The sequence below is a fragment of the Oncorhynchus mykiss genome, chromosome 26, assembly GCF_057628025.1.
Source record: "Oncorhynchus mykiss isolate SJ-2025 chromosome 26, ASM5762802v1, whole genome shotgun sequence".
Lineage (NCBI taxonomy): Eukaryota > Metazoa > Chordata > Actinopteri > Salmoniformes > Salmonidae > Oncorhynchus > Oncorhynchus mykiss.
In genome coordinates this window covers 23,671,067-23,742,319 of record NC_143047.1, presented here as the reverse complement: position 1 = coordinate 23,742,319, position 71,253 = coordinate 23,671,067, and the positions used below count along the sequence as shown (strand labels likewise).

Genomic DNA, 71,253 nt, shown 5'->3' with positions numbered 1-71,253 from the left:
AAATAACAGTTAAGAAAAAAATGTGAGCCTTTCTCTGACACCGACCGGTAAATAGGTCCTAGATGGCAGGAAGCTTGGCCCCAGTGATGTACTGGGCAGTACGCACTACCCTTTGTAGCCCCTTGCGGTCGGAGGCCGAGCAGTTGCCATACCAGGCGGTGATGCTCTCGATGGTGCAGCTGTAGAACTTTCTGAGGATCTGAGGACCCATGCCAAATCTTTGGGGGAATGGGCATTGTCGTGCCCTTTTCACGACTGTCTTGGTGTGTTTGGACCATGATAGTGTGTTGGTGATGTGGACACCATGGAACTTGAAGCTCTCAACCTGCTCCACTACAGCCCCATCGATGAGAATGGGGACATGCTCGGCCCTCCTTTTCCTGTAGTCCACAATCATCTCCTTTGTCTTGATCACATTGAGGGAAAGGTTGTTGTCGTGGCACCACACTTTCAGGTCTCTGATCTCCTCCCTATAGTCTGTCTCATCGTTGTCGGTGAACAGGCCTACCACCATTGTGTCATCTGTAAACGTAATGATGGTGTTGGAATTGGAGTTGTGCTTGGCCACGCAGTCATGGGTGAGCAGGGAGTACAGGAGGGAGGTGTTTAGTCCTAGGGTCCTTAGCTTAGTGATGAGCTTTGAGGGCACGATGGTATTGAACACTGAAGTCTGTAGTCAATGAACAGCATTCTCACGTAACTGTTAATTTAGTCCAGGATGGAAAGGACAGTGTTGAGTGCAGTTGCGATTGCGTCATCTGTGGATATGTTGGGGCGGTTTGCAAATTGTAGTGGGTCTAGGGTTTCTGGGCTGATGGTGTTGATGTGAGCCATGACCAGCCTTTCACAGCACTTCATGTCTACAGACGTGAGTGCTACAGGTCGGTAGTCATTTAGGCAGGTTACCTTGGTGTTCTTGGACACATGGACTATGGTGGTCTGCTTGAAACATGTAGGTATTGCAGACTCGGCCAGGGACAGGTTGAAAATGTCAGGGAAGACACTTGCCAGTTGGTCAGCGCAGGCTCGGAGTAGACGTCCTGGTAACCGTCTGGCCATGCAGCCTTGTGAATGTTAACCTTTTTAAAGATCTTACTCATGTGCCTCCTGAGTGGAGCAGTGGTCTAAGGCACTGCATCGCAGTGCTAGAGTCATCACTACAGACCCTGGTTCAATCCTGGGCTGTATCAGAACTGGCCAAGATTGGGAGTCCCATAGGGCAGTGCACAATTGGCATTGTTTCCTCCAACACATTGGTGCAGATGGCTTCCGGGTTAAGCAGGTGGGTGTTAAGAAGCACAGTTTGGTGTGTCATATTTCAGAGGAGGCATGACTCGATCTTCGCCTCCCTAGCACGTTGGGAGAGTTGCACAAAGGAGACAAGATCAAAATTGGGAAGAAAAAGCGGGTAAAAAGATCTTACTCACTGCGGCGAGCGTGATCTGGAACAGCTGGTGCTCTCATCCATGCTTCAGTGTTGCTTGAATAGAAGTAATTTGGTTCATCTGATAGGCTTGTGTCACTGGGCTTCCCTTTGTAGTCTGTAATAGTATGCAAGTCATGCCACATCTGACGAGCGTGGCATGACGCTTGTCAGTTTAGTAGGATTCAATCTTAGTCCTGTATTTACACTTCACCTGTTTGATGGTTCATCTGAGGGCATAGTAGGATTTATTGTGTGTGTGTCGGGTTAGAGTCTGGCTCCTTGAAAGTGGCCTTGCAAGAACACAAACAAATTAAGATGATTCACATTTGATGGACCATTCCTCTGTTCTCTTAGGGACGTGCCATTCTCCATAATCTACTTCCCTGTTTGCCAATCTGAAAAGTCTTGGTGGCCGTGGGGGGCTAATGGGGCTAATGGCCCCACTCCCTTCTATGTGTCCTTTGCATCAGGCTGCTTCGCTGGCAGTACAGTTGCTGTGGGAGTTAATCCTGTGGATGGTAAGGACAGTTGTGTGTTTGTATACAGGTATGAGTGTGTATACAGTTGTATGGTTTTGCCTTGAATCGGCAAGACAGAACAGCTGCCTCCAGTAAGGAGGTCTGTGTCTATTTGTCAAAATCAGCTGGTGATCAAAATCACATTTTTAGGAAGTCCCAAGGTTTTGCTCACCTGAGGTAGAGTGTCTAATGATAAGCTGTAGATCACAATATTTAACAAGAGAGTTTTCATCTATACTTTTTGTAGCTGTCTATTTACCACCACAAACTATTGCTGGCACTAAGACCGCACTCAATGAGCTGTATAAAGTCATACGCAAACAAGAAAATGCTCATCCGGAGGTGGCTCTCCTAGTGGCCGGGGACTTTAATGCAGAGAAACTTAAATCCGTTTTACCTGTTACGTGCAAAAAGAGGTGAAAAAACTCGAGACTACCTTTACTCCAAACACAAAGACACGTACAAAGCTCTCCCTCGCCTTCCATTTGGCAAATCTAACCATAATTCTATCCTCCTGATTCCAAGCAAAAACTAAAGCAGTGCGGATGTTGCCTGCAATTCATGGCTTCTGGTTGGGGTATATACGTACGGTCCCTGTGGGGACAATGTCATTGATGCACTTATTGATGAAGCCGGTGACTGATGTGGTATACTCCTCAATGAAATCAGATAAGTCCCCGAACATATTCCAGTCTTTGCTAGAAAAACAGTCCTCTAGCTTAGCATCTGCGTCATCTGACCACCTCGGTATTGAGCGAGTCACTGGTACTTTCTGCTTTAGTTTTTGCTTGGAAATGTGAATCATCTTAATTTGTTTGTGTTCTTGCAAGGCTTCTATTGTGTCTCTGTGCAGGTTACCTCAGGAGTGTGGCCCCCAGGCCCTTGTAGAGCCCTGCGATGCCCTGGCTCCACAGCAGCTTCCGGGTGAGCTGCATTGCTGTATGGGACCTCAACTCCACTGGGCCCCCAGGGGCCCAACTACAGCCTGGGACATCAGCTTCCTCTGAGCCTCTTCGTGTGTCATAACACACAGAACATCATCATTATCATCAGTGTGACATCATCAACCAGGGACAGAGAAGCAGGAATGCCTCAGGAGGTTGGAAAACAAAAATACATTTGGGGAATCACAGGAAAACAAGGAAGAGTCACAAATGTGGTCAAGCAATAAAATAACAATTTTACATTGATACAATAACAATGCTGGTTGTTACTGGTTCTAACTGATCAGATCCCTGTGATCTGTTTGTGTTTGTTTGGCTGACAAGACATTGGTTAGTCATGAAACAGTGACTGGGAACAGGGGAACATCCAACCTCCTCTCTCCTTCTTCAACCCATCTCTCACCTATCCACACTGCATCCTGTAACTGAATCTTTAGCATCTCCATGGGAGTGGTGATGATGATCTGCACCAAGAGATGGAGAGATGGAGACACAGAGAGATGGAGAGACAAAGATGGAGAGACAAAGACGATGGAGAGACAGAGAGATGGAGAGACAAAGAGATGGAGAGACAAAGAGATAGAGAGATGGCGAGACAAAAAGATGGAGAGACTGTGACTGTGTTTCAGAAGAGTTCTAACACCCAGGCAGACACACAACTAGTGTGCATAATTACTGTTGAACCACAAGATGGTAGTAGAAAGCTGTCTGAGGCTGATACCCCAGCTGAGTTTACCTGACATGTTTTTTATATTGTATTTTTAATTTCACCTTTGTTTAACCAGGTAGGCCAGTTGAGAACAAGTTCTCATTTACAATTGCGACCTGGCCAAGATAAAGCAAAGCAGTGCGACAAAAACAACAACACAGAGTCACACATGGGATAAACAAACGTACAGTCAATAACACAATGGAAAAATCTGTATACAGTGTGTGCAAATGAAGTAAGGAGGTAAGGCAATAAATATGCCAATAGTAGCGAAGTAATTACAATTTAGCAATTACACTGGAGTGCAGATGAAGATGTGCAAGTAGAAATACTGATGTGCAAAATTGCAGAAAAAAAAATATAGATATGCGATGAGGTAGGTAGTTGGTTGGATGGGCTTTTTACAGATGGGCTTTGTACAACTGCAGCGATCAGTAAGCTGCTCCTACAGCTGACTCTTAAAGTTTTTGAGGGAGATAAGTAATTTTGCAATTTGTTCCAGTCATTGACAGCAGAGAACTGTAAGGAAAGGCGGCCACAGAGGGTGTTGACTTTGGGGATGACCAGTGAAATATACCTGCTGGAGCGCGTGCTACGGGTGGGTGTTGCTATGGTGATCAGTGAGCTGAGATAAGGCAGAGCCTTACCTAGCAAAGACTTATAGATGACCTGGAGCCAATGGGTCTGATGACGAATATATAGTGAGGGCCAGCCAACGAGAGCATACAGGTCGCAGTTGTGGTAGTATATGGGGCTTTGGTGACAAAACGGATGGCACTGTGATAGACTGCATCCAATTTGCTGAGTAAAGTGTTGGAGGCTATTTTGTAAATGACATCGCCGAAGTCAAGGATCGGTAGGATGGTCAGTTTTACGAGGGTATGTTTGGCAGCATGAGTGAAGGAGGCTTTGTTGCGAAATAGGAAGCCGATTCTAGATTTAATTTTGGATTGGAGATGCTTAATGTGAGCCAGACACCTAGGTATTTATTGTTGTCCACATATTCTAGTTGTCCACCATTCAGAACCGTTCAGAGTAGTGATGCTAGTCGGGCAGCAATCGATTGAAGAGAATGCTTTTAGTTTTATTAGCATTTAAGAGCAGTTGGTGGTCACAGAAGGAGTGTTGTATGGTGTTGAAGCTCGTTTGGAGGTTTGTTAACACAGTGTCCAAAGAAGGGCCAGATGTATACAGAATGGTGTCGTCTGCGTAGAGGTGGATCAAAGAATCACCAGCAGCAAGAGCAACATCATTGATATATACCGAGAAAAGAGTCGGCCCTAGAATTGAACCCTGTGACACCCCCATAGAGACTGTCAGCGGTCCAGACAACAGTCCCTCCAATTTGACAAACTGAGCTCTATCTGAGAAGTAGTTAGTGAACCAGGCGAGGCAATCATTACAGAAACCAAGGCTGTTGAGTCTGCCGATAAGAATACGGTGATTGACACAGTCAAAAGCCTTGGCCAGGTCGATGAAGACGGCTGCACAGTAGTCTTTTATCGATGGCAGTTATGATATCGTTTTGGACCTTGAGCGTGGCTGAGGTGCACCCGTGACCAGCTCGGAAACCAGATTGCATAGCGGAGAAGGTACGGTGGGATTCTAAATGGTTGTTGATCTGTTTGTTCACTTGGCTTTCAAAGACTAGAAAGGCAGGGCAGGATGGATATAGGTCTGTAACAATTTGGGTCTAGAGTGTATGCCCCTTTTGAAGAGGGGGATGACCACGGCCGCTTTCCAATCTTTAGGAATCTCAGAGAGGTTGAACAGACTAGGAATAGGGGTAACAACAATGGAGGCGGATAATTTTAGGAAGAGAGGGTCCAGATTGTCTAGCCCAGCTGATTTGTAGGGATCCAGATTGTGCAGCTCTTTTAGAACATCAGCTGTCTGGACCAGCACCACAACCCACCAGCATCTCCCTCAGCAGGGTGAGCTTCTGACTGAGAGAGAAAACAAATGTAAAAACAAAATATAATTATTTTAGTTTAATGACTTTGCTAATTTCTCTGGATGGTCTGGTGCTATCTCAAGTGTTTTACATACATTAAACAACATGCATACAACTTAAAACTCCCTGTTTCTACATGCAAAGGACATGACCATAAACATGCATAAAGCAATAAACATACCATTAATGATACACATGAAGAAACATACATAAACACACACACACACACACACACACAGTCTTAGAAACATGTTAATAATTCACTAGCGCTGGTCACTCAATAATTTATCAGCCATGTTCTTGGTCCCCATGGAAATGTTGGGGGACGCTAAAGATAGCCCAGGTATGTCATGCGGATAATGCTGCAGGGGCCTATGGGATCGGTCCTATCATCCATGCTGTATGTTTACAAAATATTTATACCTCTAATGTATTACCACTAGATCCCAGCACATAGTGAAGATATTATTATAATCCTATTTGTGATATGCATATCAAATCCAAACAAGAAGTTAGTTAAAGCTGAAATAGTATACACTACATCTTTCAAGTACATCTATTCAAAGAGATCAGAGTGGGCAAGAGGTTGGTGTACCAGTCCGTTATGACTGGTGTATGATTGTATTTGACAGGCAGGTGTTTGAAAGAGGCCTCTGAGCACTACTCACCCATCCTTGGACAGGTGTTGTCTAAGTCAGTCAATGGCAGCTAGTTTGATGTCCTTCTCTGGAGTGACCAGAGTCAGGTTCACAGCAATACCTAATGGCCAAAGAAATAGAGAGACACAGAGTCAAAAACAAAGAACATGCTCAAACACACACACACACACACACACACACACACACAATTTTGTCCTACCTCTGTACATGCCAAAGTATCACTCTGATCCGATGGTCTTGATAAGGCAATATGACCTGTGTAGTGAACATTAATAAGGATTGCTGTGCAAAGACCTCAGAGAATCAACCAGATTCTACAAGGTAAGCAGATAATACAAGTAAACTACACATTTGTTTTAGAATAAATTCACCCAGCTGGAGGTAAGGCAGGTGGAGCTGCAACAGCAGGTGATTACACTCCAGTCAGCACAGACCCAGACAACAGTCCAGCACAACAACACCCCCTTAACCAGACCTGGAGAGCTGGAGGTGGAGAGAGATATATCTGCACTCTGAGACATCAACAGGAGAAAAAGCAGGAGCAGGAGAAGAACAGAGCACTAGAGGAGAGGATCAGACTACTGGAGGAGAGGGTGAGGGGGATGTCATGTGACAGAGAACAACCCACTAGAGAGGTGGCCACCCCGCAGGGAAGCAGGCAGAACAACCAACCTCAGCTCCCAACAAAAGTCTTGACACCACAGCAGAACAGTCCACCCCAGACCCTGATCACGTCGACATCATAGCGGGACAGACAAATGAAGAACCCCAAGCCTAGGGGATCTTACCCCCTCTGAGCACCCCCAGTGTCAGCCACCCTGATAGCCCTCCTGACAACTCCCCCACACCCACTGAGGTCATACACAAGACATAGATTGTCCTCCTTATGGACTTAAATGGGAAATACTGTATATACAAGAAAACAACTTTTTCCCAAACACAGTGTGTCTAAACCCTGGTGTCCAAACAACCAACGCGCCCTAGACCTTCTGTCTGAGGAGCAACTTGGTTCACCTAGCCACATAATAATACACACAGGCACAAACGACCTGAGAGCACAGCAGGAAAGGGTGGCCACAGCACTCAGGGGAGTGATTGAAAAAGCTTCTTCTACTTTCCCTAATTCACAAGTGGTTATATCCACCCTGCTACCACAAAAATACTTCCACCCTGCTACCATAGATAAAAGCAAGTTTTTCCCGTGACTGTGACTCAAAACCACATTTTTACCTGGCCCACCCTGAACTTGGACTGCCTTTATGACCAGGTCCACCTAGACAAGGCGGCAGTGCCCACCTTCACCCGGACCGTAAAGGACATCGCTCTCAAACGCAGCCCCAACACTTCACACAGGAGCAACAGATCTATAGACACCCCGCCCACACCAGCGAGACACTCTCCCAGACCTGCGGAACCCCCTCCCCAAGACCTACACATAGAGGACCCACATCCAGACCACAACACCACCAGCCACATCCACACCCCCACCCCAACCAATCAACACCCCCTCAAGTCAACATGCACACACCCCATTTAGGACCTCTCAGATCAGTCAGCCCACTGTCAGAGAAAAATCACTTCAACAGAGCAGTACTCAATCATGAGGCATCAAAGCCAAAGGTACTGAGTAATATTAAGAAATGCTATCGATGGAAGGAATGTAGTGTGGAAACCTACCAAAAAACAATTAGACAACAACAAATTAAATCCCTTTTAGACAACTTCCTGGACAAAACGTTCCACTGTTATAGTGATGGTGTAAACTTGGCAGTAGAAAATCTTAAGAATATATTTGACCTCTCAGCTTCCCTATCAAATCTAAAAATCTCAAATAGAAAACTGAAGACAATGAACAACAAAGACAAATGGTTTGATGAAGAATGCAAAAACCTAAGAAAGAAATTGAGAAACCTGTCCATCCAAAAACATAGAGACCCAGGAAACCTGAGTCTACGCCTTCCCTATGGTGAATCACTAAAACAATACAGAAATACTCTATGGAAAAAGAAGGAACAGCACATCAGAAATCAGCTCAATGTTATTGAAGAATTCATAGACTCTAACCCCTTCTGGGAAAATTGGAAAACACTAAACAAACAACAACACAAATAATTATCTATCCAAAATGGAGATGTATGGGTAAACCAGAACAAACAGCAAAAATATATGCATGATCAAATACAAATCTTAGAACCCACTGGATTCTCCAATTGCCTTGAATGAAAATAAAAACTCTCCAACCCAAAAAGGCCTGTGGTGTTGATGGTATCCTCAATGAAATGATAAAACATACAGACAACCAATTCCAATTGGTTATACTAAAACTCTTTAACATCAACCTTAGCTCTGGCATCTTCCCCAATATTTGGAACCAAGGACTGATCACCCCAATCCACAAAAGTGGAGACAAATTTGACTGCAATAGCCACTTTGGGAAAATCATCTGCATTATCATTAACAGCAGACACATACATTTCCTCAGTGAAAACAATGTACTGAGCAAATGTCAAATTGGCTTTTTACCAAATCATTGTACGACAGACCACGTATTCACCCTGCACACCCTAATTGACAAACAAACAAAACAAAACATCTCATGCTTTGCTGATTTCAAAAAAGCCTTTTACTCAATTTGGTATGAGAGTCTGCTATACAAACTATAAAATCCATGTACACAAACAACAAGTGTGCGGTTAAAATAGGCAAAAAACACACACATTTCTTCCCACAGGTCCATGGGGTGAGACAGGGATGCAGCCACACCCTCTTAAACATATATATCAATGAATTGGCGAGGGCACTAGAACAGTCTGCTGCACCTGTCCTCACACTACTAGAATCTGAAGTCAAATGTCTACTGTTTGCTGATGATGTGGTGCTTGTCACCAACCAAGGAGGGCCTACAGCAGTACCTAGATCTTCTGCACAGATTCGGCCAGACCTGGGCCCTGACAGTAAATCTCAGTAAGACCAAAATAATGGTGTTCCAAAAAAGGTCCAGTCACCAGGACCACAAATACAAATTCCAGCTAGACACAGCAGTTGCCCTAGAGCACACAAAAAAACTATACATACCTTGGCCTAAACATCAGCGCCACAGGTAACTTCCACAAAGCTGTGAACGATCTGAGAGACAAGGCAAGAAGGGCATTTTATGCCATCAAAAGGAACATAAAAGGACATACCAATTAGCATCTGGCTAAAAATACTTGAATCAGTTATAGAACCCATTGCCCTTTATGGTTGTGAGGTCTGGGGTCCACTCACCAACCAAGAATTCACAAAATGGGACAAACACCAAATTGAGACTCTGCATGCAGAATTCTGCAAAAATATCCCGTGTACAACGTAGAACACCAAATAATGCATGCAGAGCAGAATTAGGCTGATACCCACTAATTATCCAAATCCAGAAAAGAGCCGTTAAATTATACAACCACCTAAAAAGAAGCGATTCCCAAACCTTCCATAACAAATCCATCACCTCCAGAGAGATGAACCTGGAAAAGAGTCCCCTAAGCAAGCTGGTCCTGGGGCTCTGTTCACAAACACAAACAGACCCCACAGAGCCCGCGGAACGCAACACAGTTAGACCCAATCATGAGAAAACAACAAGATAATTATTTGACACATTGGAATGAATTAACCAAAAAACAGAGCAAACTAGAATGCTATTTGACCCTAAACAGAGAGTACACAGTGGCAGAATACCTGACCACTGTGACTGACACAAACTTAAGGAAAGCTTTGACTATGTAGACTCAGTGAGCATAGCCTTGCTATTGAGAAAGGCCACCGTAGGCAGACCTTAACCATTTGCATGTCGTTACAACACCGTATGTATACATAATATGACATTCATAATGTCTTTATTATTTTGGAACTTCTGTGAGTGTAATGTTTACTGTTCATTTTGATTGTTTATTTCACTTTTGTATATTATCTACTTCACTTGCTTTGGCAATTTTAACATATGTTTCCCATGCCAATAAAGCTAATTGAATTGAACTGAATTGAAAGAGAGAAGGGTGAGAAGGTATCAAAAAGGTGACATTGACCAATCAATAACAAAAGAGAAAAACAAGAATGAGAGAGAGGGATAATGGTGGAGGAATTAGTGCAAGATTCAACCTAGAACATCATTTAAAACATTTGATCAAATCCTCTCAAAATCCTGTTTCCATCAATATCCTTATCCGCACCTTCCTGATCTGCTTGTTAGCCATCTATTTTTTTTATTTATTTCACCTTTATTTAACCAGGTAGGCAAGTTGAGAACAAGTTCTTATTTACAACTGTGACCTGGCCAAGATAAAGCAAAGCAGTTCGACACATACAACGACACAGAGTTACACATGGAGTAAAACAAACATACAGTCAATAATACAGTATAAACAAGTCTATATACGATGTGAGCAAATGAGGTGAGATAAGGGAGGTAAAGGCAAAAAGGCCATGGTGGCAAAGTAGATACAATATAGCAAGTAAAACACTGGAATGGTAGATTTGCAATGGGAGAATGTGCAAAGTAGAAATAAAAATAATGGGGGTGCAAAGGAGCAAAATAAATAAATAAATAAAATACAGTAGGGAAAGAGGTAGTTGTTTGGGCTAAATTATAGGTGGGCTATGTACAGGTGCAGTAATCTGTGAGCTTCTCTGACAGTTGGTGCTTAAAGCTAGTGAGGGAGATAAGTGTTTCCAGTTTCAGAGATTTTTGTAGTTCGTTCCAGTCATTGGCAGCAGAGAACTGGAAGGAGAGGCGGCCAAAGAAATAATTGGTTTTGGGGGTGACTAGAGAGATATACCTGCTGGAGCGTGTGCTACAGGTGGGAGATGCAATGGTGACCAGCGAGCTGAGATAAGGGGGGACTTTACCTAGCAGGGTCTTGTAGATGACATGGAGCCAGTGGGTTTGGCAACGAGTATGAAGCGAGGGCCAGCCAACGAGAGCGTACAGGTCGCAATGGTGGGTAGTATATGGGGCTTTGGTGACAAAACGGATTGCACTGTGATAGACTGCATCCAATTTGTTGAGTAGGGTATTGGAGGCTATTTTGTAAATGACATCGCCAAAGTCGAGGATTGGTAGGATGGTCAGTTTTACAAGGGTATGTTTGGCAGCATGAGTGAAGGATGCTTTGTTGCGAAATAGGAAGCCAATTCTAGATTTAACTTTGGATTGGAGATGTTTGATATGGGTCTGGAAGGAGAGTTTACAGTCTAACCAGACACCTAAGTATTTGTAGTTGTCCACGTATTCTAAGTCGGAGCCGTCCAGAGTAGTAATGTTGGACAGGCGGGTAGGTACAGGTAGCAATCGGTTGAAGAGCATGCATTTAGTTTTACTTGTATTTAAGAGCAATTGGAGGCCACGGAAGGAGAGTTGTATGGCATTGAAGCTTGCCTTGAGGGTTGTTAACACAGTATCCAAAGAAGGGCCAGAAGTATACAGAATGGTGTCGTCTGCATAGAGGTGGATCAGAGACTCACCAGCAGCAAGAGCGACCTCATTGATGTATACAGAGAAGAGAGTCGGTCCAAGAATTGAACCCTGTGGCACCCCCACAGAGACTGCCAGAGGTCCGGACAGCAGACCCTCCGATTTGACACACTGAACTCTATCAGAGAAGTAGTTGGTGAACCAGGCGAGGCAATCATTTGAGAAACCAAGGCTGTCGAGTCTGCCGATGAGGATGTGGTAATTGACAGAGTCTAAAGCCTTGGCCAGATCAATGAATACGGCTGCACAGTAATGTTTCTTATCGATGGGGGTTAAGATATCATTTAGGACCTTGAGCGTGGCTGAGGTGCACCCATGACCAGCTCTGAAACCAGATTGCATAGAAGAGAAGGTATGGTGAGATTCGAAATGGTCGGTAATCTGTTTGTTGACTTGGCTTTCGAAGACCTTAGAAAGGCATGGTAGGATAGATATAGGTCTGTAGCAGTTTGGGTCAAGAGTGTCACCCCCTTTGAAGAGGGGGATGACCGCAGCTGCTTTCCAATCTTTGGGAATCTCAGACGACACGAAAGAGAGGTTGAACAGGCTAGTAAGAGGGGTGGCAACAATTTTGGCAGATAATTTTAGAAAGAAAGGGTCCAGATTGTCTAGCCCGGCTGATTTGTAGGGGTCCAGATTTTGCAGCTCATTCAGAACATCAGCTGAGCAGATTTGGGAGAAGGAGAAATGGGGAAGGCTTGGGCGAGTTGTTGTGGGGGGTGCAGTGCTGTTGACCGGGGTAGGAGTAGCCAGGTGGAAAGCATGGCCAGCCGTAGAAAAATGCTTATTGAAATTCTCAATTATGGTGGATTTATCAGTGGTGACAGTGTTTCCTATCTTCAGTGCAGTGGGCAGCTGGGAGGAGGGGTTCTTATTCTCCATGGACTTTACAGTGTCCCAGAACTTTTTTGAGTTAGTGTTGCAGGAAGCAAATTTCTGCTTGAAAAAGCTAGCCTTGGCTTTTCTAACTGCCTGTGTATAATGGTTTCTAGCTTCCCTGAACAGCTGCATATCACGGGGGCTGTTCGATGCTAATGCAGAACGCCATAGGATGTTTTTTTGTTGGTTAAGGGCAGTCAGGTCTGGGGAGAACCAAGGGCTATATCTATTCCTGGTTCTAAATTTCTTGAATGGGGCATGTTTATTTAAGATGGTTAGGAAGGCATTTAAAACAATATCCAGGCATCCTCTACTGACGGGATGAGATCAATATCCTTCCAGGATACCCCGGAAAGGTCGATTAGAAAGGCCTGCTCGCTGAAGTGTTTCAGGGAGCGTTTTACAGTGATGAGTGGAGGTCGTTTGACCGCTGACCCATTACGGATGCAGGCAATGAGGCAGTGATCACTGAGATCTTGGTTGAAAACAGCAGAGGTGTATTTAGAGGGCAAGTTGGTTAGGATGATATCTATGAGGGTGCCCGTGTTTAAGGCTTTGGGGAGGTACCTGGTAGGTTCATTGATAATTTGTGTGAGATTGAGGGCATCAAGTTTAGATTGTAGGATGGCTGGGGTGTTAAGCATGTTCCAATTTAGGTCGCCTAGCAGCACAAGCTCTGAAGATAGATGGGGGGCAATCAGTTCACATATGGTGTCCAGAGCACAGCTGGGGGCAGAGGGTGGTCTATAGCAGGCGGCAACGGTGAGAGACTTGTTTTTAGAGAGGTGGATTTTTAAAAGTAGAAGTTCAAATTGTTTGCGTACAGACCTGGATAGTAGGACAGAACTCTGCATGCTATCTTTGCAGTAGATTGCAACACCTCCCCCTTTGTCAGTTCTATCTTGTCTGAAAATGTTGTAGTTTGGAATTAAAATGTCTGAATTTTTGGTGGTCTTCCTAAGCCAGGATTCAGACACAGCTAGAACATCCGGGTTGGCAGAGTGTGCTAAAGCAGTGAATAGAACAAACTTAGGGAGGAGGCTTCTAATGTTAACATGCATGAAACCAAGGCTATTACGGTTACAGAAGTCGTCAAAAGAGAGCGCCTGGGGAATAGGAGTGGAGCTAGGCACTGCAGGGCCTGATTCACCTCTACATCGCCAGATGAACAGAGTAGTAGTAGAATAAGGGTGCGGCTAAAAGCAATAAGAATTGGTCGTTTAGAACGTCTGGAACAGAGAGTAAAAGGAGGTTTCTGGGGGCGATAAAATAGCATCAAGGTATAATGTACAGACAAAGGTAAGGTAGGATGTGAATACAGTGGAGGTAAACCTAGGTATTGAGTGATGAAGAGAGAGATATTGTCTCTAGAAACATCATTGAAACCAGGAGATGTCATTGCATGTGTGGGTGGTGGAACTAATAGGTTGGATAAGGTATAATGAGCAGGACTAGAGGCTCTACAGTGAAATAAGCCAATAAACACTAACCAGAACAGCAATGGACAAGGCATATTGACATGAAGGAGAGGCATGCTCAGTCGAGTGATCAAAAGGGTCCAGTGAGTGGAGAGGTTGGTTGGGGGTCACGGCGATTTAGACAGCTAAATCGGTAGCAAGCTAGCATAGGAGCAAGCTAGCATAAGATGGAGGTCTGTTATTAGCCAACTCTTGCGTTCCGTCAGTAGATAAGTGGGTTTCCGTGTGGTAGAGGGGATGAATCCAAATCACACAACAACAACAAAAATAAAAACAATAGATATAGTTATAGAGGCCCAAGAAGAAAAATAAATCAATAAATAAAAATAAAATAAAAATTGTCCGATTGTCTATTCAGATAGCAGCCGATAAGATAGCCAATGGCTAGCAGGCCGCAGATGAGCGCCCAGGCAACGTTGCGCCGGAGGAGCCAGCCGGACAGTTCCCTCGGGTAGACAACGTCGGCAGTCTAGCCGTGAAGGCCCGGTGGGGCTCCGCGTAGGCAGCAAAACGGGTCCGGATAGGTGACTGCAGCCCAGGAGTGATTGATGGAACTCTTCAGCTGGCTAGCTCCGGAACAATTGATGTTAGCTCCGGAATCGACGAAAGCCGATAGTCACACGGATAGCAGCTAGCTAGCTGCGAGATCCAGGCATGGACGTCCAGAGCCAGCGGCCGAAATCCAGGGACATGGAGAGAAAAATTGGTCCGATATGTTCCGCTCCGAGCCGCGCTGCGCTGCGCTGCACCGCGCCGTACAAAACTGGCGATAGATTCTCGAGCCAAAGGACAGCCGATGACCACAAAACGTGGTCAGCTGAGTACCAACGATTAGCCAGTAAATAAGCTAACTAGCTTCTGAACTAGCCCCTGAACCAGCTTCAGAGTAGCTTCTGGACCAGCTTCTGGCTAGCTCCCGGCTAGCTTCTGGCTAATTTCTGGCTAGCCTCTCGGAGGATCACAGATCTGAGGTAAATAATACTTTTTTATATAAATATAAATTGGTGAAACGGATTGCAGGAGAGTGTTCTGAAGATGAGTTTTTGGAAAATTAAAAATGTATGTGAAAAAAAAGTTGTAAATATATATATATATACGGGACACGACAGGACGAGGACAAAAATACGTCTGAACTGCTATGCCATCTTGGGAGAAATCTATCTGAGATACAGTTACTCTGGCAGTTTCTCTGTCTGTGTATCTGTAAACGTGATCTGCACCTCCGTGTTTAAGGAAAACAGAGGATTAGTGGAAGATAGATACCTCGGTCAACCAGCCAATGTTCAACCGTCAGTTTCAGTCAGTTAGTCAGTCGGTCAAGTAATTGGCCAGCTATGGAGGAGAACTGGAAAAGAACAGAGTACAAATCCATATCAGAACAGTAATCTGAGACTCAGTTAAAGCTTTGAGAAACATCTGTGCATGGAAAGTACTTGGCTTATCCCTGTGGTATTTACCTCATTGTTATGTTGCCTGGCTACCTGAAATGAAGAGTGTTCATTCATTGAGCCATGCTTTCAGAAGAAGCTGATTGTACAGCCACCCTCCTTCTGGACCAGTCACATCAATCCTTCTCCTCCACCCCTCCCTCAATGCTAATTCTAACCCCCACTCTTTCTATTTCCTCTACTCCTTCCTACTCCTCCCAGACCTCTCCTGATTTGTGTGTGTGCATTGTATTTGAATGGAGCAAGAGAAAGCAGAGAAAGAGAGAGGGAGATGGGACATCCAATACTGTGATTAGAAATATGGGTGTATATCTGTTTGAGGTCTAGTCTGTCAGCTCACAGCACTCCTTCTCTCTTTGCAGGTTTGTAACAACATACCTTTGACCAAATATTTCACTTTGTTGTCCTTATAAAATGATCTTCTGTGCTGTGCTGTGCAAAAACCTTGGTCATAGAATAGTACCTAAGAGAAGCCACAGGAGTGGTCTGTCTACTCAATGTCTGCTTTCATTTATATGTACAGTACGAGCTCATGTATTTTTCACTTCCAGGAATGGATTACATGTGGTAATGGAGAGACTTACCACATCTAGTTTGTTAATACATCATGAATAGATACATCCACGTAACACTATACCCATTCCACCATCTGCCTTGCACATTCAGATTTGAGTGTTATGATTGTCAGGTAAACCTGACTTAACATTGTTCACCCATTAACTACACATCATTGCTCACCCGGTGAACCTTCCACATAAATGTATTGGGGCATCAGGGGATCAAGACATGATGCTTATGTTTTCCTAGCTGCATTTCAGGGCTCATCACATAGATGCTGAGTGCAACTGCTGAGGCTACTTATTTCTACTTGGTGCAGCTGAACCCTGTTGCTACCCATTACACATTTCAGCTGAAGTTTATCATGATATAGCGAAATCTATGATATTGATATTGCAATATATATTGCTATTGACATCACTTTGAGCCCTAAAGTTCATATTTTCAAATTAAGAGTGACAAAAACTGAAAACCTAGGAAAGCCACATACGTGGGTTACAATTCCTCTGTGTTACAATTCCTCTGTGTTACATTTTCGTAGCTCATCTCTTTCTCTCTCTCTCTCTCTCTCTCTCTCTCTCTCTCTCTCTCTCTCTCTCTCTCTCACTCAGTCTGTTCAAAGTCTGTTTGAAAGAAAGTGGTACAGTACTTTGGACCATACTCTCATTGGTTGCTTGTGTGGAGGTGTGGTCAGGCTGATCAATACATTGTACGTCTGTGCATATTTTACAGTATGCCTGTAATTCTGCATTCTGTAATACTACTGAATACTAATTTTATGCACATTATCTATCGACGTTAAATTATACATAGTATACTCATCTAATCTCCCGGCCTCAATAGAGTTGCATAGTATGTTGAATTGAATCCTCATTCAAACTGTCATGTTCCATTAACAGCAGGGGCATCCATCCTCTCCCCTTTGGCCTCTCTCCCCATGCTTCTCTTGTGATGTCATAAGGATAGCCTGGCACCAGCTTTGTTCCAGAGCATGTCTCTATTTTCACAATGATTTCATCAGTGACCCTCAATGATTAACAAATATACTGAAATAGACGTGGCAGATAACAATATTATAATTGCAATTTGTGATGAACTGACCTACCATCCTCGTGGACCAGCTGTTCAAGCCTATACGGTACCAGCAGGCCTCCTTACATCCCCTGCCACGCTAATAGCAGGATTCCCTGCTATATCGTTACACTCAACAAATTGGCCTGGTGGATCAGTGGTCAATTAAACCAGCATCTATTGGTTGTAAGTGAGAAGGGGAGGACACAGTGTGTGTTGGGTTGGCGAGAGGGAGGGAGCTTAGTGATGAGCAGAGGCAAATAAATGCACAACCTCTATTGGCTTAGAATTGTTGTTGCACCCTCAAAGTTCACATCACTGCGTCACCTGCAATACTCTCAGCTTCTTCGGTGTATCCTATGTTTTTCTCAGCTTATTCTATGTCTATCCGATGAAAAACATGTACTATGTACGGCTGACCCACTGTCCAAATGTCCCAGTTACTAGTTGTAAAGGGCTGACCCGTTGCCAGTTGAAAGCTGAGAAAATGTCAACCCCAGATCATTTGAGTATACATTTCAGGATTTGAACATTTCTTTCCAACCTTCCCAGTCGTATCATACTGATTACAGAAAGAGATTCAGTCTCTAGTTGCATAATCACTTTATTTTTGAAATACATTGTATACTAAGTTTCAGTACCATGTTCCTGTCTATTTTCACAACATTTGGGCAAAATCATTTTTGAGAATATTACATTTTTTACCAAAAGCAGTAATTAAGTGCAGTATAGTTGTTTGGATTGTGGTCCTTTCAGTTTGGCTAGTAACCACCTTTTTTTAGGTTCAGTATTTCTTGGGGAGTCCTTGAGGTCTGAATCGGTTGGGGTCCCCTCCATTACGTCCCCAGCGGTTAGCCTCCTGGTCAGCTGCTGAGTCCTCATGTCCTCGACCACTGGAACCCTGAACCATCTCCCGGCCATCACTGAGAGAGGAGAAATATTACATAAGTCACACATCAACCACAGTGAACCAATAATGGTAAAATTGTCTTTCTGACCAGACATTTTTTTTTTTTTAATTTACAAAATGTGGCATAAAGAACTAAATGGAGAAAGTTTTGATCGGATAATTTGATGAGCAACTGAACCACATTATAAGCGTCTCTCAGATATTTGAGAATCACCCACCTGATGACTGTTGCTGCCCACCTGCCCCCTGGTCCTCTCCTGGCAGCATCATAGTTGCCCCGAGCGTGGAAGTACTTGTCTGAGTTTTTCCAGTTGGCGTCCTTCATGTCGCCGTATGCACGCCACATGTCTCTAGCACCTGCAGGGTCAGGAGGACACGGATGTTGAGTTTGACACTTACAAGGAACTTTACAACATTTCAAACCACTAGCCTCAAGAAACAACAATGACTTTAAAGGAGTCCTCGAATACAGTACATTGTTGCTCTTGAATGATTAGTTACTCTTGAATTATTTGTAACTCTTGAATGATTTGCTACTCTTGATTTGTGTATCTATTTTTGTCAACAATGAAGAAATAATGATTAAAGTGTATAAACGGACCTCGAGCAGCTTCACCAGGGAAGCGGTACCACTGAGCTTGAGCCCCCACAATAAGGGTCAGAACAAGTCCAGCTAGAAGCAGCTTCATACTTGCAGATGTGACAGACTGAAAGAAACATGGAGAGAGAGAACGTAGGCTACTATATGAATTGCTAACATATTTACAGATAATTTATTACATTTAAACTGTGACCGCCTCATATAACAGAGTTATCTTTTACCTTTCAGCTTCTTAGTTAGTTAGTCAGTCAGGCAGTTTGATCTCCCTTGTGTTAGTGTTGGTTTATGGTCCGCAGCTTGTTCTTATATTCCACTCAGACCAAGGAGGAGTTTAGTTTTGCAAAAGCGGGAATTCCCTAACTTCGTCCTCCCAAGTTATTACACTCAGAAGTGTCTGTCCGCTACACAAGATGAGGAGTTTCCAGGTCATTACAAAATTAGATTACCTGCTCTGAAGTCTTGGGCAATAAGGAGGATACTCCTCAATTGTGTAACTCGGCCTACTGCTTTAAAAACTAAGACATCAAAATGGGATGTGTCAACATTAAGAAGACTAATGGGGGCAATGAAGTTTGTTTTTCTGCTTTTAATGTCGTAATTGTCATGATGGATGAGGTTCCAAACGTTTGCCTCTCACCTAATATGAGAGAATGATTCCTTATGGTATGATTCATTATAGACTACAATAGTAGGGTAAAATACAGGTACTTAATAGACATAGACATGAAAAGCACTTTACATGTCCACATCGTACAGATTGCACCTGTATCTTACGGGTTACAGAATCACTGCTCCCCCTCACACCTATGTTGCTGTTCATTGATTATTGATTTCCATTACCATTAGTATCTATCTTTTTATCCTACTACTGGTCACAATTACGCTTGTTTACAAATCAAATCAAATTGTATTTGTCGCATACACATATTTAGCAGATGCTATTGCGGGTGTAGCAAAATGCTTGTGTTCTTAGCTCCAGCAGTGCAGTAATATCTAACAATTTACAGCAATATACACAGATCTAAATGTAAAAGAATGGAATTAAGAAACATATCAATATTACGACAAGCAATGTCGGAGTCCGAAGTATAAATATATATATATATGTGATGGGATAGACATATATGTGAATGGTATAGACATTATGGACGGTATGTGGATCGAATATTTAGTATATCTGTAGAATACGTAGGATAGAATAGTATATATACAGCAATAGTTGAATGGGATGGCATTGACTAGAATACAGTACTATACTGTACATATGAAATGAGTAAATCAGCATGTAAACGTTATTAAAGTGACCAGTGATTCCATGTCTATGTACATAGGTTAGCAGCCTCTAAGGTGTAGGGTTGAGTAACCAGGTGGTAGCTAGTGACGAAGTTCAGGGTAGGGTACTGGGTGGAGGCCGGCAAAGGATGGCTATTTAACAAATCAAATCAAATCAAATTTATTTATATAGCCCTTCGTACATCAGCTGATATCTCAAAGTGCTGTACAGAAACCCAGCCTAAAACCCCAAACAGCAAGCAATGCAGGTGTAGAAGCACGGTGGCTAGGAAAAACTCCCTAGAAAGGCCAAAACCTAGGAAGAAACCTAGAGAGGAACCAGGCTATGTGGGGTGGCCAGTCCTCTTCTGGCTGTGCCGGGTGGAGATTATAACAGAACATGGCCAAGATGTTCAAATGTTCATAAATGACCAGCATGGTCCAATAATAATAAGGCAGAACAGTTGAAACTGGAGCAGCAGCACGGCCAGGTGGACTGGGGACAGCAAGGAGTCATCATGTCAGGTAGTCCTGGGGCATGGTCCTAGTGCTCAGGTCCTCCGAGAGAGAGAAAGAGAGAAAGAAAGAGATAATTCGAATTAACAGTCTGATGGCCTTGAGACAGAAGCTGTTTTTCAGACTCTCGGTCCCAGCTTTGATGCACCTGTACTGACCTCGCCTTCTGGATGATAACAAGGTGAACAGGCTGTGACTTGGGTGGTTGTTGTCTTTGATGATCTTTTTGGCCTTCTTTTGACATCGGGTGCTATAGGTGTTCTGGAGGGCAGGCCTTGTGCCCCCGGTGATGCGTTGGACAGACCGCACCACCCTCTGGAGAGCCCTGCAGTTGCGGGTGGTGCAGATGCCGAACCAGGCAGTGATACAGCCCGACAGGATGCTCTCAATGGTGCATCTGTAAAAGTTTGTGAGGATCTTAGGGGCCTAGCTGGATTTCTTTAGCCTCCTAAAATTGAAGAAGTGCTGTTGAGCAGGGGAACTTGAAGCTTTTCACCTTCTCCACTGCGGCCCCGTCGATGTGGAAGGGGCGTGCTCCCTCTGCTGTCGACATGTGCAGTACCTTCAGAAAGTATTCACATCCATTTACTTTTCCCACATTTTTTTGTGTTACATTGTGCCTGAATGTAAAATGTTTCAATTAAGATGTTATGTCACTGGCCTACACACAATACCCCATAATGTCAACATGGAATTTGGGTTTTTAGAAACTTCTACAAATTAATTCAAAATGAAAATCTGAATTGTCTTGAGTCACTAAGTATTCAATCCCTTTGTTATGGCAAGCCTAAATGTGTTCAGGAGTAAAAATGTGCTTAACAAGTCACATAATAAGTTCCATCGACTTATTCTGTGTGCAACAGTAGTGTTTAACATGATTTTTGAATGACTACTTAATCTCTGTACCATAAACATACAATTATCTGTAAGGTCTCTTAGTCAAGCAGTGAATTTCAAACACAGATTCAATAACAAAGACCAGGGAGCTTTTATGGGGCATACTGCAAGAAACAACACAATGTATATGGATAGTTTAAAGTACATAGCCCTCTTAGCATCTAGTGAGGCCTACCAGTTTCTGGATATTACCCCTGTCTGGCCTCTTGAGAATGGCTAACTAACAATGCCTCTTCTAGTCAGCAACAACACATCAGAAAAAAATATACAGATTTTAATGCTTTACTGTACTGTCCTATTTAGTTTTAGTCCTCAATTGGAAATCATTGTTTTTTGGTGGAAAACACTGTCTCAGGCGCTGCTCCAGAATCTCCCATAAGTGTTCAATTGGGTTGAGATCTGGTCACTTAAACAGCCATGGTATATGGCTCCAGCCAACCAGATCAGTGACCACTGTGGATGGGGGCAGTGTCATCCTACGGGGCATAGCCATGATAGCAAAAATAATGGCCTCCCCAGCATTTTTATACATGACCCTAAGCATGATGGGACATTAATTGCTTAATTAACTCAGGAACCACACCCGTGTGGAAGAACCTGCTTTCAATATACTTTGTATCCATCATTTATTCAAGTGTTTCCTTTATTTTGGCAGTTACATGTACTTAAAACACACTTAAAATAGTACCTTAATGTAAAGTGTTACCAAATATTACAATTTTGAAAGGTAACAAAGAAATGTAAACTAGTTTTAAACTTTTATGGCCATGATGAAGTCATGTTGGTAGCATAATGACATGTCAGTGTGGAGACAGCACAGCAAGGTTGTGTTTTTATATTTGTTTTTATTTCTGTTAGTTTTTACATAACTTTATTTAGTTTAAGTTGTATAAAAAAATATTTATATTTAATTTTTATATTATTTTGTTTCAGTTTTAGTGTTAAGAGCATTAAGCATTTGTGGGAGGCTAGAAGAAATATGGGTTGTAGGGTTTTTGTGTGTTTTTTGGGATGTCATAACTGGGGGGCAGTAATAAGGTGATGGGTCAGGTCATAGGTTAGCCCTTCTCATGACTCCAATTTTACATTGGAGTCATTACACATTTCAGTATACTTTTAGTTTTTCAAAAAGGTCTGTTAATTACTTTATTTCAAGTTTTAATGTCACATGGATAAGTACAGTTTGGGCACTGCATCTCAGTGCTTGAGGCAACACTGCAGTCCCTGGTTTGAATCCAGGCTACATCACATCCGGCTGTGTTTGGGAGTCCAATAGGGCGGTGCACCATAGGCCCAGCGTTATCTGGGTTTGGCTGGGGTAAATAAGAATTGTAAATAAGAATTTGAGCACTAACCCTAACAATGCTTTAATCAAGGGAGAACAAAAACCCACAAGATATGGTAATAAAAATATGATAAATTAAGCATGCTATGTACAGGGTCAGTTCCAGTACCATATTTACAATGTGCAGGGATACTGGATCGATTGAGGTAGATATGTATAAGGGTAAGGTGACTAGGCATCAGTATATATGATGAATAGAGTAGCAGCAGTGTTTCATGAGTGTGTGTAGTCAGTATAAATGTGCATGTCATGTGTATGAGTATTCATTTTTTTCATGATTAATATGTTTCAGTTTCAGTTGAACATTATAAACTTGCAGCACAGTAATGTTTTGTTGGCAGTGAAAGCCAGCTGAGATGCCAGTTCTCCTTTCCTGACTAACAGTTCTGACTGGAAATGAAACTTCGGAATTTCCTCAGCATCACATCCTGTTTTTGACTGTTATTATTGTCCTGTCCAAAACAAACCGTAGCCCCAAATAGACAGTTGACATGAAATAAAGACAATGTGTTTTTCCCTATCGGGGCATGGTTATTAAATGACAGACGTGTATTTGTTTGAAATCTATCATTAGATGGCTTCATTTCAAAGAGACAATCATATTCTGTTGCAAAATGCCATAAATCCACCTCACTCAGAGAAAACAGTACCACTGCAATGTTTCATAGTCAAATGTGACATATCCATATGGCTACATATTTAAGAACAGTACTAATGACACGTGATCATAGATATAGAACCCTAGATAGGATGATGTCATAGACCCCCCCTGTACACAAAGGGCGGGGTTGGGGCGTAACAGATTACATCTAATCCGTTACATGTAAAGGATTACAAAAAACTAACCCATTTCGTTAGCAAAAGTATTGTAATCAGATACTTTTGAGAAACTAGATTACTTTGAAGGTTACTTTTAAATTCAGAAAGGATTTGAGAAAAGAAATGGACACGTGTTCAATGACATTCAATTTAGCATTGAAAAAAGGCACAAGCATAGGTGGTTCCGCACGAGCGAGTCTGACCACAAGTCAGACTTAAATTGGTTTCCATCACATTTTAAACTTTCTTTTACATCAAATTTGAGTTAATATAGCGAAGGTGCCCACTCTGGTATTGACACATGCACTCAAGCCAACAGCTCGTAGATACAGTGCAGGTATAACCTACAACAGGGATGAGCAACTTAAATTGTGGGGGCCACAGCAAAAAAAAAAAAAAAAAATCTTAATTCTGACATGTACATAAGGTTGGATGGAAACCTGAGGACAGTAAATTCTTACTCAAAGGTATCCATAAGCACTTGAATGAAACTCAATACATTGGAAGATACAGTAACACAATGGAAGGCGTTCCGAATGTTGTGTACTGACAGTATATCCAATCCTTTCAGAGCCACCCGGGTGTTGAGGTTTTAGAGCATTGACTCACTGGGGACCAGGACACAATATTATTGCAATGGGATCAGCTGAATTTGCTTAAATATTTTCTTATAAATATCAGTGGCATTCTAATCAATATAGTCACTCAATTCAAGCTTCCACTAGCACTTAACTTCTTGAATGGGCCTTAATCCAGCCATTTTGTGTCAGAGCAGTTTTGATCAGTGTTTGTTTAACTGTCTGAATGCTGACCATTTAGACTAATCTTTAGACACAGATATCAGAATCCAGAGGTTTTTTATTTCACGACAACTGCCATCAAAACAAAAGCAGGCAATACAGTCAATTTGGAGAGGCAAAGAGCTACTGGCTTATAGGAACTGGAGGTTGAAGCTTAGTGCAAACTAAGGATTCAAGGATATACTTTATTGATGCCAGTCCCTGACAGAAAAATAGACTAGTCAGATCTATCAAGCAAGACAGAACTACAGCAAGAAAATGGAGGGTCTATCTATTCGCGCTCCTTCCCCAAAGTGTGTTTATCAAACAGGTACTCGGCCATGCCGTTCTGCGGGGCACCCATGCGGCGGAGGTTGGTCACCCAGTCACCCAACTCCTTTATAGACTTCACCTGCTCGTCCAGGTAGTGTGTCTCAATGAAGTCACACATCTGAGAAAAAGAAAAGGACAACGAGAGCACAAGGAAAAACAGTTAAGCAAAACTTAGTGGAGTGTTGCCTCAAACAGAACAGGGATGAATAATCTAGTGTTCTTCTAGACCCTAGAGGAATTTTTTTTTTTACAACCCAGAGTAGTAAAACCTTAATGTGCCCCACTGGACTTGGAACTGATGAAAGTGTACACAGAAAACACCTGAAGTAGGTCAGGATTTTCATATTTGGGCACTGTTTATGATATCCTGAATTATGTGAAATGTGGGTGGATTAGATTCAGATTTAAACATTTAACATCTTGCAGTTAAAATAACATGGTATTTTGCCTTGTATAGTTCTCGTCTCCAAATACTCACGTGTGGGTCGTTGTGTTCAGAGCAGACCTTGTGCAGGTCCAGCAGGGACTGGTTTACACTCTTCTCCAGCTGCAGGGCACTCTCAAGGGCCTCAACACCGCTACCCCACTCATCCTTCTCTGGTTTCTGGAACAAGCCATACATATGCTGTTAGAGCAGCAGTAGTGCTTCCACACCATCCCCGACCAGCTTATGTCAAACAAACTGGAGTACACATTATTAAGCAGCCAATCAGTCAAGTTTAAAATGTCTGTTTTCTTAACCCTTCATTGCATTACTCTGTAAGCAAAGTCTGTCTTTCTCTATGATCCAATATGGCTGCTGTTTAATGTTCTCATTGCAACCACACATTTTCCCCCTGACAGTTTTGATCACTGGCAGCAGTTTAAATGTCTGTTGGCCCTCCGTAGATGGGCACTACCATATCCCCACACTAAACTCCTGTTGAAAGCACGCATTTCCTAACAGGCAAAACATGGACGTACACACAAGCACTTGCGCACACAATCACCTTGACATCCTGCAGGAAAATTCTCCCTCCCCTCTGGTTCTGAACTTTCATCAGCTTCTCAGCATGCTCACGCTCTTCGTGGGACTGGTTCTTGAAAAACTTGGCAAAGTTGTGTAGGGCCTGGTCATCACGATCAAAGTAATACGCCTGAGACGGAGAGAAAAGTAAAGACCTTTAGTTCAAAGCTACCTGGCTGGTTCCAGTTATCATGAAAAGCTGATCAAGACCTTAACTTTGTCGAATCAAAAGACCATTATCAAAATATTCATCTCGACATTATTGGCTGGCTATCAGTGGAATCAACGTGTGTTTAGTGATCACTGTGCCATCAGTAAGCAGATAAAGTGAGCTCCACAAGTATTGGTACAGTGACATTGTTCTGGATCTGTACTCCAGCACTTGAAATGATACAATGACTGGGGTCCAAGTGCAGACTGTCCGCTTTAACTTAAGGGTATTTTCACCCATCAGGTAAACCATTTAGAAAGTACAGCACTTTTTAAACAATACTTTTGGTCCCCTAAAAATAGTTGGACTGAGACAAATTAACAAGTGTATTAAAATGTACGTATTTGGTCCCATATTCCTAGCGCACAATGACGACGTCAAGCTTGTCTACACAAATTGGTTGGATGCATTTGCTGTTTGTTTCAGATTATTTTGCATCCAATAGAAATGAAGGGTAAATAAAGCATAATTTATGGGTCACTAAAGAGAATGTTAAACACATCACCATGATTACAGATAGTGCTGAATGAATCATGAATAATAAGTGAGAAGGTTAAGGGCATAAACATGCTAGCCTCCCGTTATCAGTGATTACTGTACGAAAGCACTTTAAAATACTTTGATTAAAATATTAGTGAGCCTTACGGTTGTGGAAGGCTTATATTTAGCCTAGATATAAATTCACAAGCCTGAATTCTTGATTACTGCTGACTTCTGAAACAGTGAATTTTACAACAAAGCTTATTCAGAGCGTGTGATATAACTAAATAAAATAATCACTCACAAGGTCGAAAACAGATGATTTAGGCCATGCCGCCCAGCCTTAGTATTAAAATGAGTGCCAGAGGCCAGGGTGTTGAACGCACCCATCTGCACCATCATGGGGTGTAAACTTTTTACACCGCATGACTCCGTGGACCTGTAATCTATTCATCAGTCATTCAATTTGTCATACTAGTGTCCTTGACCACGCTTGCCAAACCCTTCTTCCCTACTACATCTCCATTCCAGTCTCTTGCTCTTACCATGGACAGGTAGACATAGGAAGCGTACAGCTCCAGGTTGATTTGCCGGTTGATGGCAGCCTCACAGTCCTGATGGAAGTTCTGTCTCACAGGAGGCATGTTTCTGAAATTGAAATACATTAACTGTCAAGAGGAAAGGCAGGCATGTTTCGGACACTTTGGTTCAATGAATTCCGGCACTTAAAACAGCATGGAGGGCACTGATGCCAAAGTGAAGATTGAATTATTGAAGAGTCACAGTCTAACTTTACAGAACGTTGGTGCCATCAGGTTATAGTCCATGCAATAGATAAATGGTTTGTTTGGTTATGAGAGGTGTCACTGTAGCCCTTTAGTTGGCTAAGAGCGTGAGTCTCGCAAGTATTTGGACTCTATGAAGTGTGCACCTCTCCACACACGAAGTGTCCGTGTGCAACTATCAAAACAACTAATGCATTTCAACATTGGCAGGTCGTTGTCATTGTAAATCCAGCTGCCACTAAATAGTGAAACAAATATGTTCCTCTATTTAGCTAGATACTTCCCCAGAGAGGAAGTAAGAGGGTCGACGCCGACCAAAATACATACACAGATTGTCTGCTTTAAGGGCGACTGCACTTCCTGATATAGCCTGGTTTTTGATTTGGTTCATTAAGAAATGCTACCGGCTATGACTGAACACAAACGAATTGGTTGTGGTTTGATAGGTGGGAAGAGTCCTAATTATGATTTGGGTTAGTCTTTCGATAAACCTCTGGGGCTACTTCGGAACATTATAAATGACAGTGTAAATGGGGAAAACATTTTCAATGTGCACACCTTTTAGTCCTCATGAAATGCTTTCAATATGTGTATACGTTTCAGTTAGTTTGAGGTTAAGCCATTGAAATGTAGAAACAGTCCCATATATAGTACACCAACTTACCGAAGGTCCCCAACCTAGCCCTGTAAGGATATCCGAAGTAAACCAACATTTAGAAAGGTTGCATGCAACTGCATTCCGAATTGATGATTACATGCATGCCAGGTGTGGCCAGGATTGATACAAAACGAAACTTAAATTATGTTGGGATGCAGTCACAACCACACGTTTCACAAAACTCAGTTTGACTCGACTGGCAAATTATCCCATTTACACTGTAGTCAATTTTGACAGTAAAATAAATGTTCGGCATTATATTGATGTCACATGGGATATTGATGTCACACAGCGGTCAAAGGCATTGCATCTCAGTGCCTCAGGTTTGGCCTTAACTGACTAACCCAATTAAATAGAATCTGTTTTTTTTTTTTTTTACTATTTTGATAAACGAAGTTTATTTGAGCGAATATAAAATGTTTAGGTTTATATTTGTTGATTGGCTAGATGCATCTCGCCTCTGAAGGCATGCATTTCCATTGTTAAATCAACCATCTTGCCAATATTATAGATTGACGCACTTGACCGACCAAGGCCATCAATGTTGCCAATTAATATTTAGCGAGTTCAGACAGACAATGTTTAGTTGATAGCATTTGGCGACTTTCCCCACTTAATTCTACCGCAAACGAGGAGCTCATTGAAACAGGCAGAGAATAACAAAGGGCGCGGTGTGCGTAGAAGATGTCGAAAACGCTACGTCTGGGATAGCAGCGAGTTAAATTGGTGCTGTGACGACGCAACGGCAAATCAAGGAGACGACCACTGAAAAATAGTTCCCAATACTGGACGCCAGAATTTAGCAAAACAAGGACATTAAGTAAAACACCGTGATATCGAAAAACACCGCCATAACAGACAACTTAGCTAACTACTAGTAGCTATTTAAACATTGTAAGATTACTCCGCGTTATTACGTTAACGTTCCAACGTATTTCACATCGTCGCAAGCTTGTTAACGTTTAACGTTAACTAGCTGGCTACAGTAGGTAGCGTAGCTTGAACCCTAACGTAGTTAGCTAGCCACCCTCACTAGTACGGCCTTGGGCGGCAGTGGCTAGCTAACTACGTTAAGTTCCTTCCAACTATTATGCTAACGTTAGTTTAGTAACTTGTTTATTCTTAGCTAGATATGTTATTTGTCTTACCTTGTTTTCTGGTCCGAAGTGGTGGTGTGAGTGATTCGAATTGTTCGTATTAACGATGTTATGGATAGCTTGATCTAATTTGGTTCTTAAAAGGGATGAATTTCATCAAAAAATGAATTGCTTCGAAAGAGTAGAAGGTTGCCGTTCAAGCACTGTTGAAGCAGGTAACCTTTACTCTCGTCTGCAAACTGATAATCGTGAGCGTTGCGCAGTGGTTAAATAGGGAATGACGTCGTCAAAAGCAGTAAGGGGAGGAGATTGGCGCAATGGACAGTCAAAGCACATCATTTTTTCATATAAAATATTACTCTATTCGGTCAAACTTTTGTAAACTATATGGTAAAGCAAGGCACTTGTTTGAAATCCTTTCTTATTCGGTGAGCCATAGCAAACGGATGAAAATGGTATCACATGAGTAGAGCTTAGAGCAGGGTTCCCCAACTGGCGGCCCGCTTCAAGTGATTTTTATTTGAGCAATCTGGGTGACAGGTAGCCTGGCGGTTAAGAGCGCTTGGCCAGTAACTGAAAGATTGCTGGTTCGAATCCCTGAGCCAACTAGGTGAAAATTATATGTTTGCCCTTGAGGAAGGCACTTAAGACTAATTGCTCTTGGTAAGACTGTCTGCTGAATACCTCAAATTTATTTTCAACCATAATAGAGAAATCATATGCAAGCAAGGTTTGAAATAATTATGTTTTAGCCAAATATTATATCTTCTTGGGCTTCTTGCAGTCAATTAGCAGTCTATGTTCCAGCACCACTCAAGAAGAAATCGGGCCGCGGCTGAATCTAGTTGATGATCCCTGGCCTAGAGTTTTTCCAGACCACCAGACAAAACCCCCAAAATACTAGGCTTAGGCTCCCAAGGATGGACCCAGAGTTTTTCCCAGGTCAGGTCACACTTTAAAAACAGCTGGCCTTACACAATTAACAGGATTAATTCAAATAAGGATCTAAACAATACACTAAACAGTCACGTAGACCACATTTTCTTAGCAGAGATGCTGACAATTCATGATATTACGTAACGGGTATTTTGAAGAGGGTATTTGAATTTCCCAGAAGTGACAACAGCAGAACATGTCATAGTCTGATCGACACAAAATATCTCAGAATTCCAAACACAATGGATGCCACACATTAAAATCACATTAAAATAGGTTATGAGAGTCTAACTGTGGCCACATGAATGAGATACCATCAGTGAAATTACTTATTTATGGTGTTGTCCTACTTAATTGATTGGCATTATCATGGTGGAAAAAAAGGGAAAATTCAGATAAGTATACAAAACCATGATAAATTATTCTATTACAGTTGTGTGGCTACAAGTTTCAGGCTAGATTTGATTTTAAATAATGGGAAGAACCATCACCATGTGACTAAATACTGACACTACATGACACTGAACAGCTGTAGCAGATAAACAGTACTATCATCACCACAGTTCTCTCTGTCTGTCTGGTATGCTACACACAGTTAATAACCACTGTGTGTACCAGACAGTCAGCCATCCAGAGCAGAGGACTGCTGGGTCATTGTCATACAGTGTATCATATAATCACACCAGAAAATGCTGCAACATAATGCCATAAACACTGGTTGAAAATCCAACCCATGAATAAGACTGTCTCGTTTCCTTTGCCACTAGGTCTCACGATCTCTCATTTGCACTTTTCAATTAATGTCCTTCATCATACACTTCCTCCCAATGCTAGGATATAGCATATAATGTGCTATACAGTGGAAGTCAAAAGTTTACATACACCTTAGCCAAATACATTTAAACTCAGTTTTTCACAATTCCTGGCGTTTAATCCAGGAAAAAATTCCTGTTTTAGGTCAGTTAGGATCACCACTTTATTTTAAGAATGTGAAATGTCAGAATAATAGTAGAGAAAATGATTAATTTCAGCTTTTATTTCTTTCATTACATTCCCAGTGGGTCAGAAGTTTACATACACTCAATTAGTATTTGGTAGCATTGCCTTTAAATTGTTTAACTTGGGTCAAACGTTTCAGTTAGCCTTCCACAAGCTTCCCACAATAAGTTGGGTGAATTTTGTCCCATTCCTCCTGACAGAGCTGGTGTAACTGAGTCAGGTTTGTAGGCCTCATTCCTCCTGACAGAGCTGGTGTAACTGAGTCAGGTTTGTAGGCCTCATTCCTCCTGACAGAGCTGGTGTAACTGAGTCAGGTTTGTAGGCCTCTTTGCTCGCACATGCTTTTTCAGTTCTGCCCACACATTTTCTATAGGATTGAAGTCAGGGCTTTGTGATGGCCACTCCAATACCTTGACTTTGTTGTCCTTAAGCCATTTTGCCACAACTTTGGAAGGATGCTTGGGGTCATTGTCCATTTGGAAGACTAATTTGCGACCAAGCTTTAACTTTCTGACTGATGTTTTGAGATGTTGCTTCAATGTATTCACATAATTTTCCTCCTCATGAAGCCATCTATTTTGTGAAATGCACCAGTCCCTCCTGCAGCAAATTTTCCACCATAATTTGCAAATAAATTCATTAAAAATCCTACAATGTGATTTTCTGGATTTTTTTTCTCTGTTATAGTCATAGTTGAAGTGTACCTATGATGAAAATTACAGGCCTCTCTCATCTTTTTAAGTGGGAGAACTTGCACAATTGGTGGCTGACCAAATACTTTTTTGCCCCACTGTATTTGGTAGCATTGGATAGAAAACACTCTGAAGTTTTGAAAACCGTTAAAATAATGTCTGTGAGTAAACTTTTGTCTTGCCCGTTCACCCTCTGAATGGCATACATACACAATCCATGTCTCAATTGTCTCAAGACTTTAAAATCCTTTAATATGTCTCCTTCCCTTCATCTACACTGATTGAAGCGGATTTAACCAGTTAAATGTAACAAAATGTAATCTACATAATCCCCAAAAGTAATTGTTTATCATGAGAGGGTCATAAACAATAACTAGTAAAGCTGCATACCCCAAGAAAGGTTCAAATCTCAACTTTCTAAATAATAATAATAATAATAATAAATAATTATAAATTGCTGAGGTGTGGTTGTCACGAATATTACCGAAGGTGACTCCCCTTCTTGTTCGGGTGGCGCTCGGCGGTCGTCGTCGCCGGTCTACTAGCTGCCACCGATCCTTTGTTCTGTGTTTGTTTGGTTTTGTCTAATTGGTTTCACCTGTTCCTTGTTTGGTTGTTAGGGTGGGGTTATTTAAGTTCGTTCAGCCCGCTTCTGTTTGTGCGGGCTTGTTCATCTGTATGTGGTAGAGTTTTTAGTGTTTTCATTTGGGTTTCTCTCTGTCCTTGTATTTTCACGATAGGGTACTTTTTGTTCCTGTGATTATTTTTGGACGTGTTTTTCCCGCATCCTTTGCTCTCTGCGCCTGACTCCACACCTATTCACTCATTGAGCGTTACAGTGGTCACTTGTGAGGACACAAGCTCAAGTAAATAGTACAAATATGATAAAAATATAAACTATTCTATGATGTATTTCCTATTCAACAAAACTGTAAGAGTAAGACTTGACTTATATGCTTTACATAATCAAATAAAATGACTAACTATAAGATGTCACATTCCTATTAACTGTAAAATACATATTTGTATGTTTAGTGTTAGAGAAAATGTGCATATTTTCTAAAGGTCTCTCTTGGTCAAAATGTCTGCCCCATCTAGCTTGGCTTCCTGAACTCGTTAAATCTTGTCCATTTATGACAAACAAGTGTTTTTTGTTTAAACTCTATGAATTATTTTAGATGAATAGCTATAAATCGATCTCTGAATGTGCTACAGTGATTTAACCACTCTCTCATGCTACTCTACAATGTAGGCTCAAAGCCAATTTATGCTTGATCAAATAATGTGGTCGGAGATGTGGAATGGATGGCGTGAAGCAATTGCAGCGACCTGTGGAGGCATGCAGAGGCCAAAATGCGCATTGCCATGCGTCTCTCCAAATGTTATAACAATGCGAAGGGCTCTGTATAGCTCTGCATTGACATTGGTTGACGGAAGGTGAGGACGGGAGGTCCTGTAAACAACTTCCATCAACAACAGCTCTAATCTGCTCAGCAAAGGCAAGAAGTATAAATGCTGTACGGCCACTGCAGACATTGAATTGACCATGTAGAGTCTTTTAAGAATCAGGCATGTGTTTTGTCAGTGGCTGAGGTAGGGTTCAGCCAGGAGTTTTTTATTTGTTTTATTTCACCTTTATTTAACCAGGTAGGCCATTTGCGAACAAGTTCTCATTTACAACTCCGACTTGGCCAAGATAAAGCAAAGCAGTGCAACACAAACAACAACACAGAGTTTCACATGGAATAAACAAACGTACAGTCAATAATACAATTTTAAAAAGTCTATATACAGTGTGTGCAAATGGCGTGAGGAGGTAAGGCAATAAATAGGCCATAGTGGCAAAGTAATTAGAATTAAGCAAATTGACACTGGAGGCTTTGGGGATGACCAGTGAGATATACCTGCTGGAGCGCGTGCTACGGGTGGGTGTTGTTATCGAGACCAGTGAGTTGAGATAAGGCGGAGCATTACCTAGCAAAGACTTATAGATGACCTGGAGCCAGTGGGACTGGCGACGAATATGTAGCGAGGGCCAGCCGATGAGAGCATACAGGTCGCAGTGGTATGTGGGGCTTTGGGGGCAAAACGGATGGCACTGTGATAGACTGCATCCAGTTTGCTGAGTAGAGTGTTGGAGGCTATTTTGTAAATCAATCATCAATAACGTATCATAGATTTCACCTGGATTCACCTGGTCAGTCTATGTCATGGAAAGAGCAGGTGTTGTTTTGTACACTCAGTGTATATTTGCAGGTTATAGGCTCTGCGTGGTCAATCTGCCATCTGAAGTGGCCGTACAGCATTTACTGTGATGCAGCAGCCGCAGACGTCAGGACTTTCATTCTTCTTGCGCTTAGCGGAGCAGAGCTATTGTGAAGGAAGTTGTCAAGGAAGTGAGTTTGTGTTTATACTGGACCTCCCGCCTCCACCTACAGTCAACCAATAATGTCAATGCGGAGCTATACGGAGCCCCCCGCATTGTTACACAATTTGAGAGACGCACGACAATGCGGTATGGATTTTGATTTGGCCTCTGCATGGGGGGTATTAGCAATTGTGGGTAGGTGAACCAACAGCTGAGACGTGCACCACTAACACACACACTCTTTCAATGAGGCCACAATGTCATGTGGTGGCACTCCCAACTGTCACCAGTGGTATTGAAGCACACACTCATGACAATGTGTCAACACACACATATTTTTTGTACACTCAGTGTATATTGATGTCATGAACTGACAGTTAATGAGGGTACTGAAACATAGGTTATAAAATGTAATTGGTTGTAAAGTTCATCCAGACAACCTATCAAACAAGAAATCCAAGATTCCACCAATGGGTAAGCCATGTGGTCCCAAATGCAAGAGACAATGTACTCAGAATATTTCACAGGGTAGGCAAAAGGAAATATGGGAAAAGTATTGGGAGATGAAGTATAAGGAGAAGAGGACATGGATCTTCCACATGGTGTCAGTCGATGCAGCAGGTCGTTTGTGTACAATCTTCCAAACCAGAGCGGTTCTGCACAACAGATGTGCAAAGTGTTTTTTCTGACAACATTTGGCTACCATCCCAAAAATGACAGGCTGTTTGTCAGGATGATGGGCAAGTCAATCACCACCAAACTGATTCCACCAAAGGATCAGAGGGGAAAGAAAGCTTCAGCGAGCAAATTGAACATGAATCCAATCCTGCAACACATTGAGTCCTTCCATCCCCAAATCAGTCACTACAGATGAGAGCATGCCCCACATCGCCTCTACCTACCTAGTGACGTCAATATTCGGTTCATGCATAATGACTACAAGGAGAAGAATAAAAAGGCCAGCTGCGGTTAGGAAACCTATCGCAAGGCGGTAAAGGGAAGGAACATCAGCTTTGTGAAGCTTGGAGAGGAGGAGTGCGAGCTCTGTTTGGTGCAGGGTCATCATCTGAAGATGGAGCACAGGGAGAATGAGGCCATGGAAACCCATGCCTGCCAAGACAACAGCCATGCAGCACCTGAATTCACCATCACCAACCCCGACTGCATGCAATGTAGGAAATATGAGGAACATAAGAAGTCTGCAGGGCAGAGCAGAAGCCATTACCAGGCTGATGCACAGAAAGATTGGCCTGAGGATTGGTCTGTGAGGAGCGTTGATATGCAAAAAGTCACCATGCTCCCTAGCATGCCAGGTGTGAAAACAGCATTGTTCACAAGAAGAATCGTTGCCTATCACGAAACATTCACCACCATTGGAAAGAAGTCTCAAAAGAAGAAGAAAACAATCTCAGTGGTTTGGCATGAAGAAACAGCTGGTCGGAAGGCAGAGGAGATTACTTCATCTTACGTAACAGCACTGGAGAATGAGAGAGATGTCAAGCATGCAGTGTATTGGGTGGATAACTGCACTTCTCAAAACAAAAACTGGTGCCTCCTAACATCACTGGTGAGTGTTGTCAATGCTGACTCAACTTTGATGGAGGACATCACCCTCAAGTTCTTCGAGCCAGGACACATCTTCATGAGTGCAGACAGTTTCCACCATGGCATGGAATAGGAAATGAAAGCTCGAACTGCAGGTGTGGTGTACGACTTCGGGGACTTCCTCCATGTGGTTGTCACTTCCAATGCAGGCAAGGTGGAGGTGGTTGAAATGAAAAAGGAAAACATCCTGGCATGGAAAGCTGGCCATTCCATCGTCAAGCTGAAGAAGGCAGCAGCACCAAAGCTGGCAGAGATGGCTGAGATCCATTTGAGACGTGGATCCAGGAGCCTCTTCTACAAAGTCTCCCATGAAGAAAAAGACTTCACAGAGCTTGACTTTAACATGAAGAGTCACTCTAGAGACACCCTCGACACTACGTACACAGGATAGCGGGATAGAAGAGTCCAAGAAGCTGGACATAATCACCAAGCTATGTCCTCTGATGCCAGGCAGTTCTGGAATGCCTTGGCTGTGGACAGCATTGCTGAGGATAAGGAGTGATATGGAAGAGCACTGAAAAATTCAATGTTACTTAAAAATTCAATCTCCTTGTCTCATCGCGCACCAGCGACTCCTGTGGCGGGCCGGGCGCAGTGCGCAAGCTATGTCCTCTGATGCCAGGCAGTTCTGGAATGCCTTGGCTGTGGACAGCATTGCTGAGGATAAGGAGTGATATGGAAGAGCACTGAAAAATTCAATGTTACTTAAAAATTCAATCTCCTTGTCTCATCGCGCACCAGCGACTCCTGTGGCGGGCCGGGCGCAGTGCGCGCTAGCCAAGGTTGCATGGACGCATGGACGCATGACTTTCTTCCTTCGTCTCTCCCGAGCCCGTACGGGAGTTGTAGCAATGAGACAAGATAGTAGCTACTACAACAATTGGATACCACGAAATTGGGGAGAAAAAGGGGGAAAATTTAAAAATAAAAAAAAAGGGTGATTCCTATTCCAAGGCCTGGTTATTTCATGTTCATGAATGTTTCAAGTTTTATTAGTCGTATGTACAGGATACACATGGTATACACCTTCCAAATAAATTCTTACTTGCAATAATATATACTAAAAGATAAGATTATGAACATAATGTAAATGGCTAAGTAGAATAGAATAAACATTTTAAACAAGTATAATACAGGAAGGCACAATTTATAGTCTAATATTTATATGTGTTTTGAGGACGGGGGTTTGGGGGGCAAGTGTTTAAATTGTGCAGTATATAACAATTTAACAATACTAGTCTGGTAGCTGCAGTTGTGATGTGTGTGTAGCAGGAATATATACAGTGGGAAGAACAAGTATTTGATACGCTGCCGATTTTGCAGGTTTTCCTACTTACAAAGCATGTAGAGGGCTGTAATTTTTATCATAGGTACACTTCAACTGTGAGAGACGGAATCTAGAACAAAAATCCAGAAAATCACATTGAGGTTAAGGTTAGGGTTGGTTTAGGGTAAGGGTTCGGGTTTCAAATCAAATCAAATGGCGCTACAAAGTATTAACTTAAGGGGGCTGAATAATTTTGCACGCCCAATTTTTACGTTTTTGATTTGTTAAAAAAGTTTGAAATATCCAATAAATGTCGTTCCACTTCATGATTGTGTCCCACTTGTTGTTGATTCTTCACAAAAAAATACAGTTTTATATCTTTATGTTTGAAGCCTGAAATGTGGCAAACGGTCGGAAAGTTCAAGGGGGACGAATACTTTCGCAAGGCACTGTAGATGTCCTGTGCTGGGCTGTCCTCACCACCTGCTGGAGGGTCTTGTGGTCATGGATGGAGCAATTCCCGCACCAGGCTGCTCTGATGGTGCAGCGGTAGTATTTGAAGAGGACATTGGGTGGCATGCCGGATTTCTTTAGCTGCCTTAGGAAGTAGAGACGCTGTTGCATCCTCTTGACAAGAGTTTTGGTGTTGTTGGTCCATGTCAAGTCCTCTGTGATGTGGACATTGAGGAGTTTAAAACTACTGACTCCCATTGATGTGGATTGGGGCACTTTCCCTCCTCTGTTTCCTGAAGTCAACAATCAAACCCTTTCTTTTGCTGATGTTGAGGGGGAGGTTGGTGTCCTGGCATCCCAATGCCAGTTCACTTTCCTTCCTATAGGCTAATTCGTTGTTGTTGTTTTCCAGGCCTACAACTGTGGTGTTGTCAGCAAACTTAATAATGGAGTTGGTGTTGTGCGAGAACAGGGAGTACAGCAGAGGGCTGAGACACCTGTGTTAAGGCGTCAGCATGCTTCAATTTGCCTGGCGCCTAGCCGAACCTAACGAGTGTGCCTGCATTCTACCTTAAAAAATACTTTCGCTTGAAAAATTAGAAAAAAGCGACAATAATACTGTTTGTCAATTTTCAGACGCTGTAGCCAGTATACACTTCCTCAAAATAGTCAGAATTAATCTAAGATAATTTAAGAAATCTGTAATTAATTTTCACTTTTTTTTGCAGAGATCTTCGTCACATAATTTTGCATCTGACTAGGATGTTTAGTGCAGTATTTCTCAAGTGAAAAAATGTGCATGAGAAGGAGTCGTCTCCCTTTGAATGACAACAGGCACTTAATTGAAGAATCCTTACTGTTGACCAATTGTTGACGAGTCGGCTACCGACTTCGGCTTTTGGCTACCGACTTCGGCTACCGACTTCGGCTACCGACACCGACTTTGGCTTGCCTCAAGAAAAAATGTTGTGTGCCTGAACAACCGAAAAAACCCTTGCCGAAGTCCAAAAAGAACCAAAATGTCACAAAATGTTGTCATAATATATGCATAAACTGTTTTGGCTGGGAAGCATGCAGACACCTTTCATCAGTGGTGAGGAGCTGCCAATGTTGTATTTTACCTAATGAAACCCATTGTGGGTGGTAGCTGTAACAAAAGTTGTACAAATGTAAAGGCCCAGTGCTGTCAAAAACGTAATTTCCTGTGTTTTATACATTTCCACACTATGAGGTTGGAATAATACTGTGAAATTGTAGAAAATTATGATAATGCCCTTTTAGTGTAAGAGTTGTTTGAAATACGGCTGAAATTTCTGCCTATTTGGTGGGATGGAGTTTTGGCTTGCCTGTTGACAAATTAGTTAATAGACCAATAAGAAAGCATTCCAAACCTCTCTGCCAATAACAGCTAGTTTTCCGTTTTCCCCTCCCCACTCAGACCATTCCCAGACAGTCATAGCAAAATTATTTTCTTGAGAAATTGCTCTTTGCTATTAAGATATGATTATTTTGGACCATTTCAATTGAAAACAATCACAGTAAGGTACTTAATTGTTAGCCAGAAATGATTTGATATTGAGATAACGGCTGCATTGGACCTTTAAGAGATTACATCTTACCTCAGGAAACTCATTGAGGGTGGTAATTGTAAAAGTCTATACCCAGGATACCCATTAAGGCTGGTAACTATAGGAACATGGTAGCATTATTTACATCAGGGGAATTTAGCAGTGTCAGCAGCCTATTTGCAACACATCTCGTTTAATGTACTTCGATTTTCGTGTGTTTCACTTGCATTCAGTAGTCTATGAATCACATGGTCATGAAGGCATAAATGTGTATACTTATATTAAATGGACAACTTATATTAAATGGACAAAAGGAACACCTATGTGAGAATACTATTCATTGACTACAGCTCAGCGTTCAACACCATAGTGCCCTCAAAGCTCATCACTAAGCTAAGGACCCAGGGATTAAACACCTTCCTCTGCAACTGGATCCTGGACTTCCTGACGGACTGCCCCCAGGTGGTAAGGGTAGGTAACAACACATCCGCTTTGCTGATCCTCAAAACAGGGGCCCCTCAGAAGTGCATGCTCAGTCCCCTCCTGTACTCCCTGTTCACTCATGACTGCACGGCCAGGCATGACTCCAACACCATCATTAAGTTTGCTGTTGACACAACAGTGGTAGGCTTGATCACCGACAACATTGAGACAGCCTATAGGGAGGAGGTCATAGACCTGACTGTGTGGTGCAAGGACAACAACCTCTCCCTCAACGTGATCAAGACAAAGGAGATGATTGTGGACTACAGGAAAAGGAGGACCGAGCACGCACCATTCTCATTGACTGGGCTGCGGTGGAGCAGGTTGAGAGCTTCAAGTTCCTTGGCGTCCACATCACCAACAAACTAACATGGCCCAAGCACACCAAGAGTCGTGAAGACGGCACGACAAAACCTATTCCCCCTCAGGAGACTGAAAAGATTTGTCATGGGTCCTCAGATCCTCAAAACATTTTACAGCTGCACCATCGAGAGCATCCTGACGGGTTGCATCAGTGCCTGGTATGGCAACTGCTCGGCCTCCGACCGCAAGGCACTACAGAGGGTAGTGCGTACGGCCAAGTACATCACCGGGGCCAAGCTTCCTGCCATCCAGGACCTCTATACCAGGCGGTGACAGAGGAAGGGCCTAAATATTGTCAAAGACTCCAGTCACCCTAGTCATAGACTGTTCTCTCTGCTACCGCACGGCAAGTGCTACCAGAGCGCCATGTCTAGGTCCAAGAGGCTTCTAAACAGCTTCTACCCCCAAGCCATAAAACTCCTGAACATCTAATCAAATGGCTACCCAGACTATTTGCATTGCCCCCCTCCACGCTGCTGCTACTCTGTTATTATCTATGCATAGTCACTTTAATAACTCTACCTACATGCACATATTACCTCAATTACCTCGACACCGGTATCCCCTGTATTTGTTATTTACTGCTGCTTTTAAATGTTTGTTATTATTATAAATTTTTGTTGTTCGTATTTTCTTAAAACTGCATTGTTGTTAAGGGCTCATAAGTAAGCATTTCACTGTAATACCTGTTGTATTCGGCGCATGTGACAAATACCATTTGAAATGTTTGTATGTAGTTCTGTCCTTGTCTATTAATGTATGTATTAGCCTGTGATGTTTTATGTGGACCTTAGGAATAGTAGCTGCAGACTCATGAGCCCAACATTTGTTATATTACCCATTCAAGACAAGTGCCTAGGGAGACGGGTTGTTTCTGGACAGGGCCAGTAGCAGAAGGGTAAATAGCGCCATCTGCTATTTTACCCATGAATTTAACCTTTTACCACAGTAGCAACTACCGAAAATCATTGTGTAGTAGCAGTGAAATTAGTCGACAATCAATACCAGTCACACACCTTGACTATAATTCCCAAAATAGAATTCAATTCAAAATGCACAATAGCAAGCAAATTACTACTTGCACCTCCACATGGCTGCACTGCAGCAACAAGCCCCAAAATGATTAAAGATACATAACGGTACCCCTTATAGTCCAAGGACCTTACATGTTGTTTAAAGATGTGGCTCTGGAAGCCTCAACAGCCAAATACTCCATCTAAACCTGAATCGATTCTCAATTATGGTAAAATTCTATAAACATAAATCCTACTTTCATATCCCAAAATAATTTCACAAATGCTAAATACACTTGCTGTACAGTTAGGTATGCAGCCAATAGTATTTTTCCAGTGACAACCCTTTTGTAGGGTCCATTTACACACGTTAGGAGATGCAGATGGCCAATTAGCACAGGTTGTAAGTAGACTAACTTCAATCTGTTTTCTGTAAACACTAACATGGAGATACTGTATTTTTGTGTGGGTATTTCAGATATCAGATATATCTATCTGATATGAAAGACAAGGTCCTTTTGCTTCCAAAACACTGCCGCAAGTGATGTGTGGTTATGTTCAAACTGAGCATCCAGGGCTCTTAACAAAATTCCCCAGTACAGAAGACGCAGTCATCCAATGACTTGTGTAATGTAATGGAACAGTCATGATCAAGGGCTATGCAGCACCCAAATGCTTCAGCGACTGACTGTGTCCAGACGAAAATGTTTTAAAAGTTAACTTTCATTAAGCAAAATACCCAATGCAGAAAATACAAGGAACATTTAGCCTGTTCCTTAATTACAAAGTTTATTTCAGATTTTTAACAAGTTTAGTCGAACAGGCCGAATCCCATGTCGTCATCAGATCCCTCTTCAGACTCCTCCTTCTCTTCCTTCTTCTCCTCAGCTGTAAAGAGATCACAGTAATCAATTAACAATACCATCTTCACCAAATACATTGTCTGAAAACAGAGATATTCAAAGCTAGTTATAGTGAAAGTAATATAATAAACAGTTTACCAAAATACATGTTCATAAACAAAATAAACTACCCTTTATGAACTAGTAATGCGCTGATCAGCCATTTATTAATCTGAAACTGACCTGCTGTTTTTAAAACGGTCCCATTCTACCAGCCTTGATGTATAAAAATAATGATCCCCGCCAATTAGAAAATCCATGCATTTAGCAATGAAACTGTTTTAATGCTGTTTGCATTGAGACAGTTCTGGTCATTACTATAACATTTCCAATGTATTTAGTAAAGGCAAATAAGCTTTAGCTTGCCTGACCAAGTGCCCAATAGATATTGAGCTGACCCACACATCAATATGTATAACTTAACACCCCATTAGAAGGCTTTGAGCCCGGTTTGGTATGAAAAATTATAGACATCCAAAAGGTCAACTTGACAAGGATCTCGAACACTCATGTGGGGTCTGATGTATGCTCACCTGCAGTGGGGGCAGCTGCCCCAGCAGCAGCGGCTCCACCTGAGCTGGCCACTGCCACAGCACCACCTGCTGGCATACTGGCCAGTTTACCATAGCCTGTGAGAAAAATTACAGTTAACTGATTTAATTACAACTATATTGCTGTATATACCAATAACTAATAACACTAATACAGTGGCAGATAAGCCTTGCTAGAGTTTCAAAGCAAATGTCTAGCAGATTAAACCACCAGTGTGCTTAGTCCAGAATGGATTAAGATGTGTTCTCTTCAGTGACTTTAGATTATGCATTGACAGTTCTGCAACTCACCTTGGGCAATCACCTCTTCCACATTTTTGCCACCGAGTTCAGTGACGACCTGAAGGGGGAAAAAAAAGGGGTCATAAATTAGTGGTCCATAGAAATTGCAAGCATGTTTTCTGTTTGAGCTCAACTTTCAGAACACACACGTTGTGCGTTTATTTTACTCAACACTGAGATAAGGTCAAACATGTGATATTAAGCATACCTTCTCCATGCGTGTTTTGTCAGCCTCAATGCCAACACTTTCCAGGATCTTCTTGATGTCCGCAGACTGTGGACTGGCATTACCACCAAGGGCAGAGAGCAGGTATGCAGCAACGTAACGCATTCTGCAATACAGGTCATGATGCAGTTATACATCATATAACAACAAAAAACAAGGCATAAAAAAAAATCCAATACAGTTAAGTTACTTTAGACAAATACTAAACATGCGTCTCAAAGGGAACGTCGCAGTATAATCCTATAACCTGCAGAAACAATTATAACAATTGTCCATGTCATACCCACAGATCATCAAGTAGCTAGGCCTATACATGCCTACTTTGCATTTGTTTCAAGAGTGACATTTATACACCTTCTCCAGAATCTAAGTGAGAAAAAAACACTTTGGTTGCGCATCTTAACCAAACACTAGGACTCATTGCCTTACTCAAAACATCTGATAGATTAGTTAACTAGGTAACGTTGGCTAGATAACTGAGGTTAGCAAATTAGCTAGCTAGCTTGCTAGCGCACTGTCCACAAAGTTCCAGTTAGTGAGGTTGTCACTGATAACTTATTTATTCAATCAGAATATGAAGATGTGGCATTGAAAAACTCCCTAGTGAATAATGTTACCAATCACTTAGATAGCTACAGTTTTGGGCCTTGTTTCTTTGAGGAAATAGTGAGAGCGAGTACACATGGTGACATGTCATGGATGTTAGGTAGCAAGCTAACTGGCTAGCATGCTCCTCTCCAATACATTATTTACTGTCCAATTTTAGGTTAGGGGTAAGACAAATATTTGAAAGGAATGCCTACGTTATGGTTCCGTGTTGGACCTATTTTCACTGGGTGTGTATATCCTAAATTGCCTTTAAAAGACACTCACTTGACACGGAAAAGACAGAGATGCGTGTTCACGACGAGATTTGCACAGGCGGAAAGGAAGTTCCAAGGCAGGGGGGAAACGGAAAACGCGTGATGGGCGGGGAAATCGAATGAATTTTGATTGGAGGAGAAAATTCCAACAGGGTGGACTTGATTTGCAAGGCGAAGTGAGGAGATGGTCCGGAGGCCGAGCGGCGTCAACCCAATGAAAATTGTCAGAAAAAAAACATTTAGGGAAACTGGAATCACTACATGGTGATAATGATACGCCGCATGTAAGTGACTGGGCCACTGTTCAGTCCAGCAAAGTGCCATTGACTCTCAGTGGTCAATAACGGGACAGATGGAGCTGGGACTGTGCTGTGACCTTAGAACAGACACCTAATTTGGACTACATTAGTACCAACATAGTGCCATACTCTATGAAACGGCACAGAGCCCTTACTATAGTACCATTCTTGCCTTTGGCAATATGACATAATATGGCATCATCAAAATTTGGTATCAAACAAAAAACGTGGGCCTCCTAAACAAAAAGGATGTTAAAACTACAATTGTTAAAGGAAATACACAATAAAAGTGATGGTAATAGTAAATTGAGAATAACAATAAGCAAATGAAAACATTTTTCATGGTATAATTTATTTTGTGCAGTTTTTGGATCTAAATAATTTTGATCTAAATAATTCTATACATCCACATCAACATAACACAATACAAATGGACAGAATAAACTGAGAGCAGCACATTTTGTAAGTAGACCTAACAGTCTAAAACAAGCAAACATTAAACATGATATCAAATAGTTCTCATAAAAGTTTCAAGTTTGGTCTTGGTACTCAAAACAAGAATATAACAGTCAGAAAAGGAATACAAATGATTTCAGGATTTTTTCTCTGTCACGAAAATCCCTTGTAAAAAATAAAAATATCAAAAGAAAACACTTAGAAAAATATTGTATTGACCCTTCCAAAATATAAGAGGGTAGAAACCTGAGGGGTGTTTCACAAAGCTCTAGGAATTGGCAAGGTAACTGTCCTGAACATTCCGTTGAAACCATTAATGTCAGTCACAAGGACAACATTTCAGTAATCATACTGAGGGGCAAGCCGACATGTAACCAACTTGCTATGGTGTGCCAAATCTGTTAAGCCTTTGTTTATTTTACACATCTGTTTAAAAGTATGAATAGAACATAGAATATTTTCTTTATGAAGTGAAGAAAACTTGTGAATGAAATACAAAATGTTTCATGATTTAGATGAATACCTTTTATTCAATTCAGCAAAAATCTATTTTATCAATATAACTGGAATTATACAGTACATTCACGAGTGACCATAAAATTAAAATACAAACTATACTATTCAGGTGAAAAATAACATATCTGGAATTGAAATCAGTGATGCCAAATTAAGTTAACATCTTAAAGGGATAGTTCACCCAAATGGGACATGTACCTAATTTTATAGGTCAACAAGTAATCATTCAAACCTGTAAGTCAGCAACCAAAAATATGGCTTTGTTAACTCAACCACAGCTTAGCAACAGCATAGCAACGTTATTGGTCTTTATTTTGAACTGTGGGTGTCACATACCAGTAGATAACATGCATTTTTGATGAATGCCATTCAATAAAGGGTTTACCCGCATTGAAAGATAGCAGGTAGCACCCTATTTCAAACAACCATGCTGGTGGTAGTGCAATTGTCTTTTTCTCGTTTATGCTTTTTGGAAACGTCAGTTTGTGTTGGACAACAATGGCATTTGTGTCGTCGCTGCGACAAGTTGGCTGACCTACTGTAAACCCACTGTGAATGAGTTGGCCACACTGTTGATGTGTGAATAGAGCAAAATAACTCAAAGAAATGAGAGGAAAAAAATGGCTATGGGAATGCAGCTTTCTTGGGGAATCTCAAAATCCACTGACCCTGTTCATGAAATACCTCTGTGGTTTCGAAAGGTTCTGACTTATTTGCTCTTTTTAAATATTTAAAATGTCAGGTTTGCCTCAGGTCTCAAAATTGTATACTGTCCCCCCTTACTGTCATAAGGGGAAACGGTTATCTGAATTTTAATAGACAGATTCTGTGCTTAGTAAGCCTTCTCCCTGCCCACTGAAAACCTACACATTTGAAGGCTCTAAATGATTCATGGGATGCAAAAGCTAGAAGTTGCTGAATATTTTATGAGACAGCAAAATCTTTTTTTAAAGCTTGTAAGACAGTAAAAACATCAGCACAAGGTTAAAAATAAATTCAGAGAATGTATTATTTAATTCCTTAACAATTTTAGATTAGAATACTAAACACAGATCTACCAAAACGTTCACACGTGTTATTTTCAGGACGGAAAAAAACTAAAAAAAGAGACCATGGTGAAACATAACGTCTCCATTTAGCCTTCATATACTGGTAAACACAACATTTCTATATAAATTTACACACAATTCCTTCGAGAATATATATATTCTATACCTCTTATATCCCAAATGTATTCTATTACTACCAGTTATTTTCACTCTCAAAAATAGCAGGTGTGAAGTTTGCATTCCTGCAAATGCTTAGTAAACTGGCATTGAAGTGTTAAATCATCTGAGCTTAGTTTTATACCCAAATGAAAATGAGGGTAATTTGAATGACAGTATGACAGTACAAGTTTAAATACATTTGTATTGCCCTGAGGCACATTATAAAGGCTGTACTAAAATAAATAAATACCATCTCTTCAATCAATGAACCTCTGTTGTGGGTCTCATAGGTCCTCAAAAGGCATCCAATATGTCAGCCCAAAATGTAATGCACATGTAAAGCGTGAATGACCAACTACTTGTAGAAATATGATAAATCTAGTGTTTTCCTTGAGTCGTGGTGTCAGAAGTCACAGGGGTAGGGTGTAGAAAAGGTAGAAATATAATATATAGTGGGGCAAAAAAGTATTTTGTCAGCCACCAATTGCGCATGTTCTCCCACTTAAAAAGATGAGAGGCCTGTAATTTTCATCATAAGTACACTTCAACTATGACAGACAAAATGAGAAAAAAAAATATCCAGAAAATCACATTGTAGGATTTTTAATGAATTTATTTGCAAATTATGGTGGAAAATAAGTATTTGGTCACCTACAAACAAGCAAGATTTCTGGCTCTCACAGACCTGTAACAACTTCTTTAAGAGGCTCCTCTGTCCTCCACTCGTTACCTGTATTAATGGCACCTGTTTGAACTTGTTATCAGTATAAATGACACCTGTCCACAACCTCAAACAGTCACACTCCAAACTCCACTATGGCCAAGACCAAAGAGCTGTCAAAGGACACCAGAAACAAAATTGTAGACCTGCACCAGGCTGGGAAGACTGAATCTGCAATAGGTAAGCAGCTTGGTTTGAAGAAATCAACTGTGGGAGCAATTATTAGGAAATGGAAGACATACAAGACCACTGATAATCTCCCTCGATCTGGGGCTCCATGCAAGATCTCACCCCGTGGGGTCAAAATGATCACAAGAACGGTGAGCAAAAATCCCAGAACCACACGGGGGGACCTAGTGAATGACCTGCAGAGAGCTGGGACCAAAGAAACAAAGCCTACCATCAGTAACACACTACGCCGCCAGGGACTCAAATCCTGCAGTGCCAGACGTGTCCCCCTGCTTAAGCCAGTACATGTCCAGGCCCGTCTGAAGTTTGCTAGAGAGCATTTGGATGATCCAGAAGAAGATTGGGAGAAACCAAAATATAACTTTTTGGTAAAAACTCAACTCGTCGTGTTTGGAGGACAAAGAATGCTGAGTTGCATCCAAAGAACACCATACCTACTGTTTATTTTTTATTTTATTTTACTAGGCAAGTCAGTTAAGAACAAATTCTTATTTTCAATGACGGCCTAGGAACAGTGGGTTAACAGGGGCAGAACGACAGATTTGTACCTTGTCAGCTCGGGGGTTTGAACTTGCAACTTTCCAGTTACTAGTCCAACACTCTAACCACTAGGCTACCCTGCCGCCACAGTGAAGCATGGGGGTGGAAACATCATGCTTTGGGGCTGTTTTTCTGCAAAGGGACCAGGACGACTGATCCGTGTAAAGGAAAGAATGAATGGGGCCATGTATCGTGAGATTTTGAGTGAAAACCTCCTTCCATCAGCAAGGGCATTGAAGATGAAACGTGGCTGGGTCTTTCAGCATGACAATGATCCAAAACACACTGCCCGGGCAACGAAGGAGTGGCTTCGTAAGAAGCATTTCAAGGTCCTGGAGTGGCCTAGCCAGTCTCCAGATCTCAACCCCATAGAAAATCTTTGGAGGGAGTTCAAAGTCCGTGTTGCCCAGCAATATCCCCAAAACATCACTGCTCTAGAGGAGATCTGCGTGGAGGAATGGGCCAAAATACCAGCAACAGTGTGTGAAAACCTTGTGAAGACTTACAGAAAACGTTTGAGCTCTGTCATTGCCAACAAAGGGTATATAACAAAGTATTGAGATAAACTTTTGTTATTGACCAAATACTTATTTTCCACCATAATTTGCAAATAAATTCATAAAAAATCCTACAATGTGATTTTCTGGAATTATTTTTCTAATTTTGTCTGTCATAGTTGAAGTGTACCTATGATGAAAATGACAGGCCTCTCTCATCTTTTTAAGTGGGAGAACTTGCACAATTGGTGGCTGACTAAATACTTTTTTGCCCCACTGTATGTGGATCCAAACTAAAAACTTAGTGTGCTAAGTTTTAGAAGAAGGTTAAAATTGTGACTGGGACAGATGGCTGGAAGAGGGTGAAAGATGAGGGAATTGTGTGCCAGTGATGAAAAAACACTATTGGGGATAGCTGTTCTGTTGCCGGCGCTTTGCAGACCTCATCTTCTCAAAGCGGGACTCCATTTCCTCAAGGACTTTAGGAGTGTACCTGACCACCAGCTTCACAGTGCCCTGGGCAGCTTTGAGAAGCTCCACAGCTTTCTCATGGTGCTCCCCCTCCACACTCTGGAAAGAAAGAGATAAAAGGAGGATTAATTTAAATAACAAACAAAATTAGGTGACTGAATATGATAAATGTATATTGATAGTAGCCGTGTCCGAAATCTGGCTTGCCTGCTATTTAATTAAACTGCATACTGTGTACTAATCATAATACATACAGTTGAAGTCCAAAGTTTACATACACCTTAGCCAAATACATTTAAACTCAGGTTTTTCACAATTCCTGACATTTAATCCTAGAAAAAATTCCCTGTCTTAGGTCACTTAGGATCACCACTTTATTTTAAGAATGTGAAATGTCAGAATAATAGCAGATAGAAGGATTTATTTCAGCTTTTATTTCTTTCATCACATCCCCAGGGCTCAGAAGTTAACATATACTCAATTAGTATTTGGTAGTGTTGCCTTTCAATTGTTTAACTTGGGTCAAACGTTTTGGGTAGCCTTCCACAAGCTTCCCACAATAAATTGGGTGAATTTTGCCCCATTCCATCTTGACAGAGCTGGTAACTGAGTCAGGTTTGTAGGCCTCCTTGCTCGCACACACTTTTTCAGTTCTGCCCACACATTTTCTGTAGGATTGAGGTCAGGGCTTTGTGATGGACACTCCAATGCCTTGACTTTGTTGTCCTTAAGCCATTTTGCCACAACTTTGGAAGGATGCTTGGGTACATTGTCCATTTGGAAGACCCATTTGCTTGAACTTTCTGACTGATGTCTTGAGATGTTGCTTCAATATATCCACATAATTTTCCTCCTCATAATGCCATCTATTTTGTGAAGCACACCAGTCACTCCTGCAGCAAAGCACCCCCACAACATGATGCTGCCACCACCGTGCTTCACGGTTGGGATGGGGCTCTTCGGCTTGCAAGCATCCCCCTTTTTCCTCCAAACGTAACAATTGTCATTATGGCCAAACAGTTCTATTTTTGTTTCATCAGACCAGAGGACATTTCTCCAAAAAGTACGATATTTGTCCCCATGTGCAGTTGCAAACCGTAGTCTGGCTTTTTTATGGCAGTTTAGGAGCAGTGGCTTCTTCCTTGCTGAGCGTCCTTTCAGGTTATAGGACTCGTTTTACTGTGGATATAGATAATTTTGTACAGCATCTCCACAAGGTCCTTTGCTGTTGTTCTGGGATTGATTTGCACCAAAGTAAGCTCATCTCTAGGAGGCAGAACGGGTCTCCTTCCTGAGCGGTATGATGGCTGCGTGTTCCCATGGTGTTTATACTTGCATACTAGTGTTTGTACAGATGAACGTGGTACGTTCAGGCATTTGGAAATTGCTCCCAAGGATGAACCAGACTTGTGGAGGTCTACAATTTTTTTTTATGAGGTCTTGGCTGATTTGATTTTCCCATGAGGTTAAGCAAAGAGGCAATGAGTTTAAAGGTAGGCCTTGAAATACATCCACATGTAAACCTCCAATTGACTCAAATGATGTCAATTAGCCTATCAGAAGCTTCTAAAGCCATGACATAATTTTCTGGAACTGTCCAAGCTGTTTAAAGGCACAGTCAACTTACTGTATGTAAACTTCTGACCCACTGGAATTGTGATACAGTGAATTATAAGTTAAATAATCTGTCTGTAAACAATTGTTGGAAAAATGACTTGTGTCATGCACAAAGTAGATGTCTTAACAGACTTGCCAAAACTATAGTTTGTTAACAAAAAAATTGTGGAGTGGTTGAAAAAACGAGTTTTAATGACTCCAACCTAAGTGTATGTAAACTTCTGACTTCAACTGTATTCTGGTCCTGGAACCATTGCTTAAAGGAATAATCCACTCAAAAGTATACATTTTTTTCATTAGTCTACTGTTGATAGAGTCCCAAAATGTGTTGCATGTCAGCAATCAAGTTTTCAAGATATAGAACTTTTCAAAAAGCAAGTTGTTGCCACATCATCATGTTGATGCGTAAAACCACTAAACAAGGGACACTTTTTTGTTGTCTGTTTAACTAAACCAGTGTTTTATCATAATGAGAGCATATGCTCTCGTTATGAGAATTGAGGGGGTGTACAAATAATGTCCTAACCGACTTGCCAACTGTACTATTTATAACGTTGTGTTTAGTAAAAACGAATGCAGTAAGCAAAATATAACAGCATACTAGGCTCATCCTACAATGGGCAATTGTGTCGATTCCCTACATTAATTTATTTTGGTACAGCTTGTCCCCTCAGCTGTTGTCAGACACACGTGGGCCTCGAAATACAATTCTCTTCCTCAAGTGCAGCAAATACTACTAAACAAAAAGCCAAAATGAGTATGACATCCTGGAATTTTTAAAGCATACTCAATTTTCGAAATTGCACATTCTACAAAACTTTATTTTTCGCCTTCCCAAAATGCCTACTATTTAGAACGCAAGTATGGGTATATGGACACAGCCAGAGACTGCATAAACAACACGTACCACCCCATTGACAGAAAGAAGCTGGTCGCCTCTCTTGAGGCCCCCGTGGCGGTCGGCGATTCCACCAGGAATGATGCGTGAGATGTAAATAGGAGAGTTCTGTTCCTTCCCTCCCATTATATTGAAGCCAAGTCCTTCCTCTGTCTTAGGCAGCTCCACCACGCGAGGGTGTGAGTGCCCCTCACTGGCCGCAAACGCTGCAACAGTGGCCTACAAGACAAGAGAGGTTGTTAACCCAGAGTTGCCTACAGAGTTGTTTAATATTGGTTGTTGTTGTTTTGACATACCTTGGCTGTGGCATTTGCCCTGACTTCTGGGCTACTGTTAATGTCCACTGTCTCATACACATGTTCATACACCTACAGAGTTGTTAAGAAAAGGCAGAAAGAAGGTTAGTCGAATGCAAACTGCAAAGCTGAATTACTTCCGTCAAAAGGTCTGACATGTTAAAAATTGAGATCCTGGTAGTTCTTGCTGTCCAGGGTTCCAAGCTATTAATTAATCCTCAAACTGGATAGCTAATTTCGTAATCACAACACTATACACTGACATTGAAGGAATGACAAATCTTATATCTGAAATCAAATAACTAGTCTATAGGCAGCAATCAAACAATTCATGTTTTATAGGCCTGTCTGTATCAGCCTCATCTCACATAAGTACACAAATCCGAGTCTGGAGGTCTAGAGTACTGCTGATTATTTTTTTTCCACTCACCTGGTGCCCCAGGTCTGAATCAGTCACAATTATTGGAGGGGGAGAATGAAAATCAGCAGTACTTCTGGCCTTGAGGTCCAGATTTGGCCACATAATTTGAGTTGAACTTTGAAGGGTGTGATGGGCATTTAATGGCATTGTCACAGCTCACCTCTCGCACAGCATTACAGAACTCGCTCTGCAAGACCCTTTGCAGTGCCTGCAGTTTCTGTGGAGGCACTTCCCCTGTCCTCTGGAGCTTGTCAAGCAATTCAATGGCTCGAGAAATGTCTGTGAGTAGAAAACATGGAGACCACCCACCGTCAGAGATCTTACCAATAATTGACATCGATTTAAAGACTTTGGTTTGGGAAATAATTGCTTGAGGCAGAGGATCTAACACTCCAGCACAAGAGTAATGGAGTCTGTTGGTTTTTGATTTTGTAGATTGATTAAGTAAATCTGTCCATGCACAGGGTATTATGATGCAGGCATAGCTGATCATTACCAAATCTTCATCACAATGCTTGTAAACACATGGTAGAATTCAATGGACAGGGACTTGTATCATCAGGACTGCAAGTAACATAGTCTGGGCTTTCGGGCGCAACATTTTCAAACTAACCTAGCTAGCTACTGAGCTACAGCTAGCTACATTCTGGACGCTGAACTTTTGTTTGGGTGCAACTGCTAACATTACTAGGAAGCTACAAAGTACCCATTTGTCGCACTTGAGTAAAAGTAAAGATACCTTAATAGAAAACAACTCAAGTAAAAGTCACCCAGTAAAATACTACATGAGTAAAAGTATATTTGTTTTGGTATTTGGTTTTAAATATACTTAAGTATCAAAAGTAAACCTATTAATAATTTCAAATTCCTTACATTATGCAAACCACACGGCACCATTTTTTAAATGTATGGATAGCCAGGAGAACAATACAACACTCAGACATTAATTTACAAACAAAGCATTTGTGTTTAGTGAGTGTGCCAGATCAGAGGCAGTAGGGATGACCAGGGTATGTTCTCTTGATAAGTGTGTGAATTGAACCATTTTCCTGTCAAAATGTAACCAGTACTTTTGGGTGTCAGGGAAAATGTATGGAGTAAAAAGTACATTGTTTTCTTTAGATAGGTAGTGAAGTAAAAGTTGGCAAAAATATAAATAGTAAAGTACAGATACCCCCAAAAACGATTTAAGTAGGACCTTAAAGTATTTGTTCATAAGTACTTACCTCCACTGCAAACTACCAGCCTTAGAGGATAGCTATCTAAAATCAGCTAACGTTAGCTGGCTACAACATTAGCAACTCAGCCCATCTGTCTTTCTTAAAACTAAAGCGATCATATTGGAATAATCTATTTTTCTTTCGACTTTTGAAAGATGATTGTACTTTGGGCTAGTTATTTCAAAATTAAATGGCTAACTAAATTAAATTCCAGATTAGCTACCGTTATCTAGCTAGCCATCTGTTTGGCTCGTGTGTATTTTCATAATTTTAACCATTATTATTGATCAAGCGATCTGTGTTGTTTGACGTTTTACCTCTTTCCAGTCGAACAGGTTCCCCCAAAGACGCCATAATAACCCAAATCCGGCACTGTTCGGGAGAAATTATCAGGCTAGCAAAATATCCACTCGGCGATAAACAGATTTGAGCTGTATTGACGGGGATTGTTGTTGCGTCAAGGACACGCAATCGGCGCAATTTAGTTATATCTATTTTAGAAAATGTGGTATCCTAAATGTATAACCTGCAATATTTACAGTTTTTCAATGGTTATCTAAATTATAGATTTTAACGTATAGTTATTAAAATGTCTTATCTGATCATTATTCATAACCCAAAATGAATTGTTTGTAAATGTCTTTGTAAACCTACAATGTTGATTCAATTAGTTTAAGCCATAATTTTGATCTCTGTCAGTGCTTGCATAATGTATGCATTTCTATTGATTAATTTCCACTTCTCACAGCAATAAGGAATTTTCTTTCTGAGAGCTGAAACACTACATAGGCTCATTACTGTGTATTAAACTGTTACCTTATCATAACGGCGAAACTGAGGACATAGACTATTGACCCATTTTTTATGTTTTTGTTGTGATAGGAGACTTGTAAACACATTATGTAGGCCTATACTTTGGAAGGATACCTCAAATGATGTTTAGAAAAGTGATTTTTCTATCATAAAATGCAATTTTCTGAGTACTATAGATACATATGCAATAATTTAAGTGCTATTTGTGTGTGCAAATCGTACGGAATATACCTTGAATGCACTTTTATTGTTATCTCTTATTATCACAATTAGGCATGTTTTGGTATCCTTTGTGAGAGAATGTTGTCCATCCATTTCTAGGCATGGGACACCTACCTGTGTCGATGGGACAGGGTTGAGATGGCCCATCCAAGGAATTCACAAGTCAAGGATGCTGTCTTCAGGATTGAAAACTTTTGAATGTACTCATCATCAAGCTCTCAGAGGTCATCAAGGATCAGCTTGTAGCCTAGGATATACGACGTGGACTTATGGGCCTACTATATGTTCTGATTCTTTGTGTTGTTGGTTGAGTATATATTGAGGCTTTTATAACCAAGCTAATGCTGGTGAAATTAAAATCTATCTGGTCTATTTGTTTGTCTGTCTGTCTGCTATAGGAGGATGGGCTCATTGTAATAGGCCTAGTACTCATTGCTTTGTATTAAACTGTGTTACCTTATCATAACGGCAAAACTGAGGACATAGACTATTGACCCATTTTGGACCCATAATGGTATAAATGGAACATAGTCAAACATGCGGTTTCCATATGTTTTGATACAATTCCATTTATTCCATTCCAGCCATTACAATGAGCCTGTCCTCCTCTAGCTCTTCCCACCAGCCTCCTCTAGTCTGCATGCATGCAGGCAGACAGGCAGGTACGTAGGTAGGTAGGTATACATGTAGGAAGGTAGGTATTTATGTATCTGTCTGGCCGTCCATCTGTCCATGTTTTCATCTAATGTTTATGCAGTGTAACTAGAAATGTAGGGTTCAAACTTTATTGACATTGGTTTTGTTTTTCAGTTGCCTATAGTCATTTTTATTTCTTCAAATATTTCAATTTAATATTGCAAACAACTTCACAACATACAAAATGAATTATATTAATCCAGAAACATATGTCAATGAATAAATTTTATACATATATATATATATATATATATATATATATATTCTTATATTTTGTCCTCTGGTGGGGATAAAAAAATAAACAGCAAAGCTTTGACAACAGCACCTTGACATAGTATGTAATTCCAACATTACCTTGAGAAGTTTAGAACAGTAAACAGATAAAGTACTGAGGAGGAAAACCCTTTTACTGTTGAGTATGTAAACGGAATGTTTTGGTCGGTATCATATCCTTTTTTCTTAGGTGGACAAATTCTCAATTCACAATTGAAGCAGCATGCAAGTTTTTTTTAATGGAACTCGTCCTCACCCTCTCCCTCATCCTCATCGATCTTTTCCTTCTTTCTCACATTCTTGGCAACATAAACAAACCACAATGTCTTGAGGAATGTGATATAGTAATTTAAACTGGGCGCAAATGACTGATCAGATCTTTTTTTAATTGTTTACAAGGTCATGAATATGTTCAATAAATAGACTGTAGTATCACTTTTACTGTATAAACTTCATCTTTTTTTACATGCAGTCCATAAAATTTTCATTTGACGGAATAATTTACCCTGTTATGTATATATACAAATAGATATTTTCTCTTTACTCTCTTTTTTAAACTCTCAATAAAATCTATACATTATATACACTATCTTCCTCTTTTAATGGTCAATGTGCATACACATGATGTGTCTATCCTTATAAACCGCCAGCCAATCTTCTTTTTGCTATCCATGGTGAGCGCTCGCACGTAGGACTGGGTTGTCCTGCATTGGGAGTTATAATGCCTCTTGTCTATTCCACGGCAGCCCTCCTTTGTGTACCCCATAGGGTTACATTTGGTCTCATAAAAGTATTGCTTCAGTTGGCCATTGGGGACAGGGACTTTTTCCAGGACGGTAACGGTCTGCCCAGACATGTCTATGGCTGTCTTTTTGTCCACAGCTGTCACCCACTGGCTAATACTATCACACACACTCAGCTCGCCACGCCGCGACGGGTCAGAATGCCGCCGTACCCTCATGGACATGTTAGCGGCGTCCAGGTAGTTTTTGTATTCCTCCAGGAGAAAAAGCAGCGGTGGCTCTAAAGGCACTTGGTTGCTGATCATCACCCGCGATGCATACAGGTCGACATCCTTGGTCTCCGTGGTGACCACAGAGGAAGGACCCCCTCCTCCCTGGCCCTTGTCAGCCCCAGGCCCCAGCTGAGCTGCTTCTCCATCCACCTCCAAGAGCTCCTCAATCACCTGCTCAAACGTGTCTGTGAGCGAGGGCAGTCCCCCATGCTGGCCCGGCCCACCCCCGCTCTGTGGAGTCCCGTGGCCCCGGCCGGCTGTCACTGCAGCACCCAAGTAGCCTTCCGTTCGGTGGCCCCGCATACCTGGGGCGTCTCTCATGGGAGCAGCTCTCATGCAACTGAAGTATGAAATAACCATAGTAAGGAACAGGATGGTCATCACTCTTCTAACCTGGTGGAACTAGAGAGAGAGAGAGAAAGAGAGAGTGGAGAGAGAGGGATGAGAGGGGAGAGAGGATGAAATGTTAGTGCAACTTATACGTATATAATCATATGTAGCTATATTATGTATTATATAATATATCAACACTTTTCTTCCATTGAGTTATCAGAGTTGTGTGCTTATACAAAATACTGTACATAATACACTCATTATTATAGTATTCCATAATATCTCAAGGTTGGATCACAATCTAATTGTGTTCCTTTCAGCTATTACTAAGCACCATTAGATGATGCACGCCTACCATCTCCCCCCATTACTACCAGAGAATCACATTTCTCCTCCAGCTGCAAAGAAAGCCAGCAGTCTGACACCACCGTGAGTGCCCACTACTATTTGGTATAAGTAATTACCATACATGATTGGATATTTTTTTCTGGATTGGACCTCTTTAAAAATAACAACCTAGACCTAGTTGAATTAATTGTGCATGTAACCGATTGTGCTGTTCTTGTGATTTCCATTTTTTCTGTTTCCTCATTACCCATACAATATTTCCCATACAATATTTCCCATACAATATTTCCCACAAAGGCCCCAGAAGCAACATCAAGGGCTGCTGACACCAGCGTTTTCAACTGAGGCCAAGTTCTTTCAGACTGGGAGTGGAGTGGCTATGCATCATGATTTAAATGCCAGAGCATTAGCTAATTATCTCCTAATGGGCCATCCTACTAGGAAGTGCAACCCAATATATAATTATTTTCTCTTCTTCAACAACGACAAATAACAACCTTTTTTTTTTAAAACAATTACGTTAAACTGATAAGGAAACTACAGTATGTCTTCATCATAATCATCATCATCACCATAATCATCATAATTATTTTTCTCATATTTTGATGTTGTAATCCCTGGATGGCATGTACTGTATCATAAACGCTATGTGGCCTGAATACTTTTTTTCAGTTTAGCTATTGAACAGGCACGTTATATTATGTTTCCAATCCAATGTCATGTATTGTAGCCTAACACGTTTCATGTGTTAGACTGACTTCACACCACATTTGGAATTATTGATTGATTGATTGGTAAAATACATGAATGTTTCTGACTAGGTTCAGATAAGTGACTGTTTATTTTGTGTAATTTTTAAAAGGCAACCAATATTTGTTGTAATATTACCATTAATATGCTAAACTTGATAGGGTCAAATTGGGGGCAGGATTTATTAAGGGACATAGAGATGTTTAAATAAAGGAATGCTGAGAGTGAGCAGTAGCGAAAGCAGAGACTGAGAGAGAGTCAGTAAAGTACTGGTTAGAAAAGTGAAGAGAGGTAATGTGCTTGCATCCTGACACACTCACGTACCCCTTCTATCAGATAATACTCTGTACAGCTGCTCACATAAATTTGGTACACAGACATTACAAGGGAAAGAACGCCAAAAGGGCCCAACAGAGCCAAAATATATGAATATACAAACACACCCGCATCCTCATCCTTTACCCCTAGCTCACAATAGCATCTCTTACCTTTATGCCCTATGAGTCACAGCAATTCAACATATCCACGGACATCCCAGACCCAGAGTCAAACATATGAAAACAACCACAATATAAGAAACCTAGCTCTTGCTCTCCAGAGGGGGGGCATTTAAAAATAGCCATGGCAGGGCTTTGACTGCACTCTGCATGCCGCCCTCCTTGTATCCCGACCTGATGCAGGAATACGCTCCAAGCAGATCCGCTCCCCCACCAGGCAGTGTGGCGGACGGAAGGACCTTAGCAGAAGGGAGGAGCAGACCCCACCCAAAAAGCATTTGTTTCATTCTTAATTGGTGTCTGGGGCCACGGCTGCGATTAGCCAACGCCACGGTGACTGCCATAGAGATATTGCATCTATAAATAGGCGTGCTGGGAGTCTCACAGTCTCGATTGAGAATATCACATCCTTCTCCTTAATGAGCCGCTGAGTCCCCAAGCTCAGTGACGTGTTTCTCCAGAGTGTGAGTGTGTGTTAGAGGGAAGGGAGGGGATGGAGGAGGAGAGGATGGGAGGGCTTGGTTTGTACGTGTTTGCATGGGGATGGGGGCATTTTTCCTCTTACCGACAAAACAACCTTGGAGACTAAATGCAGCCAAGCAAACATAGATGAGCAGGAAATCATTCCAACCTTTTCTCAATATTGTAATTTGAAAATAATCATTCATATGAGGTAATCCTTTATCATCCTATAAATTGTTCCTGTGACCTGTCAAATCCAGTCATTAGGCTGCCCCAATGATCTAGGAAAACAAATACATGGACTGAAATGCCATCACACTGCTTATTGATACATGAACTGATTGGGGGTCCATCTTCATGTAGAAGATGCTGCAGCAGATGTAGTAGTCCTTCTTCCCTGATGGATCACTGGGGCTAAATTGCAGTAACAGGGGGTGGGGAGTCAGTGCAGGCGTCATTTTGCAGCATAACAACCACAGATGACGTCTCTCCCAGGTCTCCATAGGGGACAGGATGGAGGGGAGGTGTTTTGGGGGCAGTGCCACTCATCAGTGTGCAATTGCCTGCCAGTCCTCTGGGCCTCCTCACACCGGGAACAACAAATAATTTTATTTCTAACTCGGCTATTTCCTGTTTCCATCAGGAAAATCAATATGGCTTATGCTCTCAATCAACATCCTGTTAAAATGCAATCTAGCCGATGAATCACTTCATTGCTGTGGGACTGGCTCAGAATAACAGTACTCTCTGAGACCTATCTAATTCAAACCAAAGTAAAAGTGATTCTCACCATGGCTGGTATGTTTTCATTTAATATATTAGATTTGAGAATATCTTCAGCTCTGAATTGGATTTTACAGTCAAGATTTTTTTATCTCCAGGTAATCAGTGCAGTGTTATTTAATAATCATGTACTGAATATGTACAGTATGGGTGTGGAAGAGAACAAGCAAACTTCCACACTCTATCCAGCCATAACATGTATTCCGTAATATCAATATTCCATAAATAAAATCAGTCCTTTACAGTTGCATTTGGTGCATTCAGAACGTTCATAGATAAAAGTTGATGGATTTCCACATAGTGGCAGGGCTTTGCGATGACACATTCAGATGAGCACCTGTTCAATTGTTGTGAGAAAGGCAGGCACAGCTATACGGTTGGGTTTAGAGAAAGCATGGTGCCTTGCAGTGTTTGCTCTTCGTGTCAGGTGGGGATTATAATGAAAAATCTCCCTTTGACAGATGCTGGAGTGGATTCACAAACACAATGGTGTTTCAACCATGTACAAAACTCAGCACATGACAACATATGACTTCATATTTCACTTACACTTAACTTACACAGTCATGAATGTGGGCAAATTGTCTGTGGCAATACATACTAACTTTCTTTTTCAAAGAGTAATTTTCTCACGATTCTTGTCTTAACACACCTCTCTTTTTTTATGTTTTCACTTTGAAAACACATTGTAGAGTAAGTCACTACGAGGGGTACAATACCCCGTCTCCAGATGATCCAAGATCCCTGTACATCAGTTTGTGCTGTAGCTACACCAATCAACATGTTTTCCTATCCAGTCCATTAAAATATGACCTTTGGATGTGCTCCAAATAAACCTACCGAAAAGATAATGCTTCATTTATATGAACTATATATTTTGGAAACATACTAGAGGACTCAGTCACAAAATACAAATGTAACGCCATTATCCTTTTCCCCCCCAGTAATAGCTAACAGATGCAACCAAGAAACAACGTGGAAGCCTGTTTTGAGAGATCTGCTCCCTATCTGACACTTGCAAATAGCATCTTGAAATGGATAAGAATCATAAAATAAATGTAATGACCACTTAAAACAAGACATGTTAAGACTGTTGAATATGTTCCAGTAGATCATGAAGGCCCAAGTGGCATCTTTTCCATTGACAGACAATGTGGGCATTGTCCTCCACCACTTCATCTGGAAAGAACCAGTGAGTGTCATTAATGTGGCAGTTTACAAAAGACAGGTCCAATAGCCTATATATAACAATATCATAATATTCAAAGGTTACCCACTTCATACTTAAGCCACCTCCTGATAAACATAGTACTCTAATAAGTGCAACATTTCCTGCATGTCTATCCATAAGTTGCACTTACTAATTAGTGGTGCAACATGCTAGCTTGTCAAAGTGACTGCCAACCAGGTCACACAGGTAAAATGATAACTGCTTCAAAACCACAGCCTAACAATATTTTATTATGTGTACATTGGCTGTCAAAATTACAAGTTGCCAATTGCTAGCCTGTAATACCAGTGTATGCCATCTTAATTAATTAACAAACATAAGGTTTACATTACATGTGAATTAATTTATTGACACTGTCAGACAGTGTCCCCACATAGGTCAAAAAGCCCAGTACTCTGTGCTCTCTTTGGGATTTTTACAACCATTAAATAGCCCTTATATACCCTTAGGATAATTACATTTAGCAACGTGATGAAAGACATCAAAGACATCAACAGTGCTCAATTTAGCTTATTAGCCTACTGCACATATTCATATTTAAAGAAATCATCAGTATCTTAAAACGATGTTGATTGGAATTTGATTGCAAGTGGTGTATACGAACAATAATAAGATAAAGGGGCAACAGCAGCACATTAGACCTAGACCTAGTCCTACTTTAAAACGGGTGTCAAGATGTGTCCATATATTTGCGCTAGGTGGCGTATTAGACCACGAAATGTTCTTAAGACACATCCTCTCCCCCTCTCTCTCTCTCTCTCTCTCTTTCACACACACACACACACACCACACACACACTTACTTACTTTAAGGCGATAACAAAGTCAAAAAGGAAAACATGAACACTTGTAGACTGAAAAAGCAAAAGGTTACTAAACAAGAAGAAAATCGTGTTAACCGAATGGCATTAATTCATATTTAGTTAGTTTTCCAAGTCTGTGCCAAATTTGGAGCCTACTTTCAGAGCTATTTGATGCAATGTCCCGAGACAAACTAGCCTACACTACAAAACAGCAACAATCTCAGACAGAAAGCAAAAAAAATCTCTACACCAAACGTTAACAAGGTTTACTTGGTAAACAGCAGTATCGCGGCGCCGTTGGGTTGTTCTCGACCTAGAGCGTATAAAATGTCATAATTGTGGATTTTCCGCGTACTCCTTGATAATTGCGCGACTGCTCCATGTAGGGATTCGTTTTAAAATCCGTATATTCATCCTCGCCTTTCCTTGTGAGGTTATCCGGATTAAGAGAGAGCTAGACCAACACTGCAGGATATAGCTGAGCATAGGTCTCAAGTTTCCTATAAAGTCTTAATGACTACATCAAACTTTTGTTTTCATAACTTGCTTACAAACCTGTCTTTTTTTATTTTTAGAAAAGATAGTCAATTTACAGATTGTTAAAAATATATGTTATCTGAATTACGATGCTATATTATTTAACATAACATTTAAATGCATTGCATTTATGGATTATGGGTTTAAAGGAATAATCTACAATAGGCCTACAGCCCATGTTGGTAGGCAATGTAGCCTACTCGCCTATTTCTTACAGTGGCAATAGCCAACATGGCTAGATGTACAACCCTTCGCATTAATTAATCAGCTAAATACATCAGAAAACTAAATGATTACCTCCACTGACCTCTTTCGTGGTCCCTATTAGAAATTCAATCAGCATAATAACGCCGTTTTTTTTATTAATGAACAAGAGGATAGAGTTACACGTATCCTCTCTCAAACTGCGACAAAGTCGGTGGTGCGCCTGCATGATCCCCAACTTGATTACAATACTTTTAAAACATCTCCCCACTTACAAAACGAGCGAGCATCGACACAGCAGAGCGAACATGATCAAAAAAGTTTAGAAAAACATACCTTTTATTGCCCAATCGTAAAGGAGACCATTCAACAGGACAGTGTCATCTGGGATGTTTTGGACAACCCCCTATGTAATTACTTAAGCTATATTTTCCCTGTACTGTACTGTCCGACAGCTTCAGGATATCTCTTCAGCTTTGGAGCAAATAGATTAAATTATTGATGGTGGAAATTGCATGGTTGAGGTAATGGACTCCCATGGCTGCACGGCTCCTTTGGAGATCGCTTAAAACCGAAGGGGTTGCATGCTATACGCCGCACCGTCGCGACGGCACTACGCGATGAGAGACCTCTTGAGCTTGAAATGACGCCTGTATCCCTTGCAATTACAGTAACTTACTACATAATGACGTTGCAGCATGTGACTCTCCGCTGGCTGACTGGTTGCTTGCCACCAAACACGGTTACCAGAGTCCTAAAGCAGGCCTAGCTCTCATCATGCTTTTTATACGCCTTTGGTCGACAGATGGGAGTGGGATAAAGAAGGGATTGGCCATGGATCTTTCTTCCGTGTTTCACTGACATCAGATGTGATATTTTTGTAGCTGTACTGTTCATAAAAAAATAATAACGCATTTGATTCTGTGCCATGTGGCTACATTGCGTGTCATGATAAGTGGTGAATAGATCTGATAAGATGTCCGAGGCTTATAGCCTGTATATATATATATATATATATATATATATATATATATATATATATATATATATATATATATATATATATATATATACACATATATGTGTGTGTGTGTGTGTGTGTGTGTGTGTGTGTGTGTGTGTGTGTGTGTGTGTGTGTGTGTGTGTGTGTGTGTTTGTGTGTGTGTGTGTGTGTGTTGGTCTAAAAAAATCCCAAATAAATCATGAAAATAAGAAAACCAATACCCTACCCAAAAATAGAGATTCTTATTCCATGCATTTTACCAGAAATATGGCATTTCTTTAGAGAGCACTGTTACTTTAGTTGTGAAATTGGACAGAATCACACATTCACTGCTACATAATTATTTCATTAACGTGTTATAACTAAGTGTATATTCTGTATGGGATTGATTAAGTCTACAGAACACTTACGACTACATTGAAATGCTCCTGTATAGACCAGGAGATGTGTTATAAATGCAAAAGGTAAGCCTGCTTAGCTAGACCTCGTTTCCCGAAGCCTTTGAAATGGTTTATCGTCAGATCCCATAGGTAGGCTATGCCATGTATGTTATACCAACAAAACTATGGGTTACAAGTAGATATAACCATCTCAGGGAATGTCCGAAGTTAAGACAAAGAAGCATTTGAATAGGCTAGCTCTCGAAATTGTTGTAACTTAAATTGAAGAAGCCGCAGATTCAATACAAAATAGCCATTTATCAGACGCCTTTATCCAACTTGAAATATAATCATGCGTGCACATTTAACTTATCTGTGGGAATCCCTCGTTGTGCCATTATACCAGTGCACAAATATTCAGCAACATGGACAGCGCCGCGATCAGCTCGAGAAAACAACAACACCATTGTCAGTGTTGTGGTCAGCGCGCCCACGAACTAAACATTCAGCACCACGGACAGCGCCTCTATCAACGCGCCGCATACTGAACATTCAGAACCACGGACAGCACCACGATTTGCGCGAAGTGAATGACTGATCGCTGATTGCGAACTAGAGCTACTGAACAGCGCCGCTTCCAGGCAACCTATATAATGAGAAGATTCCATGCCCTAGTTGTTGGGATCTATGCAGGCGGAAAGCCTACTGGTAGACACTTTTTGCCATGATACCAATTGTCTCCATTCCCTTTTCCCCTAACATAAAATCGTAAACTTCTCATAACACATAACTTAATCATATGAAAGCAAAAGTCGTATCATTAAATGCAAGGCTTCTCAATATTAAAGATATATACTCAAGAAAATGTACACGTTATTCTGAAGATCCCAGCAGTGTTCAATAAGGCTTGAATCAATAAACTTGGAAAAAGAAAAAAATATCTCACTTAAATTAATAAAGCTTTTAACTTTAGCATCCAGTGGGTGTTTAGAGAAGTCAAGTGATGAAGAGAAAAGGTTGTGGGCTCAACCTCAGTCAAATGAAGGAAACAGCTCATTGTCCTTGTGGCTTGGACCTCCTCCAATGAAAGATTTATTGTGATGTGTTTGCTATATGGCCATCGTAATTCTTCTCTGTACAAGTTAATGAGGTGGATGGTTCTTACTTGGCATATAGCAGTATGGGATTGAATGCTCACACCTGTTTTGTGATTCACTCCACCTCCAACACACCTGGGGACATGCCAAGATGAATATAGCCCTCCCCGAAGGATCACAGTAGGCGAGGGCAAACTCTGGATGACAAAGAGTTGCATCAGCAATCGCTGAGCGACATGACTCCAAAAAAAAAGAAGCTTGCACGGGGGCTGTTCCAACAAGGTAATTCATAAATAAATCACTTGGCATCTCATTAGAAGAACAACAACATGGTCTCTCTCATATCTGCAAACACAGCACAATGCAAGGTGGCGTTCTAAGTAGTGGTAAATTCAGGAGACTTGTTACCTAAGAGAGTTTGTTTGAGGAGATTATTTTGCATTTTGTGTAGAACTTCAAAATGAACTTTAGGGTGTCTGAAATAAAGTGCATCGCAACTGAATTTAAAATGCATAGTTGGGTCACGCTTAAGCAAAGTCAGAAAGAGCTAGCCAATACCGAGTACCATGCTGTGCTATGCTATGCAATGCTATCCTATGCTATACTATACGTGTCAGTGCTAATGATCAGCCCTTGCACCTACAGTACACTATGTGTCTGATGAAGGTTACATTGGGTGCCTGATCAGAACTTGCTGCCCCTAAACTAAAACTCAGACACACTCACTCATGCTAACATAATACCCTTATGTTATGTTGAGCAGTGAACCAAACTGGCTTTCAGCATGCCACTTTCAGAATAAAAGATTTCAGACAATCACCAATCCTTTTTCAGAAAATAGACATAATTCTCGAGGTTAAGTGTGGGACATCTCCCACTGGGGTTATCTTTGTCAAAAAGTGTCATTGCTATGCAAAAGGAGTTCTCAAGAGTGATGGGTGCTTTACCATGAATGGTGTGGCAAGCCAACATTTCCTTGTTTCACGTCTTTCATAACATTACAATCCTTGGACAGAAGTGGCATACTCATGCTTTCTATTACCCACTGAACTATTTTCTACTCAGAAAAGGGCAGCATGATGAATTAGATTTTTTTATATAAACATGTAAAGTTAGGCTACTTGAAGGGTACTATGAGGTGGTTTGATCATGCAATTTAGAGCATGGTGATGGAGCCCTGTTCACTCCCATAGGTTATCTTAGGGGATGGTGGCAGTAACCAGAAATCTGAAGCATGGAATATACACTCTCTCCAGCTTTTACACCATTTTCAATGTGAGCGAACATTGAACTTAATTTTGTATTTGGGGTGAACTAAACTTGTAAAAACTAAAACAGACAAACTTTTAAACAGATGGTTCTGAAGTCCGAAAACAAAGAATTTAGAAATATTGAATAACGTTTTGAAGTTAAAGACAACATGATAGTCTTCACTTAGCGAACACAAGAAGCACACACTGTGGCACCCTATACCTGCTCTTCACTGACCAGATGCCTAAAACAACACTGATGACACTACACACAGGCATACATCTTTTCACATCTTCTCTTGCCAAATGTGACATAATTCTGACAAGTCAGCGATGCCAAGATCCACACTGTGACATGAACATTCAATTACGACACCTTCAGAAGATACCTCTTTGAAGTAATCAGACAATAGAATAACAAGGCTCTGTGGCAGCATCAAATTGGGCATCATAAGCATATCTGCTGAGAATTAGCTACTCTATATCAAAATTCACACTTCAGGGTACAATTAACCCTTGCTCTGCTTCCCATGAAACATAATGAATATCCGGCTATAGTGTTATTAAGAACCAATGGTAAGTTTGAACTCTAGTCTGTCTATGTATATACTGCCCAAACCCTGTGGGAACACCTGGATGAGAAAATGCATAAGGCATAACAAGCTCATTTCGGGGGAATATGCAAGAAGTCTCATATATCTTTCTCTCGCTCTCTCTCTCTCACTCACTCACTCACTCACTCACTCACACTCCTCTCTCTCTCTCTCTCTCTCTCTCTCTCTCTCTCTCTCTCTCTCACACTCACACACACACACACACACACACACAAAACAACAAAAACACACACTTTGTTTCATCAAATTGACTGCAGCACCAACACAAATGAAATGTAAAGACACAGAAATGTTTGCCAGAATGTCTGGAGGATCTAAACTGAGCTCTTATTTGAGCACTACACCTAAGTATTTCAATAGGTAAGGTAAATGAGTCGCTCGCCCCTCCCTGTCCATAACAGAGGCATCCAACTTGATGTCAATATCAAAAGAGTGTGGAAAGCCAACCAGTGGTAGAGCTCAGCACCCCATTCCATATTCAAACACTCATGGCAGGTATCCTGAGTCCAACTCTACCACATAAGACATCTCAAAGTTATGCTGAATACAAATATTAATTAGGCTACTGTACAGACACATATGCATAATATGCATGCACAACAAATGCTTTTACAATTACATCTATTTTTCTAAGCACCTTCAGTACAATGCACACTCTTTAATCAATTACATGTAAGAACGGAATTGAGTTGATTGTAAATATAATTTTCTGAACAGACGCAATTCATCGGACCTCATTGTTCCACACACACAAACACACCCACACACACACCGAATTGTCCTGCAGTGGCGTCATGCCAGCAGCCAGTCAGACTCTTGTCTCGTTGGTTACAATTACTGGACAAGCAGCACAGCAAGGTATTGGTTTTGGAAACACATATTGTGTTGAATCAACTATTGTAATCGTGTATTCCCATGATTTAAACTAACCAAGATGTGTCTCGGCATCGTTGAATAGATAAATAGCTGGATTCAAACGTTTCAACCCGCCATAACTTATTATGATGACATGATAACTAGATGGATGGAGGTGCTGATGATGAAAATGATGACCACACCGCCGCCGATTATAATCCGATTATTATAATATTATTATCATTAGCCAATTAATATTATGATAATCATTAGCCTTTTGTTGGTTTTGTTTTTTACTGTTATGAAAATGTTAAACTATCCCACATCCAATTACGCACGATAAGGATGGAAAACGGATTTTTGTTTTGTAAAAACGTTGTGTTGAGAGTCGGAGTTCCAGCTGGAGTGTTATCAACTGTTAGCCTACTTCAGATCCTACCATGTAAAATAATAAAATACTTCCGAGGCTATAGCTACAGCTATACATATTCATAGCCCTCGCCATTTAAAGTTCATGAAAGGTTGACTCGGAAAACTAAACCCCTTTATAGGAACGCAAACAGAAATATCTCTCATCGCCCCTGTGAGTCATCTATAAAGAACGAAACACGCATATTCTGTCAAATATGATGCCACAATAGCATTTAATGTTATTTGGAATGAAACCTACCATCCTCAGATTTGTTATTGACGCCCACCCCAACTCTGCAGCGCTAAGAGTGCGGAGAGGGGGGCGGGTTGAGGGAGATTCTCAGTAAGATAACACATCCCCATTTATGGACTGATCCGATGACGTACATTGCAGAAAGTTCTAAAAAAAAACTTCATACATACAAAGTGTGTCGTGCCACCCCACAGACCCCCCCTACCCCGCCTCCGCTCTTCCCTCCCTCCGCACGCCTACACATAAACCCACTTCTCCTCTCGCTACGACTTTCCTGAAGAAAATACGTTATTCCTGAGAAAATTATTAAAAGAAAAAGCTGACCAAATTAAGAAATATAACAGATAATCTGAAAATCTAATAAATAACAATATGCACGTTGCTTTGTATGCAGCCAATTTGTCATATAGTCGCTGGTCTACTCATTCATAAACCCACTGCAACAAATAAAACGAAAACGTTTTAGGCGATCGATTCGTTGAGCATAGCCCTAGTAATTATCATCTTATTATATAAAACATTTTATTAATAATATTAACATGATTCCTCTTGTTCTTATTATTACAGCTGTAATATATGTTACAACATACAGCGTCATCTTAGCTAACGGGTCTCCTGCTTTCCTATAGGCAATAGCCTAATAAGTATACTAATTTCGTTAAATTATTAAGTACATTATTTAATTAAATAATGAGTCACGCATGGACTATGTTTTAAAGAGCCTTATTTGGTTCTCTAAAGCAAGCTAGAATTGAACTTAAACATGTAATTTAAAAACACAATGAAGCTGTAATAATTCAGACGTAGCCTATAAATGAGGATAATGCATCAATAATGCATTGAAATGTAACCCCACTGGAAGCCTCTTGATTAAAACAGGGCTGCGAGCGCTTGTGGGCGTCGATATCTCAGGGTTTCTCGCGCAGCTGTTTGCCATTCAATAGCATCGTCCTGAAATCAGAATATTTGAACTGAAGCCGCACAAAGAGAGAGATTGAATACAGACAATATCCTGCAGTTTCTTCGCTGGCACTCAAGACGAATTTCTAAAGTCCGTTGGGTGTTAAATCAGCAAAAACATTGTTCAAATCAATTTGAAGATCATCGCAATCTTGCATGTCTGATATACTACTGTCTTATAAACACACTGCTTTCAGACAATTTCTTATCAAGCCATCTTATCTCGCACCACCTTTAGCCAGCCATAGCCTAACATCTGTCAATAGGCAGTTTGACCACGCCTATCTTTCTTGTAATTTCATATCTCTGATTGCATCTTTGAAATTCATCTGATTTCTATGCGAGGATTTCTCGGTAATGTTTGTGTTATTCATATTTCATTAAATCATTGTGTAATTTGTGGTTTTGCTATTTATTGTAAAGGTGGAAGTTGTCTTCGACAGGTCGAATGCGGGCTACACAGACTTGCGCGCGGACAAAGAGGGGTAGCAGGTGATGCTAGTGCTAGAGTGAAAGCGCAGTATGAATGAAACCGAGGAGCGGCCGTAGTAAAAACACAAGTGATTTGATCGCGATGACGGAGGATGGTAAGATGTTAAGCAGATAAGAGTAAGCTATTTTTTGCCGCTTAGGGTCGAGAGAGGAATAAAATAGTTTGATATGAAAAATACATATAGGCATAGATAGATAGATAGATAGATAGATAGATAGATAGATAGATAGATAGATAGATAGATAGATAGATAGATAGATAGATAGATAGATAGATAGATAGATAGATAGATAGATAGATATGCCCTAATATGAAGCGAGTCAGTGAGAAGGTAGCCTGGGCTGAGGCTAATATTTTATTTAGGACATGCACCATTATTCTGCTTAGTGTCGGGTAGAATGATTCATGAATTGCGCATTCCAAAGTTCCATTTCGACTGGGAGACAGGATCCCGTAGCCTAGATTGTGTTGCAGTAAATGTTAAAAAAATATATTTGAGTGATTTTAAAGGTTTTGTTTACGAGTTTTATTAAGCTTCCCTTCATGCATAGCCTTGGTAAGTCACTCTGAACAAGAGCGTTTGCTAAATGACTACAACATAAACCTAAACGAGTGCTTTGCGTGTTTAATTTAAGGCTCCATCATGTACTCATAGTAATGATAAATACTGTAATCTGTATACAAATATACATCCTTCAAACGAAACTTTGATAAGGTTAAATAGCACCCTGCATAAATCCATAAACGCTGACTGTTATCAATCAAATCAAATCAAAATAGTAATTCAAATTGGAAAATAATTAGCTGGATATAATTTCACGCAAATCAATGCACAATATCATGACGGTGCATTTGATAGGATCCAAGTTCAATTTGAAACCATAAAACAATATAGACGATAATGACAAGGATTGCGGATGAATAACAATTAATCACAATGGTGTGAACTCTTACCTTTTTAAGGGCTGACAACCACTATCAGTGGTTAGATCTCCAAGACCAAGACTTGCATTTCCCAAAGTTAAAGCTGTATACCAAGACTGGAGCTTGAAAAGAACGCACGCCCTATACAGCGGCTCTAAGATTTCAACTTTCACATGCTCTAAGTGGCGAGACCAATCTCAAAGCGCAAGCCCTTCATTGATACGCGCATTTCTCATATTTTCCGTTTTAGATCACAGGGCTCCCTCAGCATACTCTTACCAAAAGTTGAAAAAAATTCCCCAGCTTTGGTAAGGGAACAGCAAAAGAGAGTTGATGTCCAGTTGGTGTTTTAGTCCATGCAACGACTCCGGTGCCTCTGTCCAACGTGCTGAAAGCATAACACAGCGAGGGTAACTAAGGGGGCAAAAAAGATCTATAGTTTTGTTAAGTGCCATTTGATACTGCTTTACTCTACTGCTTCCCAACGCCTCGTCACGTGAACGTTTTTCTCCCCAAGCCCGTCCTGTTAATATTTGATCACATGTTGGCCGGACCTTAAGAAAAGCAGCACCTATACCAAAAGCCTCTAGTCACCACAAAGGCTCAATCAAATAGCATCTCCAAAATAGCTGTACACCTAACAATGCTGATCCTGCTGGGTTTTTGTCTTCAAGTCATGTACAGGGCAGGACGACAGGTACACACATGTTGCTTTTCATTGGCACCACACTTGAAAAAAAATATTCAATACATACCGTAAAACCCTGGTTGGCAATATACACAACCTTAAAGCCCTCAAAGACAATACAGCACACCCGCTCATTGCGCGCACAGATGATACAATATATCCCAATACATAGTTTACCTGCATTTCTTGAGCTTAGAAATGTATTCCAATATTTGTACGCAAGCTTTGCCAACATCATCATTCTTAACATACACATGGGTCTCTGTTGAGAGTTTCTTAAGTAGCCCACAGAGTCCATCCCATCATCCAGCTATATAGCTAGCCTATATTAATTCCCGGATTAAATCGCAAGCATTGCTATTTCTTGGATACCATTCCTGTTTCGATTGTATTTCCATGTTACTTACCATTTTCCTCTACGCTGTCCTGGAGATAGAAGTGTCTTAATATCCACTCACTCCAACAGATGCTGGTAGGTAATGTGTCTTGTTTGAAGTCATCATATGAGAACTTCTGCTGTGCTCAGTAGATCGCCCACCACTTCGGTGACTTATCAATCTAATAACCCTTTGCAATCTCCGCG

General features: G+C 41.2%; 6 protein-coding genes across 10 annotated transcripts in view; all 6 read right to left on the bottom strand.

The window, feature by feature from the left end:
• The window catches only part of LOC110506661 (uncharacterized), a 9,739-nt gene extending 1,957 nt beyond the window's left edge, over positions 1-7,782 (bottom strand). The window contains exons 1-4 of one of the 4 annotated variants that reach the window (XR_016492291.1): positions 6,410-7,782; positions 6,220-6,310; positions 3,292-5,543; positions 2,803-3,035 (exon numbers count right to left, since the gene is read on the bottom strand). Coding sequence is in view for 1 of the 4 variants with exons in the window: in XM_090222477.1 (XP_090078603.1) it covers positions 59-514 (456 nt within the window). In the remaining 3 variants the exon portion in view is untranslated. Of the gene's footprint in view, positions 1,887-2,802; positions 5,544-6,219; positions 6,311-6,409 lie in introns of those variants that run through there. The other 3 variants (XR_016492292.1, XR_016492290.1, XM_090222477.1) reach the window with 3 other exon arrangements.
• Positions 7,783-17,733: 9,951 nt separating this feature from the next.
• Positions 17,734-19,111, bottom strand: LOC110506659 (serum amyloid A-5 protein). The gene is made up of 4 exons (XM_021586448.3): positions 18,880-19,111; positions 18,659-18,764; positions 18,276-18,414; positions 17,734-18,070 (listed from the first exon to the last, which is right to left on the bottom strand). Exons 2-4 carry the CDS (start codon positions 18,744-18,746, stop codon positions 17,932-17,934), a joined length of 366 nt encoding a protein of 121 aa, XP_021442123.1. The 5' UTR covers positions 18,747-18,764; positions 18,880-19,111; the 3' UTR covers positions 17,734-17,931.
• Positions 19,112-24,347: 5,236 nt separating this feature from the next.
• Positions 24,348-29,097, bottom strand: LOC110506658 (ferritin, heavy subunit). Its single transcript, XM_021586447.3, has 5 exons — positions 28,908-29,097; positions 26,862-26,964; positions 25,609-25,755; positions 25,098-25,223; positions 24,348-24,737 (listed from the first exon to the last, which is right to left on the bottom strand). The coding sequence occupies exons 2-5, from the start codon at positions 26,958-26,960 to the stop codon at positions 24,579-24,581; spliced, it is 531 nt and encodes a 176-aa protein (XP_021442122.1). The 5' UTR covers positions 26,961-26,964; positions 28,908-29,097; the 3' UTR covers positions 24,348-24,578.
• Positions 29,098-41,375: 12,278 nt separating this feature from the next.
• On the bottom strand, positions 41,376-43,588 carry LOC110506657 (large ribosomal subunit protein P2). Of its 2 annotated transcripts, none has more exons than XM_021586445.3 (5): positions 43,438-43,588; positions 42,547-42,670; positions 42,348-42,396; positions 42,039-42,134; positions 41,376-41,491 (listed from the first exon to the last, which is right to left on the bottom strand). In XM_021586445.3, exons 2-5 carry the CDS (start codon positions 42,667-42,669, stop codon positions 41,415-41,417), a joined length of 345 nt encoding a protein of 114 aa, XP_021442120.1. In that variant the 5' UTR covers position 42,670; positions 43,438-43,588; the 3' UTR covers positions 41,376-41,414. The 2 variants fall into 2 exon arrangements, with proteins under 2 accessions (XP_021442120.1, XP_021442121.1); XM_021586446.3 differs by having other exon boundaries at positions 43,368-43,506.
• A 473-nt stretch (positions 43,589-44,061) lies between these two features.
• On the bottom strand, positions 44,062-53,251 carry lin7c (lin-7 homolog C (C. elegans)). Its single transcript, XM_021586444.3, has 5 exons — positions 53,094-53,251; positions 51,717-51,835; positions 51,136-51,207; positions 50,849-51,058; positions 44,062-48,423 (listed from the first exon to the last, which is right to left on the bottom strand). Exons 1-5 carry the CDS (start codon positions 53,128-53,130, stop codon positions 48,256-48,258), a joined length of 606 nt encoding a protein of 201 aa, XP_021442119.1. The 5' UTR covers positions 53,131-53,251; the 3' UTR covers positions 44,062-48,255.
• A 1,357-nt stretch (positions 53,252-54,608) lies between these two features.
• LOC110506655 (neurotrophic factor BDNF precursor form) lies at positions 54,609-70,472 on the bottom strand. Its single transcript, XM_021586438.3, has 2 exons — positions 70,013-70,472; positions 54,609-56,197 (listed from the first exon to the last, which is right to left on the bottom strand). The coding sequence occupies exon 2, from the start codon at positions 56,174-56,176 to the stop codon at positions 55,367-55,369; it is 810 nt and encodes a 269-aa protein (XP_021442113.1). The 5' UTR covers positions 56,177-56,197; positions 70,013-70,472; the 3' UTR covers positions 54,609-55,366.
• Positions 70,473-71,253: the final 781 nt, after the last annotated feature.

Bases quoted from the DNA above. Each gene is read 5' to 3' on its own strand.
- lin7c (XM_021586444.3), bottom strand. From the start codon at position 53,130: ATGGCGTCTTTGGGGGAACCTGTTCGACTGGAAAGAG. The intron at 51,059-51,135 runs GTATGTCAAAAC...CTTGTCTTGTAG, and splicing joins GGGCAAATGCCACAGCCAAG to GCCACTGTTGCAGCGTTTGC. The intron at 48,424-50,848 runs GTACGTGTTGTT...CTTTCTTTCCAG, and splicing joins TTCTTTCTGTCAATGGGGTG to AGTGTGGAGGGGGAGCACCA.
- LOC110506659 (XM_021586448.3), bottom strand. From the start codon at position 18,746: ATGAAGCTGCTTCTAGCTGGACTTGTTCTGACCCTTATTGTGGGGGCT. The intron at 18,415-18,658 runs GTCCGTTTATAC...CTGACCCTGCAG, and splicing joins CCCTGGTGAAGCTGCTCGAG to GTGCTAGAGACATGTGGCGT. The intron at 18,071-18,275 runs GTGGGTGATTCT...CTCCTCTCTCAG, and splicing joins TGGGCAGCAACAGTCATCAG to TGATGGCCGGGAGATGGTTC.
- LOC110506658 (XM_021586447.3), bottom strand. From the start codon at position 26,960: ATGCCTCCTGTGAGACAGAACTTCCATCAGGACTGTGAGGCTGCCATC. The intron at 25,756-26,861 runs GTAAGAGCAAGA...TCTCCGTCTCAG, and splicing joins CCTATGTCTACCTGTCCATG to GCGTATTACTTTGATCGTGA. The intron at 25,224-25,608 runs GTGATTGTGTGC...GGCTTGTTCCAG, and splicing joins TTTTCCTGCAGGATGTCAAG to AAACCAGAGAAGGATGAGTG.
- LOC110506657 (XM_021586445.3), bottom strand. From the start codon at position 42,669: ATGCGTTACGTTGCTGCATACCTGCTCTCTGCCCTTGGTGGTAATGCC. The intron at 42,397-42,546 runs GTATGCTTAATA...TTCCCCCTTCAG, and splicing joins ACAAAACACGCATGGAGAAG to GTCGTCACTGAACTCGGTGG. The intron at 42,135-42,347 runs GTGAGTTGCAGA...TTTTTCTCACAG, and splicing joins GGAAGAGGTGATTGCCCAAG to GCTATGGTAAACTGGCCAGT.
- LOC110506655 (XM_021586438.3), bottom strand. From the start codon at position 56,176: ATGACCATCCTGTTCCTTACTATGGTTATTTCATACTTCAGTTGCATG.